Source organism: Centruroides vittatus, unplaced genomic scaffold (assembly GCF_030686945.1).
Source record: "Centruroides vittatus isolate TY-2023 unplaced genomic scaffold, ASM3068694v2 contig_2349, whole genome shotgun sequence".
NCBI lineage: Eukaryota > Metazoa > Arthropoda > Arachnida > Scorpiones > Buthidae > Centruroides > Centruroides vittatus.
The window spans coordinates 17,205-88,702 of NW_027121469.1; the positions used below are offsets into that span (position 1 = coordinate 17,205).

Consider the following 71,498-nt stretch of genomic DNA (forward strand, 5'->3'; position numbering starts at 1 on the left):
TAATACTGTACAATCAACAGAAGATTTAATCTGAGATTTCCGCTTAATATAATAAAACAGAGACAACTATTCTCCCCTGAGAGAGAGTAGAGACTCATAAGTATCCATGTACAGACTTTGTGCACTGGTGCCTTCCGCACCTCCCCTGTACAAACACAATGCTTCATGGTGAATGCCATCACATGGGAGACTCCCATAGACCGTACACCAGGGTTTCCCAGGAGCTATACCCTCACGATGCAGTCAAGAAGAGCACATCTTGTCTGATGTGTCTGCCCGGTCTACATCGATCAGTTGACTCCAGGCCAAGTTCAAGAATGACTCAACGACCAGCCGACTGACTCAAATGGAGCCTGATTTGAGCCTCCCATTTATCCGATGCTGGGGACAAAGCAGTGCATTGGCATTTGAAGCAACGCAGCAGATTTGGAAACCACTGGCATTTGAAGCAATGCAGCAGATTTGGGCCACGACTACAGCAGATGTTGCCCCTCAACTATCAGGATCCCCCTTTCCGGCATACAGGTCACCACGCACAACATACATGTGGGTGAGTGTTCAGATCTTAGGGATGGTAAACAAGAGTTACTAAACCATCTCTGGGATGTCCCCTCACCATAGACAGGAACCCACATTGAAAGGTGCAGCCTAATTATATTGGAAGGTTATGTGATGATATAAAATATGTTAATTTGAAAAAAAATTCAACTTAAAACTATGTAAATACCTATTGAAACATTTAGATAATATTTAAGATTCTTAAAATTCCCAGATTTTTAAACTCATTCTGTCCCATGAGCACTAAGAGGGCCTTTTTTTCAAGCCCATTATGGGTTTGGTCAGGTGGAAAGGAATGGCAATTGACATATCTGGGACAGACTATCTCCAAAATATTCCTGGGATTTTTCAACTCCTGAGATTCAATCTCAGAGCTCCCAGACTGTAAGCTGATGCCTTAACCACTTTAACTACCCAGCTGGCCAGTTTTCCTGTTTAAGAAGTATATAATTTATTCATTCTAATTATTATTCACTTTTAAGACCTTTCAGATCGTGTTTTGAGATCTCTTGTAATTAGAATAAATAAATTGGATTTCTTAAACTAATACACTGTAAAATTTCACAAATTGAAAGAATTTGAGTTAGAAAATAAAAAAATATATGTATTACATAATAATATTTGTAATTACAAAATAGGAAAAAATAAAGTATAGACACTCCTCAACTTGCAATGTTTCAACATACAATAATTCACACATACAACAGCCAATGTGAATGAAACTGAAATGCAAAAACTGTTAGAATTTGAATTGAATCAACTCACGCCTTGTAGCATTTCCAGTCTGGAAGATATTGATAGCCTTGTTAGCATAGCATCTCCTTCATCCAGCAACTAACATTCCACCATTTCCTTTAGTTTTTTTTAAGGTTTTATAATAAAATTTTATTTCAAACTTTTCTGATGGATGTTATGACATTTGAAAGATTACTGCATGTAGTAATAGCATAATATATTTCTGTATATTTTCTTTTGTTTCATTCATACTTTCTTTCTTCTGTACATTTTATGATACAACAAGCAATGTTATGTACTGTATAACTTTGTCTTTTTTTAAATTTACAGTATTTATTTTATTTTCAACTTGCAATATTTTCAAATTACAATGTCTTTTTCAGAACATAAACTCATCATAAGCCGAGGAGAGACTGTGATATTCCCTTATAAATATACAAATTTCAAAATAATAATTAATGCTAAAAATGATTTAATTTATCAATGAAACTGGTAACAACTCCACTCTATAAAATATAATTTTTAGCTTCTGAAAGATTCTGTATGAAGTTACATGAATCATTATGCATTCTCTTAAAGCATTTGCAAATCTTCTTCATCTTCACCTTTTCCCATGTTTATATGGATCGGCATTTCCTTCTCTAATATGTTTCCTCCATTTCTCCCTATCAAGGGCTTCTTCTCTCTTAAGTCCCCTCTGATTCAAATAACTGATTCTTCCTTTTAATGCAGATTTTACCTTAGGAAACAGATAGAAGTCGCATGGCGCAAGATCCGGCAAATAAGGCGGATGGTCTAACACTAGAATGCTGTACTTGGCTAGAAACTTCTTGACAGACAATGCAGAATGAGCCGGAACATTGTCTTGATGGAGAACCCATGACTTGTCCTTTCACAATTTGGGTCGTTTTTTCCTTATTCTTTCATGGAGTTCAGCAAGAACGTGAAGGTAGTAATATTGATTAATAGTTTGACCAGATTACCAATTTTTTCAGTATTGTCATCCGTTTTTGACGTGGAAGGGTGACCCGGGCGTGAATCATCTTCAACGTCTTCTCGGCCATCTTGAAAACTCTTAAACCACTCAAAACACGTGTACATGATAAACGTTCATTGCCATACACTTCTTTCAATAAATTATAAGTTTCAATAGCGGTTTTTCCAAGTTTCATAACAATTCATTGCTCTGGCATTTTTCTGGCAAAACAAAAAAACAACTCTAATGCGAAAGAAGGCTATGGCTATATGGATTTGTTTACAGAAGCGAGAGGTACTGCATTCAAAAGATAAGGCTTTATACTAAACAGCTGTCGGTCACTGGCATTTGGCGCATGCACTCTTCTTCTGTAGCAGCATCAGTCTCGTTATTTAATAGCCACATTTCGTATTATATTGGGTTGTTTGGAATGTAATTTTGTTTTTTTATTACTAGAGGAATTAGATGTATTTTTATCAGCCAATTTCATTTTAAACCACATTTTCATTATATAATTTGACAGCTGACATTTTAAGGCTTATTTGTAAAAATTTCTGTTTGATTCTGTACAATTGTTTTTTTTTTTTTTTTTTTTGGTGTCCCATCAAATATGGAAAATCAAAAGCATCATTTTTGGCATACTTTGCTCTTTCATAACTAAAAATCAAAATGCTGTTCAAACAAGAAAAAAATTGTGGTACATGTTTTGAAAAGATTTGTTGAGAGAAAGACAGTGCTAAAACTGGTTTACAAAACTGCGTTCTGGCAATTTTACTATCAAAGTTGCACCACGTTCTGGATGGCCAGTTGAAGCCAATGAAAACAAAATAAAAGGTGCTGATTGAAGCAAACTGCTGAATAACAACACGTGAAATCACAAACAGATTATATTTGTTAAATTGAACCGTTTATTATTACTTAAAACGAATTGGTTTGGTTTCAAAGCTCGATATATGGGCTCCACATGCTATTAACGAGAGATGCTCTCTATGGTGGGATTTTAAAGAAATTTTTTTTTTTGAGCTTTTACCAGACAATTTTGTTAGACATGTGGCTGTCACGTGTTAAAGTTTTGTCACATGTTCTTTGACAGTTATATTGTGATTTACAATGACAATGTTTATTTTCCTTTGTTACACATGCCTGTGGGAATTCTTGCCTCTGTGTTAATGACCAGGTGTTGGTGGTCAGTGTGTGGTTCTTCTCAGTGGAGTGAAGACGTACAGAAGTTAAGTCCGTCTCCCGTTCGTGTTTTCATCCTTGCTGGCTCAATCATCCAACTTCCACTAACAGAAATTACTAACAATAGGTTATGGGCCCAGGGCAATCCAGTTCAGCAACCCAGTGCAGTAACCCAGTACATTAATGCCTTTATAATTTTTGTTCATTGTGATATTGGATTTGTTTGAGATTTGGTGGGATCAGAAAGACAACGTGTGAGATGGAAAATTTACATGGAGATATCTTTACAAAGGAAGGGTTTGTCAACTTCCAAAAACTGGATGGTTCATCCAATTTATCATCATGGCAATTCAACGTAAAAATGCTGTTGATTAAGGAAGATCTGTGGGCAGCGATCGAGATGCCGGTAACAGATAGAGAACCTACGGCGAAGGAAAAAAGTTGTGATCGAAGGGCGTTAGGAACAATAGCCCTGACAGTTGGGGACCACGTTAAAGTCGATATCCAACATTGTACAAGTGCCAAGGAAGCATGGGATACTATAGCAAATCTCTACAAAGATAAGAGTATTCTGAAAAGGCTGCAAATAAAAAGGGAACTTTACTCCATGGATTTTAACACGTGTTCAGGTATGGCCGCTTATATTAACAAAATACAAACCCTCATTGACCAGTTGAGAAAAATCGGTTGTACAATTGATGATCAGGAACATGCGGAATTATTATTGATGCGTTTACCAGAAAAATATGATAGTTTAGTGACCAATTTAGCGATTGCCGCAGACGTAAAATTAACCTCAGTTGCAGTTAAAGCTAAACTGCTGCAACAGGCTGCCAGAAAAAATGAATGCAGTAGTAGTAATGAGTCAAAAGTGTTTAGTGCAACAAGAAACCGTTTCGATAGAAGAGGCACTAGTATAAAACAAAAACATGACGATACAAGAATCTTTAATGGAAAATGCTTCAAGTGCAATAAGTATGGACATAGAGCATCGCAATGTCACAGTGAAACAAATCCGAACCAGAAAAATCGAATGATGCTATGTTCAATTATAAACAAAGGTGTTGACTCACATAACTCTGACTGGATAATAGACAGTGGTAGCGCTCATCATTTAAGTTATGCTCGTGAGCTTTTCGTAAAGTTTAGACCTGCTAATCACGTGATATATGTGGCAAACGATTCAAGTTTGAGAGTCGCAGGTGAAGGTGATATATCTTTGCGCCTAAACGTGAAAGGGGTACCCTTCAATTGTATACTAAAAGATGTTTGGTATGTGCCCGAAGTGACCGTCAATCTGTTATCAGTAAGCCAACTTTCCAAGAGAGGCTTGACTACTCATTTTTATGGAAATAAATGTGTCATCAGAAAGGGCTAACTTATGTATGCCACAGCAAAGAAGATAAACCATTTATATGTACTGGATACATATAAAAACACTGTTAATTTAGCTAGTCCTCAAAGTAAATATTGGTTATGACACAAATGAATGGGACATCCAAGTGAAGCTACCATGAAACATATATTAAAGGAGAAACCAAACAGCATCGACTACAAAACAGTACCAAATGAAGTTTGTGATGTGTGTACTAAAGGCAAAAGTCAACACCAGCCGTTTGGTCAAAGAAAAAATCATGAAACAAAAGGTCATTCGCCTACCATGAAAGCTTACAGACTGTATGATCCGAGCAACAGGTCTATTGTAGTATCAAGAGACCTGAAATTTAATGAAATGTCAAGATGCACATCAGATGAGAAACAGATAGAAACTGTCAACGTATTTCCATCAGATGACAAAAAAAAGTTCAACGAAGATGGACACCACAGGTCAGCGGAGGCTGATTCCAAATCTGAGGACTCGGAAGATGAACCTGAAGAGCAAGAGCAAAGTCAAGAGTAGAGCCATTCATCTGTCCCTACAACAAATACCCGATTGAGAAGAAATGTTAGACCACCACAATGATACGGAAATCCAATTGTCTATGCAGTAGGTCAAGTGCCTTTTTCATATTTGCAGGCAATTAAGAATCCAAATTCCAAAGATTGGATTAATGCAATGAAATCTGAGTTAAAGGCGATTCAAGATCAAAAGGTATGGACATTATGTGAATTGCCCAGTGATAAGAGAGCGATAAAAACTAAATGGGTTTTTACAAAGAAGGAATTAGAAGGGAAAAGTAAATTTAAAGCTAGGTTAGTAGCTAAAGGCTGCGCTCAGGTTAGTGGAGTGGATTTCGCTCGGGGAAACGTATGCATCAACCACAAGAAGCACAACTATTCGGATGTTGTTTGCACTAGCTGCGATGAAAAATCTAGAACTCAGGCAATTTGATTTCGAGACAGCTTTTCTAAATGGGGAGTTGCATGACGAAATCTATGTAACTCAGCCAGAAGGTTTTAGCATAGAAGGGAAGGAAAACTGGGTCTATAAATTGCATAAAGCATTGTACGGATTGAAACAATCAGGGCGTGTATGGCAACAAACACTAAAAGAAAAATTGATGCAGATAAAACTGAAGAGATCAATATCTGATGACTGTTTGTATTATAGAGCTGAAGGGACGAAAATTTTATTATTGCTGGTTCATGTAGACGATATTATAATAGCTTACAACCATAATAAATGGGTAGACGAAATTAAGCAGGGATTGACAGAATCGTTTAAACTAAAAGACTTATGTTCTCCAAAGTCCTTTTTAGGGATAGAAATTAGAAAGGATAGCAACACAGGCAAAATTACCTTAACCAGGAAAAATACATTCACGAAATTTTAGAACGTTTTTTCATGGACAAATGTAACGCTGTTTCAACTCCATGCGATTCTAGCTTAAAACTCAAGAAACCTCAGGTAATAGATTCTGAGTTGATGTCGAGAATACCATATCAGCAAGCAATAGGCTGTTTAATGTATGCCTCAGTAATGACCCGTCCTGATATCGCACATATTGTTTCACATTTGAGCAAATATAACAATGCATTTGACAGAACTCACTGGGAGGCAGTAAAGAGGGTATTTAAATATTTGAAAGGAACTGCAGATGTAGTACTTAGTTATGAAAGAAACGGAGAAATAGACATTGTAGGCTTCTGCGATGCTGATTATGCTAGCGATGAAGATGACAGAAAATCATATTCTGGTTACTGCTTTAAATTAGGGAATAACCTTGTGAGCTGGTCAAGTTGTAAACAAACACTTGACAGTTGCACCTTTCAACGTGCGAAGCAGAATATGTAGCAATTACCGAGGCTAGTAAAGAAGCAATCTGGCTTAAATCGCTATTAAGAGAAGTGCTATCAGGCGAACTTAAAACAGAAACGACTTGTATATTTTCTGATAATCAAGCAGCGATATGGCCAATGGGGAAGGCTCTCACAAAAGGGCAAAGCATATAGACATAAAATTACATTTTGTAAAGGACCTCGTCAGTGAAGGTAAAATAAAACTAAAACACATCTCAACTGAAAATATGCCTGCAGATGTATTGACAAAGGCACTCAGTCCGAATAAACACAAGAAATGTTGTAAACTATTGGGTCTTGATGTTCGCTAATATTAATATGTTAACTATTATTGTTAATGACCTTTGGCCACGCAACAGCCAAGCGGGGGATTGTTAGACATGTGGCTGTCACGTGTTAAAGTTTTGTCACATGTTCTTTGACAGTTATATTGTGATGTACGGTGACAATGTTTATTTTCCTTTGTTACACATGTCCATGGGAATTCTTGCCTCTGTGTTAATGACCAGGTGTTGGTGGTCAGTGTGTGGTTCTTCTCAGTGGAGTGAAGACGTACAGAAGTTAAGTCCGTCTCCCGTTCGTGTTTTCATCCTTGCTGGCTCAACCATCCAACTTCCACTAACAGAAATTACTAACAAATTTAACAATTGATTCGAAAGTGTACTGCCATCGAGTAAACAAATTGAGTAATATCATCAAACAGAAAAGGCCAGAATAGATCAACAAACAAAGTGTAATGTTTTACCATGATAATGCCAAATTTCACATAGGTTTGGTAACTCGTCAGAAACTGTTATAGCTTAGATGGGATGTGCTATCACACCAACCATATTCACCAGATCGGGCACACTCAGACTATTACTTGTTCCGGTCTATACAAATTTTTTTAACTGTCAAACATTTACTTGAAATGACAATGTCAAAAATCACTTGGATCAGTTTTTTGTAAACAACGATCAAAACTTTTACGAATGTGAAATCATGCTACTACCAGTAACAATGACAACAGGTATTTGACCAAAATGGTCAATATATAATTCAATAAAATATTTATTTATTATAAGAATATTGCGTTTATTTTTCTACAGAAAAAACGAAATTACTTTCCGAACAACCCAATATAATATTTTGTAATAAGTTATATAAGTTAATAGAAAGAAAACAAAACAAGCAAACACTTGATAATAAATAATTCACTTGTAATCCACAATTATTACCTTTAAATAATCGTGGATTACAATTAACTTTATTCAGATCGGGATAATTCTAGGGAATGTATTTCAAACAATAACATTTGTTTTTCGTCAGCCTGTTTTCACGAAAGCAGATAATAATTTAAAGAAAGGGAAAAAAAGAAATAAAATTTTGTTTACATATTATTATGTATCATACAGTCTCTTCGGTCTTACATTTATCATCTCAAAAAATATCCAAATCGTTTACATAAAAACAGATGTGCTGTGCTGAAGGTCAATCCAAAGTCTCTACAAATAGCATTGCTGCACTACCATTTAATTCATCCTAACAATTTCTTTAAACATTACTTAATTATATGACTCTACGTGTTAAATAAGCATTAAATTATCAAGTTATTATATTGATAACTTGATGTTTATATTAAATTTATGTGGGGTCTAAAGATTCCAAAGCACATAAATCAGCTAGAATTCTCTTCGCTACTTCCAATTTATTGTCTTCGAAAGATATGTTTAAAATAAAGTTACCTTCTATACTTTTCAATTTCTTATTAAAATCATCACTGTCTAAGACAAATGTAAATCCACTGAAATTTCTTATTCTCTTTCGGCTTGACCGATCGCCGTCGGTATCAAAAATAAATTTATGAAGGATTTTGATTTTATCAAATTTGCAATTCTTCAACGCAACGCTTATTTCTTTTATATCATTTAGAATCATTTTGAAGAATAAAAGTCTACATACCCCTTATGCTGCTTCCGAGAGAAGTGTTGATAGTATCCAAAAGATTTTGTTTTGGCAAATCACAGTCAGTTGGAGAATCCCTTCGTTCGTCACTAAACGTTTCAATATGATCAGTAAACACAATGATATCGATAATCCACAACTATTTAAATCACTTTCATCCCACTCCTGAGAAATGTGGGGTCTATGGATGGCTGGGCAATCGTCTTGAAGCAGACACGTCATTACTTCTTCTCCTCCAACTCTAACCATCGTCATCTTTTTTCCCGCGTGCGCCGGAATGGATGCGCACGACATTCGGCTCAACCGTGTTGCCAGCGCGGGGAACGGGCACCACATTTATATTTTCAAGCAACACGTCTCACAATGAACAAAATTAAAGTTGATTATATAACCCTGGCGTGTAGCGCAAAGAGGGATACTATAGATTACCACCTATGGAATTTCGGGACTTTGAGTATATATCTGAAGTTATACTCAAGGTCCCGAAATTCCATAGGTGAGGTGATATCTATAGGGTACGTTCGTTAAGTCGAACGAGTTAAACGCGTTAGTAACGAATCGTTCGAAAAGTAGTAGTCTCGCTCAGTGCGCATGCTCCGCGGTGATGCCGTATCGAACGAAACCCCAACGAATCTCACGAAGGAAAGAGTTAGTTTACTTCGTTAAGAAAATGGCGCCCGACGATATCGATGTTTCTAGATCTACTCGAGTGTTTAAATTGTGAATTAAAAAGTGAAATGATTGAAATAACTGTCCATCCGAAGCAACCTAAGAAAAATATTTTGGATAAGGCTGCACTAGCAACATTCATATCTTCGATTTTAGAAACAGCCATTTACGTTATAACGAATCGTTCGAAAAGTCTAACGAAACAAGAATAGCGATGACGTCATTCTCATTTAACTCGTTTGACTTAACGAACGTACCCTATAGTATCCCCGTATATGCTTTACAGTAAAATATATGATAATAAATGTTTTAAGTATACTATAATCTAATTTTTATTATTGTCCGTTGTAATAAATACTGTTTATTAATTATTCTAAACTTTATTTCCCAAAATATAATTAATTATATATTTATATATTTTGGGTTTCAAAAATATCTAACTCTTGAATATTTTGAAAATTAAAGAATGATTAATTTAATAACAATTAGTTTATAGATACATCTAACAATGTTTAAAAAATATACCTTTTCTGGGCAATAAACAAAGTGACAAACTTTCAGTTTTAATGTAATTTTGTAATTCTTCTCTTCGAACCTTTTCTTAATTTCGAATTCTTTTCCCAGAATTCCAGATTTAGAACAATTTTTAAAATTGCCTAATCTCTGACCCAGTAACTTTGGGCACTATGAAATTTGTGTTTTAAATATAATTATCGCCTTTTAATATCAATAAAAAATTAGAAAAAAAGATATAATTCTTAACATTTTAAAATAGTAAATAAAAATAAAATAATAATAAACAACGCTTTTAGCCCACGACTATAAATGTTGAAGGTGAGTTGTAGGTGGTACAAGGTCCCCAAATCGACCCCCCTGTTATCTCTATACACGGAAACCGGGTACATTCCGCTCCAGCTCCGCCTTCGCCACAGGGCGACCGCACATGCGGTCACCCACCTCTCCCGGGGCCCATTTAGCCCTCTTTATCAGATTTTCTAGGCGGCACCCAGCTTGGCCTTTTACCGCTGGCGCCGCTTCCAGATCCCCTATGTCAGTCGGGTTCTCTCCCACATCGCCAACGAGAGTCTTCCTCTTGCCCGCCTTTACCGTCAGCGCCTACACCCCCCGTGCGCGAACCGGGTCCGGCCCAAGGTTCGCCTCAACGAGTGGGCCACAGCCGGCGCGGCCCACGTCGAGGGGCTGAAAAGCCGTTATTCCGAGCTCAAGGCCTATCAATGGCACGACAGGTACTGCATCGGTACAGATGCATCCCAAACAAACCTCAGGACCCAGATTGGCATTGCCATCCCATCCGAAGGTATCCGGGAGACTTGGCGGCTCCACGACGCCTGCAGTGTCTCTACGGCCGAAGCGATCGGCATCCAGAGAGCGATAATGCTCGCCTTCCCACACAATCGTCCGACAGTTATCTTCTCGGACAGCCGCGCAGTCTTGCAGGCCATTGCCAACGTCTCTTTTTCCTCGATGGCCATCATTTCGGACATCGCGTCCGCTGTCAGCAGGTTCCCCGCCCCCCTGGACCTTGTCTGGACCCCAGGCCATTCGGGCATCCCGATCAATGAAGAGGCCGACAGGGCAGCAAGCCACGCCCATCTCACAGGCTCCTGGAGCCGCTCCTTAACCCCGAGGGAATTACGGAGGCTCAACAGGGACAAGATAGTGCTCGCCCTCACAGACACTTGGTCGGCAGCCCTTCGGCTCAAAGGGAGGGACCACCTCCGCCCGTTCTTCTCTTGGCCCTACCAACTGGCCTCCTCGCGAAGCGCGGAGTCGCTTCTGGCGAGGTTACGCACAAACACGGCGCCTCTGCAATCCTTCCTACATTCCCAAAACCTAAGCCGCTCACCGGACTGCCAGCACTGCGGGTCGGAGGAATCCCCCGAACACTTTTGGCTGGTATGCCCGGCGTACGACGAGGCCCGTCGGGAGTTGGGCCATGCCCTCTTATTGGACCTGCAACTGATCCGACACCTTAACCAACTTTATTGGCCGAACGCGGCTATTAACCCTCGCCACCACATTTCAGCCCTCGAGCGGTACATCTATAGGACCGGCCGCTTCACCTAGCCACCAGGCGGCGTTTCGGAGGAGAAGCCGATAACGGCCACAACCTCCAGTATAAACCCGAGAACAAGAACAAGAACAAGAACAACTAGGTGGTACAATCTTGACATTAGAAAAGTTTCTCACCATCACCAATCAAATCGAGGAAATTTTAAACAGTCGCCCCATTTCCCCTTTATCAGTGGATCCAGATGATCTTGAGGTATTAACACCGGCTCATTTCCTTATAGGTAGATCAATTGACACTATACCAGACATTGATCTCAAATCTCTATCAGACAGTAGACTTTTACATTGGCAACGTGTAACAAAAATGACTCAAATCATTTGGAAACGGTGGACTAATAAATACTTAAATAATTTACAACAACGGAATAAGTGGATGATTGAAAAGGATAATATTAAAATAGGGACTTTAGTCATTATCAAGGAAGATAATATACCTATCTTTAAGTGGTTAGTGGGAAGAATTACAGAAGTTTTCCCAGGATCTGACGGTAAAGTAAGAGTTGTGAGTGTAAAAACAAAAAATGGTATATTTAAACGAAGTGTATCTAAAATTTGTGTTTTATCTTTGGAGAACTGAAATTGTGTTTTGTAAAAAAAAAAATGTTTTTTTTTGTGTGTAATTTGTTGAACCCTAGAAGGCGGGAGGATGTTACGTTCGATATTCAATTTAACAAAATTGTAACACGTGTGTTTATGTTACGTAGTGTTAATGTATACAGTCCACAGCTCTGTCACACGTGTCAGGGGTGTTATGTAACTATGGACTTGGGAATGCGGGGAGAGATCTTCCTGCCTAGAGAGGGAAAAATTGTGTTTTCCTTTTGGTGTGTCCGGGCAGTGCTGACCAGAGTGTGTGGCTGTGTGGCTAGCAAAGAACCAGTGTTGTGCCTTTATTAATTAATTGTCGGGTGCCTGAGTGTTACTCGCTTGTGGAGTGCCAGAGTGTTACTCACTAGTGTTGAAAATAAATTACAAATAGTTTTGTTGTTGTGTTATAAATAATTTGTGTACTGTGTTAGAACGTGTAAACAGCAACATGTTAAAACATTTTACAGTGGGTTTTTGCATATAAATTCTATAATAATCAGTGCTAATTAATTAAGACACTGTGTCGATAAAGTGACAAAGCATTACAATATAAGATGACAAATTTTAATATCATAACCATTGTTTATGAATTGCATTGTAAAATATATGCCTGTAAATATATATTTTAAGTTTCTGTTATATAACTTAATACAAGATCGTTAAAATCTATGCGATGCTATTCTGGTTGGTAGTATGATGTCTAATTAGTCATCTAATTATTATAGGATTTATGTCAGGCATGTCAAACGCGCGGCCCGCCGAGACTTTTTAAAAATTTTTAAATATCAAGCTTTGACGCTTGAAGTTGGAAAGTTTGAACTTTTTTGAACTGTACGATTCCCGCCCTTTTTGTGTTTGTTCGTTCCGTATTTCGTCCAACCAATTCAAATTGGTCGACGCTACGAAAGACGGTTGGATAACGGCCGCAGCTTTGAATCTACGAATGATGATTGGCCGGTGAACATCGTACGAGAGCGGATGTCGTGGAAGACTGCTACGCGCTGATTGGTCCATCAGCGATTTCTACAATCCATATAAAAGGAAACGTTTTGGCGCAAAAGTCAAGTTTTTGCTGGAACTTCAAGGTGAACGTTTGTGTGCTCTACCGTAAGGTGTTTCGTCTACTATTGCCGTGACGAGTGACGGGAGGAGTGTTCCGAGTAACTGTATCCGAAGTATACGTCGCAAAGTGTCTTTTCGACGGATCTGTTCAGGAATAGTGACTTTTGGAACTTTGTTTGTGTGAATCTACTTTGTAAACGTCGTAATTTTTGTGATTTGTAAATCTCGTAAATTTTGTAAGTTCATGTAACGTTAAATAGTCGTCATAAACGTTTTGTTTAATTTGAAAAGAGGTTTTTCAAATTTGACTAACTTCAAGAACAATGAGTAAGAAAAGGTCAATTGAAGAGGAACATCGTAATTTTCAAGAAAAATGGGAACTTGCTTTGTGAAAAACGTTGTCAAATATCTTCTAAAGTAATATTAAACTGTGATTTTGTTTATTTCTTACTATAACTTTCATTTTTGTTTTTTTTTTATAAAAAATATAAAATATAGTTTAAGTTTAAAAAATAAATATGAAATATAAAATGTCTATGGACAGTACGTATAATATACAATACATTATATTATGTATTTATTAGACTCAATCATTCTAAAAATCGTATTTTATTAATTTTTTTGAACATTGAAAACATGAGGCCCCCGACTTATACAAAATAGATCATGTGGCCCGTAATATCATATGAGTTTGACATGCCTGTTCTAAAGTAATGTTAATCGGCCGGATGGCCGAGCGGTCAAGGTGGCAGCCTACCGCTCTGGGGACCCGGGATCGAATCCGAACGGGTCGAATAATCCCCAGGAATTTTTCGGGGGGTGGTCCGTTCGGATATGTCGGGCCCCGTCTCTCACCACCCGGTCGCCCCATTGTGGGCCTGGCCGAACCCATAATGGGCTTTCTAAAAGAGGCCCTCTTAGTGCCCACAGGGCGGAAAGAGTTTAAAAAAAAAGTAATGTTAATATGTTATCTTATATTTTGGAAAGTTCAGAAGGTGAATTTATATTTTTTACACACACATACTCTAATACATAATCCGAAAACCATTAGTTTTTAGGGTTCAGGAGGTCTCAAACGTCAAGATTCCAAAAAACCCGGAAGATCAAGCAATTACAATATTACGTTATTACAGCCAGGTAAGCAACACGTATTATGATATAACTGCCAAGAAAATAAAATAAGATTAGTTCCAGTTCCTAAAAAGGTACAAAATAGAGCTCTGAATGAGACGATTGGAACCTTATCAGAGCTATAGACCATGTCCATAGGAATAAAAAAGTCAGGAACCGATGTCTACATGCAGAGCCGTAACTAGGGTATGGCCAATGTGGCCCCCGCCATAGGCGCCGATTTAATAAAGGTGCCAACGAGAAGGTTTCGGAATAATATGTGTTCAAAATTAATAACACAAAAAATTTTATATTTATATTTATATAGTATTTTGAATGTCATTAAATAATATTTTTACAATAGCATTTTTTTCAAATAAAATTATTTTTTTAATAATAAAAATTAAAAAGGCGCCATTTTTATTCTTGGCCATAGGCGTCCAAAATCCTAGTTACGACTCTGTCTACATGTGACCAGTGGTGATATTCGAAATAGTTAACAAAGGGTTCGCTAGCAGAAAATTTTTCCCTGACAATAACCGACAAACGAAATGGAAGTTTTGGCTAGAAATAAATACAATACCTTTTCTTGCGATATATCTAATAATCAGTGGCGTATTTGGAACGTCACGATCCCTGGGCGAAGACCAGGTTACAATAGTATATTAGTGCTGACGACCTTTTTTTTTTATTTTAGGCAGAGAAATTTTTCACCCCGAATCGCACTACTCATAGTAGACAGATGTCATCATCTCTCGTAATACAATATCCTTTTTATTTCGCTGTCCATAGCCCGACACGTGTTCCACGGCTATCTTGTATTATCTCACGCGCGTGGGATTGTGGGATCTCTCTTATGACTGGATCTGGTTTCAAGAACTCTCTTGAATCGATCGCGATTAAACCTCGTTTCGGTCGAGAGAGATCGCACCAAGACATAGTCCCCGACCTTGTTCACAATCTAGATTGAAATGCTCGGTGCGAACGGAGTATAAGGCTCTGTTTAGTGGTATTACAGAGTATAATATGTATATTTTAATATATTTAAAAAAAAAACAAAACCACTGAGAAATGTTCCGTGTGTTTAACAAGGTTCGGAAAACTGAAAATTTTAACAACGGGTTCGGCCGAACCTGTGCGAACCCGCTGAATATCACCACTGCATGTGACCCTTTGAGAGATATAACTCCTCAAAATCAGACTGATTGTTAAACACACGATACGCTTAATAAATCGCGCCCCGGAAGTAGTCAGTGCGATGATGTTTCATGAACTTTTAGCCATCTCTAGTAAAGTGAATTTTAATTGGTTTTTAACATTGTTTTGAAAAGAAACGGAGAAAGCCACTAGCATTAACCATGTGCCATTCCTATCGGCACGTCGCTGATGGGTGCCACAATACGACTGTATGGCTCATTAAGCCTGAATATCAAGTAATAGTCTGAATTTTATTTGGGGATACTATAGATTACCACCTATGGAATTTCGGGATTTTGAGTGTATATCTGAACTGAGGAGACCGAGACGAGTTCAACGATACCATACTTTTGGACCGAGACGAAAAATAAGAAAGTTGTTATACTTTTTCCAACGATTGCGCAATGATCGGGAGTCGCGTCGCTCTCTCCGCTCTCATATGGCGTGTTTAACAGGCAGTCCGGCAAGTCGGCCATATATACCTACAACAGAGGCAAATGTTGATTCACGAGCACACTGATCGTCTGCAGTTCGAGTTAAGTCCTTTTCGCACGCCCCCACCCTTCTCGACCTCGGGGCCTACGGCCCCTCAGCCGCCGACACGCTCGCTATCGCTCGCGGTCCGCTAGTACTACGCGCCGCCTTCGCGGCTTGTCCAACAAACCTAACCTATCCTACGGTCATCCCTCCTAGGAGATGACCGTAGTCCGACGTCATGGTTTTGCAGACTTTACCGCAAGATGGCGGCACTAGCAACGTAGGTGGTAATTATAGTACAGCCTTTTATTTTTATAGTCTAATCAATCATACTTAGAAGTAGACAATGCGAGACTAATATTGGAATCTGTGCCGAAGAGACGATAAAGGCTGTAGTGCAAATTTTTATAGGTATGTTGAAAAGCCAGAGAATGAGTTTTCAATGTGATTCTATTATGCATGCAGAAGAATCTTTACAGTTGATCAATGAAAAGAACTTTCTAGTTATGCTCTGATGTGTTGTAAGATGTTTAATGATTTAATAATTGATGACTGTCGAATAGCATAGAGATGGCCAACGAAGGTGATTACCTTCTTGACCAGTTTGTTGAAAAAATTAGTTAATTATTACATTGGAAAGTGCTATCGCCTTGCGATGAAGATTGAGACCTCGAGGTATTTTTTGAGGAGTTCAAAAGAAAAATCTATCATTCCAGAGCAGACAGAAATTTCTAGTGTGCTACTCAAAGATGTCAAAATGATTCTGCTACGACTGACAATAAATTTAACACAAAGACAACATTCTCAAATACTTTTCTGTTAGTTTTAAGATAGATATGCACTAATAGGACACAGTAATTTGATTTACTGTGCCCCACGCTGGAGCACAGTGAATCAAATTACTGTGTCCTATTTTTGTAAATACCACATTGAACCAGTTATATATTTGGTTTTTTAAAAATATTATTTTGTACCTAAATTTTATACCTACATGTCTGCATAAATGTCATTGAAATGAACAACCTATTAGAAAAAAATATTTATTTATTTTAAAAAAATTTTATTATGAAACCTTGGACAAATTAAGACAAGAGGAGAGGGAGAGTAAAGGTTTCAAGATGTAAATTATGGATAGCCCCTGACAGCTGACGCGATGCTTCCTGTTATTTCATGGTATTAATTGGAACACAATACTCATTCAACAAAGACGTAGATGCTGCCATCTGTTTGCAAGTATTTTATATAAAAATATATTTTTATTAATTATATTACAAATATTAAGATTGGTGTATTAAAAATACAATTATCATAACACATAATAAGTATTATTAAGCATTTTAGAAACTAAACTGATTAGTTAATGAAAGACTAACCAATATTTCAATTAAAGGATGAAAAAATAAATAAAGCATAATTAATAAAAAGAAAATGAAATAATTAAGTAGAATAATTATTTAAAAATAATGACAACAAATTTACAAAATTTCTGAAAAAAAATGTGAAGAATTTTTAAAAATCAACGAAATAGTAAACTAAAAATTTCATATTGCCATCTTATGATTAATATATGAACTATTTATAAAACTACTACAGTATTCTTAAAATTTAAATATAATTTTAGGTTATTTTTATAAGTCATTTAAAGTAAATTTTAAAATTTTTTATGAAGATTTTATATTGTCTGATAATATCTTTGATTCAGGCAATATAAAATGTATGAATTTCTCAAATATGGCAAAATTATAGACCAAAGTTTAATTTGCAATAATTTTATTAAGAAATTATTCTACTAAATAAAATATGTTAAGGTCAATTTACAAAATAAGTACATATTATAACAGAACTGAAGAACATAAGCTGAGAACGGAAATCCTCTACTCTGTTGTACTGAAACGTGGTTTGCAAGGTCTCGTTTTGTTTTTTCCTGTTCTATTTACATAATTAGTAATGTATTAAGTCAAACGTCTGAGAAAAGAAATCTTTACAATTTAATAAATCAAAATTAGAAAAGAATCATTATAATTTTTATAATTTAGAAGTTTAATTGATCTCGGATCAATTGTAATTCAATTGTATTATATAATTTTAAATTGCAAAATGCGATATTACGGAGGAACTTCACGAATAATTGAGTTAATATAATCGATTATAAACCTACAAATTTATTTATTATTTTATTTTATTTGACTTTCCTTCAGGAGAGTGACCTCTTAGGATAGCACAAACTGGAATATCGCTCCCGTACATAAAAGCCCACTCGTTTATTGATATACGAAGTCGAGCTAACCTAAAAAATTCATCTAACTTTAATAGAATTTTTCTAATAATTTAAATTCAAAAATCTTCCAAATTATCTAAAATGTAGAAGGTATTGTGATTAAAATAAATAAATAAAAAGTTAATTACAAAACAACTATTCTTTAAATATTTAAAAAATAATGTGAAATATTTTGACACGATTTTTTGCATCTCTTAACCTAATTTGAGAATTCAATTAGCTCTACCGATAAGTTTTCCAGTGCAATTAAATATCAATAGTCAAGCTATTCGGATTCTAACCTTACATTGTCTACTAATTGTTACTGAAGAGTTCATTGTCCAACTTTAGGGCGGCTACCAACAAAATTGTTTTATAGGATGCAATCAATATATACGGTATAATACTTCCCTATATGGACAATGCCATTAATAAATCCAAAAACATATCGAATTGTAAAAGATTTTCTGTATCTTCTGAAGGACAATGTTGCTATCAGCGACTTAAATTTAAATTGTTATGGATGGGCCTGAGTTGTTATGAGGTCATTCGACATCGGGACAAGTCATTAAACATAAAAAAAAAGGCGCCTCAGATAAGACATAAAAAGCTATTGAAAGTACTGTACAGATAAGGTTCGAATCTGATTCTTCAATGCTATAAATTAAATATTTGATGTAAAAAATATGTATTTTAATAATAATATTATTAATATATAAATATAATGATTTTCGTGTTAAAATTAGCAATTAGTTATTTTCTTAGAAGATCCATTTCGCAAAGAGGAAATAATTAACCACGTTCATTTTTAATATGCAAAACTAATAACGTTTATTTTTTATGGATGAATTATCATTTGATAATTAATAATAATCATGCAAGAAGATAATTATAAAATTTTAATTAATAATTTCTAATCGACGAAGTTTTTAAAAAAGTTTTTTAACATTTTCAATTTGATAGAATTAAATATATTGAAACTCGCATAAAGACTCGAAGGCTACGAACTTGGAGTTATTTAAGTGGGTGAAAGCAAGTTTTGCCGTTTTGTTTTTCTAAATAATTTTATTATTTTGTGGTTTAAATTTCAGAATATTATATTTTATTATCAAATTATCCTTTATATAAAAGATAATTTATATCTTCGTATTTGTCTGTTAGATTAACATCGGTGTGAAGCTTTATATATACATTTTATCTTTTATTTTTGGTTTTTTTTTTTTTTTTAAAGAATGTAACAGTTGACTTTGTGTGGGTTGTTAATAATGCAGTCGAGCGCATCCAATGTCGAATAATTTACTAACCTGCCGTTGATAATTGTTAAAATTATACGATTTTCTCTATACGAAAAGGAAGGATTATATATAATATAAATCATTCTCATGATTTTTTAAGAATTATTCTCCACATAATTCATCTAATGTACTTATGACATTTTTAAAAATTTAAAATACGTCATCAATTTTTTAAAAAAAATTTAAAATTTATTTCCTTTTAATACTTATCAATTCGAATTTAATAATTTTTTTTTACGTATAAAAATTAAATATACAATTTACTCTACTACAAAATGCTTTACTATAACTTTACTACAAAATGCTTAAAATAAAATTTATTATTATTTAATTAAAAAAATATATATTTAAAAAAAAATTCTAGGTGGAGAATTTATACGCAATTTAATAGAAAGAGCGCATGCGTACTTTTACGAAATTGTTAAAACGCCTCCGTCGCTATAGCAACGCCTTCGCAACTCTGCTCGCCATCTGGCAGTTGAAGCGATAACTACAACCGAGTCGCAGACGATAATTGTAAACCGATGTCGGAAAAAGAAGTTAACGGTCGATTAATTTTTTATTTTTTTTCTTCTCGTTAACATGATTCGATACCCGTTATATCTATAAAATTTTTATATAAATCGGTTAATCGAAAGAGAAGGTCGATACGCATTAAAGGAGCTCGTGACTCGATTCTCCAGATTTCAAAACCTGAAAATGTTTCTACATTAAAAAAAAAAACAAAATTTATGTCGAAAGGTAAGTTTATTCGTATTAAATCCTTCTATTTTACACTATTTAAGAAGGAATTTTCTTTAAATTATATAAAATCAATGGTATATATATTATAATCACTTAAGCCTATGATTTGTATACATTTAAATTACACCCTTCATCTGAGGAATGTTAATTTGATATAACAGTAAAAAAATCATAACAATATTAGGAAAGGTTCTTCACATTTCTAGATATTTATTGTATTTATAGATAACAGTTAATATCTAGAAACTTGCTGTGTTTATATACACAATAAATATGCAGAAAGGTAATGAAGTAGATGTTAAATGAAAATATTTATTAAAAGTTTATGGGAACTTTGGAAGTGTTATATTTAATTTCTGGAAATGCCAAAGAAACCGAAACTGGTAAAATACACAAAAATTTGACGAATAGACATTTTTGGCGGCTTCGAGCTGTCGTCGCTATTTTTCTGCTGTTCCGTGTCGCTACGCCCACATCCGACTGGACTGTCTTGCCGTTATTTAAAAATTGACGTTCAATATAAACAGCTTTACTAAACCCTATATGTTGCAATAACTGCCATAAGCCATTGGGCTATAATTTAGCAAATTACTAATAAATTTGGCACCTAATGCCTCCCTCTAGGTGCCAAATTTATTAGTAATTTATAATTATTATTGCAAAATTGGTGTTTGAATTTTTATTCTCTTTTCAATGTCGTTCTTAACCCGAGGATGATGGCTTAAAGCTGTTGAAAACATTTGGTTGTCCATTAAATTCTCATGTATTTCACTAGAGGTTTTTCTTTGGTGATTCTAGATTAATATCTGGTATTTTGAGTTAGATTTAGTGCATTGAATTTCTGTATTTCTTACATAAGAGAATTAGTCAAAAGATAACTTATAAGCAATCGTGAACTGAAAGTAAAATAAATTTTAGTTGGTTATTTTTATCTGATTCCAAATTGTGGATAATGATAGAAATATTACAAAATTGTAATCTGATAGAAATTCTGTGTATCAGACTTGCCAAATAAATAATTTCCCAATATTAAATAGAGATAAATGTTTTTGACAAGTATGAGGTTTTTTGTAATACTTATGATGAACAAAAGTATGTTGTCAATCTTAGTTTAATAATTTTTTCATTGATAAACAAATGGTGTAAATAAAATCATTTGAGTTTAATGAAACAGTATCCCTGTGTTATTTGTAAAATATTTTAGTTTTGTTGTTACTTTTTTAATGTTCAATAACTTTTTTTATATACTTTTAAACATTTCAGTTTGAATAATTACAAAATGTAGAAGTCTCTCAATGCGATATGGATTTTCTATAAGATTTGTTGTCTTTACATAATGACAGATGAAAATGAACTTCAGAATTAATTTTGAAAGTTAATATAATGAAAAAGAACATCTAACAAAATTATTTGGATAATAGCTTTTTCTTAATTATGCCATTCAAATGAAAAAATGAATGTAATTACAAATAAAAAAAAATTGAGAATTGCTCCACTGAAATTGATGTTTTGTCAAATTTATTTTGACAATAAGAAAATACTGTCTTATTAGTGTTGAAAAATCTTTTTTTAATTTGTAGTCTTTCCAGTTTTGTCATAGTGAGATAACAACAAAACAAAAAAAGTAGGCTTTTAGGTCTAGGATCTGTCTAGTTAAAAGCAAATAAAAAAAAAAAGTGCATTATGAATAATCTCTAACGAAATTTTTATTAGAAAAAAGACAAAATAAAGCTAAAAATTAAAATTTTTAACACTTAAATGTTTTTAAATTTTAATTTTTAACACTTAAAAAGTTGTAAATGATAAAATTAAAAGGCTATATTAAATTTGTTGTAAAATCTAAATATATACTATATTTTTTATTAAGTGTTTTAAATGAAAACTGACTCCAGAAGTAAAATGTGTGTAAAAATTCGACATGGCATTCATGTTAATTTCAAAACAGATTTCAAATAAAATTTAAATGGCAGATATATTTATAATTAAATTTATTTACATTAATATCCATTTTTAATTTAAAATTAAGGAAAATATTTAACATAAACCAAATTATCAAGTATTTTTTACTAGTTAATTTGTATAAATTTTAATTTTTTTTTACTAGTTAAAAGTTGTTCATTAAGATCAAAATGTTTACGTAATACAAGTGGTATTGTTGAATTTAATTATATCAATTATTTTTCTGAAATGAATTTTTAATCTGTTAGCTTGTATAAAATTTGATTCTTTACAAAATTCGTTACTAACCTAATGTAATTTTATATTATCAAATTAAAGATTAGGAAAGAGAAAGCTATTTGATAATATATTTGAAGTATTGAATGATGATCTTTAGGAAATCAGTAAGTTTTCTCCAAATTTGTCAGAAATTTAGTTATTTGTTATCAGAGTAGTGATTAACTTCTCAGAAGTTGTTTAAATTTTTAGATGATAGCTTTTATTTATTTTTTTGATGACAATCAACTCTATGTATACATTAAAAACATTACTGATTATGATAAGTAAGTGTGTGTGTGTGTAAACAAAACTACCACTACCACATACATGTATACATTTTATCATATTCACTGTTGTTTTTATAACCAATTATATTTAATTAAGTTTCACTTGACTAATTTTGCATGTTCTGAAATTATATTAGTAAATTTTTAAAATGAAAGTGAAAATGAACCTACTGATGATTTAATAAATTTTATATTTATATAAACTGATTGATTAAAATTTATATATATAGATACAGTACTGATTTTATGTTGTAATATTAAATATTATATTTAAATGAAAATTAGGTGTGTGTGTGTGTGTGTATATATATGTGTGTACACACACACACACACACACACACACACACACACACACACACGCACACACACCTAGTTTTCATTTTAAATTTTGTAAATAACAATAGTATTGTTGTTACATTTCTGATCTTTTCTTTATAACATAATAATTCAATTTATAATTATTAAAATTTACTTTGAATGTTTCTTCTAAATTTTTAATGTCTTCATATCCTGTTCCATTTCCACTGCTGTCAAGAGCTTGTATAGAGGCCTGGGAGTAGAGCAGGAGGTAGATCCTCATTTTGCTGTGTTTTATTTTGAGCAAATGAAATACATTGCTTTTTATTAATAAACATTCTGTCTTAAAGATTTTTATTTCCATTAGTAAAAATAACATTTAACTTTATAGGAGTAGAAACTACTACTGGTCCCCTAAGTTTTTTCTGGGCCTAGGTAAAATCCACAGCTTCTCCTTATCAATAGCCCCGCTTCTTCCATACACCTCAGGAATAAAAGTTTGCATAACAGCCTCAATATAAAGGTCAACTTTGTTGTGTGAACTTATGTTTTTGAGGAGTCTGGAATGAGAAGATATATTAATACTGTGTTTCTTCTAAATTTGTGAATTTTAATATTTTTCATCCTGGATTTTTTTACCAATTGGAATTTGTTTGTGAGTTATTAAAATAAATGTATGCAGTAGAGTTAATGATGAATGCAATGATAAAATAACTATTTATTCCAAAAGAAGAAAAAAGTGAACTAAATTGTTTCAACAAACAGTTATCAGATTTCTGAGGAAATGAATAATCATCAAAGTCTTTAAAGGAAGTGTCAACTTCCCTCAATGACTGTATATTTAAAGAATTTTTCAACTTTTTTGACTAATCTGTTTACCAATTTTCTACTGAGCCTGTTTTAACTATGGAAATCAATCTAAAGTTTGTTACTAAAATGGTAAAAATCATATCTAATGATTAAGATTAATAATTTGATAGGTTAGGCTAATTTAATTATAGAGAACTTTATTCAAAGAAGAATTTAAATCCAAATGTTTCAAAAGTTGTTTAGATATATAATAAGTTTATTATATGGAAGTACTCGTTTTGACCATTCTTTTACTAGAACCACAAAATTTGTAACAGAGCAAAATATTTCATGTTAGATATAAAATTTTGGCTGAAAAAAACTAACAACTTCAAGAAAAATTGTAAATATAAAAATTTATTCTAATCTTAGAATTATTTGTCTTTAAAGAAAACTTTAAATCAATCTTAGAAGTTAAATCCACTAATTTCATTTTTGTAGTCATAGATAAGCATCTGATAAAAATATTTACAAATACTATTTTTTAGTTCTAAAGAAAACAAAAACTAGTTTAATAACTCCTAATGCTCTCTATCTTGTTTTAATAAAAGCAGAATTTCATACAATAAATCAGGAATGGGCAACCTGCGGCTCGCATTAATATGTTTTGTGGCCCGTGTCGCATAAAATATGAATAAATATATCAGTTTTTCACCTTAAGGAAGTATGCAGCAAAAATTCAAACATTATTTCTAGAACTTATGTATGTGAATAGTTTTTCTTGCAATAAATCTAGTAAAAATTAAAACAAGAAACTGGCTAACAGACACATCGAATCTAATTTAAAACTAGCAGTGACTAATATTTAACAAAATATTTCAGATATACAGTGGGTGATCGGTAATGAACAGTTCGGTTAACGAACAAATCAGATAACGAACACTTTTGTGAAAGATTTTTATGTTTGGATAACAAACACCTCACAGAACAAACGCAAGAAGTGATATAAAATAATGAATACCTATTGGTCTTCCCTTGTCTCCAGGCAACAATTTGGAACTTTTCGGAATGGGGGAGACATCGGCGCTCAACCCGGTATTTACTGACTGGATAGTATTCCTCTGAACTTTGAAATCCTCCCTCATAATTCCAGTCTTTTATTTTTCTGACAGAAACAATTCTTTTATAGTATTTGTGAGATTGTCGGGTGGGCACACATTAAATTTTACGTTGATTTTTATTTTTGAAAGGTGAGAGTATAATACCAAAGGTAAAAAGTGGACAGATGATGTCTGATGTTGCTGGGTAGTATGGCTTGAACAAGTCTACAGTTGGCTGCAGTTCAATCTTATCTAAGAAAGATACTGTATAATCAAGAAGACTCAAGCAGCTAAAGGAGTAACAAAAATCACATCTGAGAAATATAGAACATTGAAGAGCTCATAATGGAACCTGAAACTGATCTGATGACAGAAGAATGCCAAGAACTCTTGAATGAAGAACACCAAGAAACTCAGTGAGATAAGATATATTTTCTTCTGAAAAAGAGGATTAATGCCGATATTGTCTATTAAAGATCTTTTGAAGAAGTGGGAGGATGTGAGAACAAGTCTTAGAATGGCATCCAAACCAGGTTGATGTTAATAGGCTTAGGGATCTTTACAATTACAATGCTATTAATTACTTCTGAAAAATCCTAGAGAAAAAAGCAATTGACAGATTCTTTAACCCCCACAAATAGAAAAAAACATGACTAATAAAAATGCAAGACTGTATATATGTGTTTTTATTATTACATATAAATAAATGTAGTAAGAAAGTATATATTTTTTATTTTTTGGGGTCTCCAGAACAAATTAATCAAATTCTCATAAAAACCTGTGGTAAATCGATAATTGTTTAACAAACAATTTGGATAGCAAACAAAGTCTTGGAATGGATTGTTTGTTAACTTATCACCCACTGTATTACATTTACATCTGCCAGAAGCTAAACTATATATATCTATGCTAATTTATAATTATATATGAATAAAGAATTGTGATTTATAAACAACATTGCTAAACCTGATATACTGTAAAGCTAGATACTAAACCAATGCCGAATTCTATCTGGCAATGAATTGTGATTTACCGACATTTCCCCCCCTCTTTTCTCTTGTATCCAACCTGTGTCAGTTCAAAAGTTTTGAAATGCGACCCTTACATAGAAAAAAGGTTGCCTATCCCTGCAATAAATTATACAGAATAAAGTATAGTATTCACATTAAATCTTTTTCTATAGCTTAGATTCTGAAAAAATTACAGTACTAATAACTAAACTTGAATTTGTTTATATTTTTGTTCTATTTATTTAGCATAAAGTATACATTTTTAAAAATAAATTTCTATATTCTGCAAATTAACACACTATAAAAATCAAAATTGTAATTTAAACTTAACTGATGATTAAAAAATTTTAAGATAAAATTGACTTTATTTTAATATCTATTTAAAGCATTACATTAACTAAATAATATTACTATATTATTTTAATTAAAATATTTTGAATGTCACATTTGAATATAATTAACCTTTTTTATTTTTAAATAGCTTTCAAATATTAAAGAAAATAGGTAATATTATATTAAAAAAATACATATAAAAGACTAATTATTGTTCTAGGCAATTTGACATGAAAGTCTTCCATTGCAGAGACAACCATTTATTAGAGGTTATACCTCTGCAAAAACATGCAAAACAGTTTAAAATGTTTACAGGTGACAAGCCAAACAATTAAAAAATACGTAATTTCTATCAAAAAATGGCTGATGAATTTACACATTAAAAAATACATATAAAAGACTAAAATGTCTTGATTTTTGCCATGTCCTCCTGTTGTTCCTGGTGATTCGACATGGCAAAAATTAAGACATTTTAGTCTTTTATACACATTTTTTAATGTATAAATTCATCAGCCAATTTTCATTACTTTTTATTTAAGTAATATAAACAACATTGTTTGCACATTTGTGTTTTATTTATTTAGTTTCAGTATAATTTTTATTAATTTTAAAATTGCTAAAAAACTGTCTTGTCATTTTTATATCTATTAGGACAAATATGCACCCTTATTTTGTGATTAACAACAAAAAATCAATCCAATATTAATGATCATCAAGATTTTAATTTGAACCATGCAATTCGGTGATAAGGGAAAAGACAATTGTTAATGTTATGATAAATTTCATTGACCAAGACAGATTCATTGGTCAATGAAATTTATCATCAGCTTCTGTAACAGGTTAAATTTTTATAAATTAGATAATGAAATTTATCATTTTTCAATATTTATTTATAACTGTTCAATTTGTAATTGAATTTTTACTTTTTTATCAATATAAAATTAAATTTAATTAGTACATAAAAAGTGTGTTATTTAAATATTGTAATTTTGTCTGGAAACAATATATACATTTTAAAAAACTAAAATTCCTTTAATTATTTATACTGTTTTATTATTTCTTATATTTTCTGAATACTATTAAAAAATATAAGTGTATCTAACAAGCTAAACTTGTTCTCTCTGTAGTGTGTGGAGAAAATTTTCGATTCCAATTATAACAAACAGGAGGGAAAAAAATGGTATGATGAATGTATATGCACAATGTCTATGCTTATGCACAGTTATAAATTCATCTATTTATATTGAGACATTTTTACTTCATTCCTGTGTTGTAGTCTGTAGTGTTGCACACTATATGGACTACAGCACAGGATTGATCCTGTAATCAGTGTTACTATTTCAGTATAATTGTACAATATATTTTTATAAAATTGTCAGTACTACTATTTGAAAAGCTGTTTTTAGTACAAAATCTAAAATTAATGATTGTATAAAACTTGTATCATTAAAACAGTGTACTTTTATTTTCATCAATTAAAGTTATGCCACTTCTAATGGTAAATAACTTAAGTAAGAAAAATAAAAATGGAGAAATAAATATATTTTATGTAACACAAATAGCTGAATTGGTACAAATTTGGTAGTACTTAAAATTATAGTGATGCCTACATACATATTTTTGTATTTTATTAAATGGTTATTTAGCTGTTTGCAGCAAAAGTATCTAAATTAAGTTAATTATATAAATTTTATAGTGTTGGAAGTTTTTAGATTAAATTTTGTTACTTATTGAATAGGAAAATAACAGTTAAATTTAGAATAAAATGTAATTTTTATTGTAACATTTTGTGACACTGACATCTGTTTTCAGTTATCACTTTTTACTTTTTAAACAGATCTAAAGATATATAGTTTTTAATTTAAATTTTCCACTTTGCAGTATGTCTTCTGTAACTTCAATACATCTTCTGTCAAGCTTTAGTACACTTTTAAATTTACCTGTAGCACCAATGCCTGTGAAGTATGCTTCTTCCACCTAAGACAAGAATGTGCATTACCTATCACCGTTTCCCTGATGGATAGCTTTTAAAGGGTTGTGTGTATCAACTTTATGGGAAATGAAGGCAATACTTAAATCTATACTTGTTTACAGGAGTTATGAAAATCTAAACACTTTTAGCCTCGCATCTGGTTTGGAATATCTATTACATGTAAATTTGCATTTTGCTATGAAAATTCAATCAATAATATTTTTACTAGTATTTTGAAGCATGCATTTTCTTCCTTACATGCCTTTACTGTGAAGCTTGGTAATGTAGAAATGAAATAAACAGGTGTCCTGATAAAGTTGTCAAAAATGGCCAAAAATATAATTGTATATTACCAGTGCCAAAGCACTCATGCCTTGCTCAGTGAGGGATTAACGGTTAGTGAGAGAAGTCAAAATTTAGTGAAACTTGGGTTCTAATGTAATTAGAGAATTGTTTCATTTGAAGGCGTGATGTTTGTAACTAATAAAAACATTAAATAGAAATATTTGACAAATTGTTACTAAAAGGCAATTTACTAGGGATTTTCTTCATTATAAATGTTATAAAATTACATATATTTGTCCATAGAGCTTAGGATAGTATCAAAGGAAATGGAAGGTGGGCCTGAAAGTTATTTTGACAAAGAACAAGTTATAAAATTAGAATATTTTTGATAGTATCCATAATTGAAAACTTTCATATATGTAGGGAATAGAACAATGAAGGATGGAATAGTACAATTATGATCCATTTGCCAGCAAAATAGGTAAAACTTAATTCTTGCATTTGTCTTCCATGATCACTTCTGTTTTTCTCAACAGTTATTGTCGTCCCTCTGGTGTGCCTCTCCTTTACACCTCCTTGTTTATTTTCTTAATAGTTTAGGAATTTTACTCATCTTATCCCCATATATATTTAGCACAAATCTACTGTTAAAACCAGATGATGCTTTGTAGAGAGAGAATTCATAATTCCCGTTAGCGAAGGAACTGGAGAGTGGGAAAATGGCAAAGTTGACTGCAGACAAACTTCATGAGATTTTGCAAGAATTTAGAAATGAAAAAATTTATTTTTGATGGAAAACTTACTCAGTGATGTCTACAATGTGACAATAAATGTTGATGAAAAGCATGAAAAGTCTAGGATCCAGCAATGTATAGAGCTAGTGGAAGGAACGGCGAAACTATATCAAGGCGCCTCTAGCGGCAACGCCAGGTAACGGAATCAGGGCTACAAAGGCAGCACCAGTGTTGTTCCACCTAGTACTTCTGTACTAATTTAGTATCTTTTTACTTGTTCTAGTACCAAGATCCCCAACACTGTTTTCCTAGTACCATTCATGAAATCCTAATACCTTTCCTTTCAATTTAGTACTTTTCAAAACGTTCATTTTTATTCTATATTTCTATATTTTTTTTACCTTACTTTCGCAGTAAATAGATGTTTTTATTGCTTCCTAATTCAAGTGCAGCAGTTGATCGTATTTTTTTGGAATTAAATTTAATAAAAACTAAACTACAAAATCGAGTTCTTACTGATTCCTGTGAGGCACTGTTATTAGCAAAGGAGCTACTTAAAAGCAACAATGATAAAATGTTACACTTGGAAACCATCATCTGCTTCAACCATACAAAAACATTCTAGTGAGTAAGATTCTGATGATGATGATCTTGCCAGTGATTTTTCAATATGATAGTTTTAAAGTTTCATGTTTTATTACTTTTGTTTCAACATTTTGTTCATTTGATTGTTGTTGAGAAATAGTAGCATTCTTGCAATATATGAATTTATCCTGTATGAGTTTTGTTTACGATATATATTTTAATAAATAGGAATTTGATAAATTATAAATTTATATATTATAACTATATATTTAAAAATAATATTGTAGCGCTTCGCTGCTATTAAATATATGTATATATTTATGTATTTTTTTTTTTTGTTCGATTGTTCTATTTTATATGTTTGTTTTTTCGTTTATGTCGCGTCGCGTATATGTTTTTGTATCGGGTTTTAGATGTAACGCACAGCCATTTTGTTGTGTACCGTACCGTCTGTTGTTGTCATTGCTGTGCCGCGGTTTTTGATTGGCTATTTGGGGGATCACGTGGGAGGAAAAGAAAAAGCTCCCGGATGGTGGGAAATAAAAACGGGTGACTTCCACGTGTCGAGGCATTTTTTCTTTTTTGTGGATCGGGGATCTGGAGCGGTGAAGAGACGAGAGAAAGGATTCGAAGCAGAGCAGCCGATCAGGAAGAGAAAAAACAAGAACCAGTGAGAAGAATCTCATTTCGTAACAACGTGTCCCACGAAATACGGCAACGGTATCTACCATCTTGTAAATGTTTGTATAGTTTTTTAAGGTTTAACTTGCGTATTAGTTTTAGTCTCGTGATTAATTAATGTTGTAATCATAGTGTTATTGTCATCCTTATTTTTGTTAAGAACGCTGTTTGCCTGTTTAAATCAGGCGATCAATCCCCCATTTTTTGTGTGTGTAATTAATAAACCTTTGTTTGTTTATCTATACACTTCTACCGACTATTCATTTCCACTTTCTTTCATACCCGCAAACCACGTGATTGCGGAGTCCACAATATATATATACATTCAGCAGTTTATGGTTAAATTAATGCCTGCATTAGTCAATGCAATCACTTCTCAGCTTATGACGGGTTTAGTTCCGCAACTTTGGACGTAAGTTGAGAAGTGACTGTACTTAACAACAAAACAGTTAGCTATCTTACACAAGCACACTCAAAGGGTAACTAACTGCAGAACAAAACTAAAGATTCTGCAATCAATCGCCAGAAGTGTGCAAGATATATATGTATACGATATATATTTGACAAAAACTATAAAAAATTGATACATTTTAAAAATTTTTTAATGAAATTTTTTCATTGTAAGTTGAGGTGGTCATAACTTGAAGTGACTGTAGATCATTTTGATTTAATGTATTGATTCTGCACGTATGTATGTCATATTATCGATAGTATGTTTTTAAAAATTGATATTAATATCTCACATTACTGGTTAACTTTGTACCTGGCGGTGCAGTAATATAGGTAACACTCCAACCGATTACACAAGTTTTTTTTGAAGTTTTGTGTGGCAGAAAGTTGTGGTTCATTATCACAGGAAAAAAACAAGCACTGCGTTTCAATGCGTATCCAATTCAAAGACGCACGTGTTTTTCCGAAGCAGTTTTCTTTGCCTGCGTACAGGTGGTGCTCAACTCAATTCCACTAGCTCTATCGGAAGTACAAAACATAAGAACAAATCCATAAGAGAAACTTCAATAGTTTATTGGACAGGCCTTGCAAAATGTTGTCAGTTCTCCAAAGAATCAATTTTTTTCTTAGTACTGCTGAAACATTTATCAGGGCAAGAATTTTGTTGTTGAAACTGAATTAACCTATGTTTAAAAATTATCTTGAAAAATATATTGGAAAGAAATTTCCAGATGAAAGTACTATTAGGAAGATTTTCAGTAATAATAATAAAATTATTTATTGATATAAATTGTTTTTTGATACAAACACCTAAATGTTTGATTTTACAAAATTTATGTTTTTAAACTTGTATTCTTTAAATGTGAATTCTAATCATAAGATTTAAACATATCCACAAGTTTAGTATTAAACAATTTTTAAACAAAATAATTTGTTAAATAATGAATTAAATATTAGATATTAGAGTTTTGTAAAAATCTATTGACTTTGTCTTACCATCCCACTCCGATCAGGGCCAGGCTTGTTAACAAAATAGGTCTGGGAATTCTGATATCATCACATGCCCTCAGAATAAAACTTCAATAATAGTTTTAATAAAGATTGAAATAAAAAAGTTTCACATTCTGAGCTAAGACTTCTCTAAGTAATGACAGTCAATATATAAATATGTATTTGATAATTTTTATTTTTCTGGTTGTTATATATAACAGAGGGAAAGTGTAGCAATCAGTCAAAAAATGAACCCCCCAAAATTTTTTACATTTTTGGACTCAGGACTCCTTGAAATGTCAATACACAAAAGATTTGGGGGTTTTTCTGTAGGTATGGATGTTAGACTGACTTCTGGCACAACTTCATTCATCCTGTTTGAAGCTTAACTTCTGTGATTTTTGAATCAGAGTCAGATGGTTTAACACAGGAGTTATTAAACTTCAAAGTGATTGAATTAAATCATGCCCCCCACACATTCTAACGTATGCATACAGAAAAAACCCTGAATGTTTTTGCACTTTTGTTTCAAGGTTTCTAGAGTCCAAAAGAGGAAAAATCTGGGGAAATTATTTTTTTGACAGAGTTATTCTCTTCCTTTGTTATAGGCCTATACTGTATAATGGTCAGGAAAGTAATAATGATGATGATTCTGATTACTCTTTTTAAAAATACAAAATAAAAGACTACAGTAATACCTCGGTTTTCGTTGGTTTTGGTTTTCATAGATTTTTTTTTTGTGAAAAATTTGTCTGTTTTCGTCAATTGCCTTGGATTTCGTTGGCATGCTCAAGTGACCTCACTGCTAATTTTGTGAAAACAAAGGGCAACCCACGCGTTTTCCGGCACAGTGTGGCGTTATTTCTCGTGTGAACATTACCCCATGACGACCCACCATTGCTCAATGGTTCTGTTCCCTGAACACTGAGAGTTTGGTTGTGGGTTTGCACTTTGCCAGGGCAGGCTGGCCATATGAAGTTTTCCAGGTTTTCTCCACGTCTGTAATGCCTGAATTGGGGCCAGTTACCCTTAAATGGATTTCCTGGAAGGCATTATTCCCCTCGATACGATCATCATAAATGCATACAACTACTATTATGTGACAGTTATGTCACACTTTACCACAGGTCGATATAGGCTAGAAGCCCATGTCCAACTAGCTTCTATAAGATAAGACATTACCCCGCGTGTCTAGCCAAACAATTCCATTGCTTTCATCTTAATGCTACTTATCTTTAATTTTAATGGTTTTATCTTTATGCTACTTAGTTTTTTATATTAATTTCTTATTACTTTTAGTATTTAACGCTATATTAATTCTTTATAAAATGTGTTTTTGGTATGTATTTTGGAGTGTCTAGAATGAATTAATTGGATTTACATTGATTCATATGGAAATAATTGCCTCAGTTTTCATCGGTTTCTGATTTTGCCAATTGTTTTTGGATGGATTATCTACGAAAACTGGGGTATCAGTGTATTTAAAAAAATTAAACATTAAAATTTGACACATCTACTTAATATATAAATTCATATTTATTGACTTCTTTGATGATGACAATGGTATTTGGTAAGTATGTATAAAAAAAAAAATAGTAAATACATTTGTACACAAACAAATTAGTCTAATAAAAATGATGTACATAATATAAGTGTATAGTAGGTTAGTTTAATATATGTGCATATTTATATAAGTCAAGAATAAAAAATATAACACTTAGGCTGGTAAAGAAAAAGGTTTGTTTATTTTTCCATGTTGATTAACTGATTTTTTATCTCTGTTATAAATTGAATTATATTTTAAAAAAAGAATCATTTCTATTAAGTCAGCATTCATGGACGTTCTTAAATCAGATTTAATAATCTTAAGAGCAGAAAATAAATGCTCTGCTGAAACTTGTGTTGGTAGCAATGCTGTATCTTGGATAATGTTTGGATAGTGCAGTATCACCATTTTAACATCCAAATTTGAAGAACAGTCAATGTGGTTTATTTTATCCAATGCATTGTAAAAATCATCATTAAATTTGTACTTTTTGATTTCCTTTTCTGTCTGCGCTCATATTAGAACTCAAGCTTAATTTTGAGGGTAGAGATGAGTTTTTTATAAAAAAATTGTGAATGCTAATAAGTAAAATATTAAGTCCGACCACACTGGAGATCAGACCACAAATGACTTCATCATTTGAGTGGAATCTCTTTCAGCCAAAAATTTTTTTAGGTTTGAAAAAAGGTGGAAGTCACTGGGGGCCAAATCAGGTGAGTACGGTGGATGTGAAACTGATTGGAAGCGAAGTTCGTTTATCTTTTGTTTAGTGATTCTGACGGAATGTGCAGGTGCATTATCATGGTGGAACTGAACCTTTTTCTTCTTCAAGTGTGGCCTCTTTTCTTCGATTTCTTTCTTCAGTTTTTCCAAAAGTTCACAGTAATAGAAATGGTCTTTCCTCTTTCTAGGTAGTCAATAAAGATGATGCCTTTAGCATCCCAAAAAACCGAGGCTATCACTTTCTTCGCTGATCAAACTGTCTTTGCCTCACTTTTGGGAACCTGTCTTTGCCTTCTTTGGTGGTGGCAAACTGTGGTTTTCCATTGCCTCGACTGTTTTTTTTTGTTTCAGGAGTGTAGTAGTGAATCCACGTTTTGTCAGTAGTTACAAACCGAGACAAGAAATCCTGTGGGTTTTTCTGGTAGAAGTCCAAACACTCCTTTGACATCAAAGTGCAAACACGTTTTTGCTTGGTGGTCAGCAGATGCAGCACCCACCTTGCTGAGACCTTTGTCTTACCCAAATTTTCAGTTAGGATGTGGTGCACTCTGTCGACAGAGATGCCTGTTGTCTCAGCTATCGCACACGTTTTCAAACAGCGATCTGCTAACACCAAATTGTAAACTTTGTCGATATTTTCTTCAGTGACAGCAGTTGATGGCCTTCCGCTGCAAGGGTCATCTTCCACTCTCTCTCTGCCAGATTTAAAAAGGGCTGTCCATTTTTTCACAGTGGTGTACGAAGGAGCAGACTCTCCCAAAACTTCATCCATGTCAGCTTTGATTTGAGATGAGGATCAACCCTTTTTTTGTCAGGTATTTTATGACCACACGAGTCTCCGTCTTCTCCATTTTTGACAAAGCACATGCACACTGACTATCTGCTAAGCTGTTGTGGCAAAACTTTACGACAAATCAAGTGGAAATTGGTATCGTGTCGTTAGTAAAGATAGCTGAATTATTCCCACCAAAAATTAAATTGATTGCAGCGCCACATATAGGCAAGGCCGCAAACTTTCAGTACAGCCCTCATATACATAAGAAGCTGGGAAAGTAAAAGGAGTCAGAGTAGATGGATTTTTGACTCCAACTAAAACACCAAAACACTACAACTCGGACTCCACAGCCCTGATGCAGAATTAAAATTTTTCTTTTTAATTAGAAATTAAAAATAAAAATTTAATTAGAAATAATCAATTAATATTTATCAATTGCAATTTTGTTACAGAATTAGAGATTTTATTGCTAATATTTTTTAATGATTTATACAAATATTTTTATATTTAAATATTCTTTCTGATAATTAGTAACTATCTGATGTCAAATTCATTATTAATCATGTGAATTTTCAATTAATTAATGAAATCTCAAAGTAGTTTACCAACCAACTGAATTATTTATTATTAATTATTGAGTTAATATATAATTAACTAGTTTTTTCCTTGTTTTCATCCAATTAACTAATTATTTCTCAAATGTTGATTTCAAGTTAGATTTTTAGAATAATTTTTTGTTGTTTTCATTCAAGAAGATATCAAAAACAAAATATTAATGTAATAATTCAAATCATTAGGCTATGTTAAATCTATTACTTTATATGCATAGATAAAAGATTGAATAAAAACTTCTAAGTAGAATATTTTGCTGGTAGATCTCTACTGTAAATTCATAATAATGAATTCTTTCTTCTCAAACAAATATAGACATGACTGTATAATTATGTATTTTTAAAATAATTTTTCTCTAGAAATAGTTCTAAATGAAGAAAATTTTTATTTTTAGTATATTTTTATTAAATTAGCTTAAAAAAAATTAAATTTAATTATAAGAAGTTTGGATTTTATTATAGTTATGAATGCAATAAGTTGTATTATGTTTTAAATATATAGTAATTTAAATATTGAATTTCAAAGATATAAAATAGAAAAATTGGTATGTATGGAAGTGTAAGGAAACATAACAGATATAGAGTATATCTAAACTCCTATAACAAACTGAAAAGGGTGATAGTAAGGATCAATGCAAGCAAGTTGGTGCTGCTGAAGACTTCTTTAGGAGATAGGGGTAAACATCTGGTGGTGCTTCCCTGTTCACTACCCTGTAAAGCGTGAACATTTTGCTGATCATAAGTAGATGTTATGGAACCTCTGGACAAAATGTTAGATCCCAACATTTGCATTTATTAGCAGATAATTGACATCATAGAGTATTTAAGGAAAGGGTTACACTGTCACTTAAGCTGTCAGATGCATGATTGCTATACATTGTACTAATGTAGAATGTCAGTTATGCTTTTAATTTATGATGGCAGCAATGGGGAGGACTGTCCAGTGATTGTCACAAATCTTATCCACATCATCCAGTTTCATTGCACAGGGATTCTCATGCATGTGTCTACAGTTGCATGAAACTGATCATTTTACTTAGATTGAAACTGGTATATCAAGAACCTGAATGCTGGACTTTGAAGCATTAGGATACCTGTTTTGGTGCATACACAGTGAGGGAAGCATTGCCAGAACTTCTGGAAGACATTCCCTTGAAACCACAAGCAATGTTGGATGTTTAACATGGAGCCTCACTACACTTCAGTCCTGTTGTTCAAAATCATCTGAACTACACAGTTGGAGACAGGATGATGGGAATCCTGTGGTATGGTTACCACATTTCTCTGTCAACTTTTGTGGAACCAGGTAAGTCTAGTCTGAGATGCTAGTCAACTCTGCTGAAGAACTAATAGCATGGATTTTTGTGGTTAGAACAGAAATCCAAGATACCTAGGACTTATCCTGTGCATGCACAGTACCATAACATTGTTCAAAGATGCATTGCATGCAATGAAGTTGTTTGCTGTTATTTTGAACATAACCTGTAAGCAGTGGTTTTTTAAAAAATTCTCCATTTTCATTTCTGATGTGGTCACCACTGACAGATGCATTTGTATTGTACATGTGCACTTGATTTTTATTTTTTTCACATTTATTAGCAAATCAACAGTGCAAAACATGCAATTGTATGACCAAACAGTTACTTTATGTTGTAAAACAAAATAATTTATTAAAAATCAACAATAAATTATGCTCATTGTAAAATTTTGTAAAATTGATATTTCTTCTGCTTATTCCGAAAGCTCTACCTGTTTAGTAAAGATTTAAAACATAAAAAAGAATTATGTTTTGAAACATTTTCATCTTTGATATTTGTACTTCACAGATAATTTCTGTACCTTTTTTTACTTACCCCCACAACACACACAGGGCAGCAAAATGGACAGCAATACCAAATGTTTATCTCCTGTATCTCCTGAATAAATCTGATCTACCCCCAGTTCATAGGACCAAACTTCTTTTGATCTTTACTATTACCCCTATTAGTTTGTTATAGGAGTTTAGATAAGCTCTGTACAATCATTGTCGTATTATGTGCAGCTCATTTCGTGAATCTTGACTGGGCTGTAAAAATGTGCAGTAAAAAGAGTCAATCTGTTACTTAGTGAAGAGAACCAAGTTTGTTGAATTCTATACAACAAGGTTATTGTGCATTACCAAAAAGGGACTCTTGAACTTTATGAAACATCAGATCCCAACTAAATACTGTGCTTTACTCAACCAAGATAGATGAAATGACCTGTACATTACTTTTATCACTAAATATTCATTAAAAACATGTTTTTAACAGTATGAACCAGAATATTGTAGGAGATAGTACTACTTACTCATCTGCTAATCATGCAAATAAAATGATTGTTGATGGAAATAATTTATTGAATGAAACAGAAATTATCAAAGATAGGTAATTGCTTTTTCTTTCTGGTAAAGTGATGTTATGGTAAACAACAAACTTTCATTTTCAGGGGTACAGAAAAAGTTCAACGTAAAGAATTATACGGAGAGACAGCAAAAACAAATGAATTTATGGATATATTACCTGATAACTATACAACAGAAACTGTTGATTTTCCAGAGAGCCCTAAATATAGAAAATTTGCTAAAAACTCCCAATCATCTCAGGTATTTTATTTATAAAGTTATTGACACACTAACAATATAAAAGAGAACTTAATAAATTACTTTCAGGAACAAATAAATGAGAAAGAAATGGATAATTTATCAAGAGATTTTCAGACAGAGAATGATCAGAATCCTAAACAAAGTAAGTATTTTTTAAAATTTATTAATTTTTTTATAATTAAAATTAATCTTAAGAATCAATTGAAATAAAATTTTATATATATATATACATACATACATTTTTCTGTCCTAATAATCAGTGGATTTTTATTAGCTGAGAATTGCAAAATATAAGAAAAAAATGACTGACCACATTCTCAAGTAATTTAGAGAGATCCTCTACTCAGCATCAATCCATTTCTAAAAATCAGATTTTCTAGGAGAAAATGTTAACTGAATTTATTTTCTATTATTTTAAAAGGGGAAAAATTATTATGCATTACACTACCAATCCAAAACTCCCAACTAATTTCAAAAGTATATAAAACACAATACAATACATTTTATAAAAGTTATTTTATATCCTAATTTGATACTCACCTTCTGATCATCAAACAGATGCTTTGCATTCGGTAATACAGTAGAGAGTCATTAATCAGAACCCCGGTAATCGGAACGATTTTCAGTCGGACTGTGTCGTGCTGAATCGAACGTTTTTGATACTAGATTTACTTCTAAAGTATAATTTTCACGTTTTTATGTTCTTCAATATATTTATTTTGTTTGTACAAAATGAAGAAATAATTTTTAACGATACGATAGCCTCGATTATTATAAAAAATTTTCGTTAGGCTTAAAATCGACGAAAATTCAACACGAAGCAACACGCAACGGAGAAAAATTTGAACATCGGACAGGTTAATGTATTTTTTCGTACGTAATCAGAACAGATCACTAATCTGAACAACCCCAGTCTTCAATTGATTCCGATTAACGACTCTCTACTGTATCTATGATCCACATACTACAAATATCATATTTACAAAATGGCACCATAAATAGTACATAACAATAGTGACATTTGTTTTACTTTCCTGGCTCTGTTATATATAACAGAGGAAAAGTATGGTGATCAGTCAAAAAATGACTCCTTGAGACTTTTCATTTTAAGACTTGGAGCACCTCGAAATGTCGAGAAATGCAAAAAAATTTGGTTTTTTTTCTGTATGTATGGATGTTTGTGTGGGGGAGTTATGATTATGTTCACCCTGTTTGAAGCTTTTTGTCAAATTTCTAAAATTTTGCAGGGAGGATTGTTTAATAAAGGGATTGATTCTATTAAATTTTGGTAATTAAAAGTGTGGGGAGATAAAGGGGGTTGTGCAGATCTCCAGTATGGTCAGACTTAATGACTATTTTATTTTGTTATTAGCATTTACAATTTTTTATAAAACCCATCCCTATCCTCAGAATTAAACTTTTTGCCATTTTATAATAGATAAAAATATAAAAAGTGTTTTAATAAAATATAACAGATGGTGCCACCAAATGTTGCCAGGAAATTAAGCAACTCATTGCTGGATTTTTTAAAACTACAGACAAAAATTTATAATAAAAAAAGAATAAATTAATGTGTGTTAACAATGTCTGACATTTTTGGAATTGGAGAATTGGTTGATTATTAGTGACATCATTAAAGCATGTTTAGGCCTTCTGTTATAGGTGTTCTTGTAAGATGCCATGGTACCTCCTCTTGCACCAGCTTTGATAATGATATTTAAGTCATCAATTTTGATCAAACTCAGTGAAGATGTAGTGCATCCCCAACAACTGACATATGCCAAGCAGTAAAGTGCACTACTCAAAATTAAATGAGAAAATTAAAGTTGAAAATTGCACAATCACTTAAAACCTTTTAGAATTTTTATTTACAGAGCTTGGTGGGGGAAAGTGTGCCAGTTTCATAGTTGAGGTTTGTATTTCAGTTCTTGGTATCAATGCTATACAGTAGAGTCGTTAATTGGAACACTGGTAATCGGAATCGCCGGTAATCAGCACGATTTTCAGTCAGACTGTGTTGTGCTGAATCGAATGTTTTTGATACTAAATATACATCTAAAGTATAATTTTCATGTTTTTATATTCTTCAATATATTTATTTTGTTTGTACAAAATGCAGAAATAATTTTTAACGATACAATAGCCTCGATTATTATTATAAAAATTTTCGTTGGGCTTAAAATCGACGAAAATTCAACACGAAGTGACACACAACGGAGAAAAATTTGAACATCAGACAGGTTAATGTATTTTTTCGTACATAATGGGTAATCGGAACAAATGACTAATCGGAACAACCCCAGTCCCCAATTGATTCCGATTTTCGACTCTCTACTGTATATACACACTATATTTTTCACTTTATTCTTGGTATTTTTAAATTTATTATATATATTTCAAATATTCAAGTACATATTGGATTCATATGTAATATTTACTGCATTTTATAATTTACTTGGGAAGACAATAAGATATAAATAAAATTATCGTTATTCAAGACCAATTTTGTTAATAAAAGACAGTTTTATTCAATCTGTTGCACTTTGGAAGCACAATTTTGTGGATAATTGTCATAGAAGCATGTGAAACAACAAACATTTCTGCTGTGTGCACATTGAATAAATAAATGCAGCATTGAATGAATAAAAATGCTGCATTGAATGAATAAATGCAGCATTTTTAAAATAAGATCATGATTTACACATTTCACTGGAAAAACAAACTTGATTAATGATTAAAAACACTTCTCCATCATCGACTAATTTGGTGGAGAATCATTCCTACCATATCACATTTGAAGATATTGGTGTGCTTAATGTCTCCTCCTCCTGCCTTTGCAACTTCTGAAATTGATGAACCCTCAGCTGCATTTAGATCTAGATGTTGAAGGATGCTTTCATAATAAATACAAACATTCTTTAAATGTAATTTTGCAATATTGTCATGTAGTGATTTTTGTTGAACAAATTTCTATGCTATCAGTGTTAGCCTGAGTATTGTGAAGTCGTTTTTTCATTAACAAAGATGCAATTATAGACACATTTAAGTTAAATAATGACTGTTGCCAGAGTACTGTACACGAATATACAAAAAATGTTGTTTTTTTAAATATTGTAGGTAGCCTTTCTTAATTGATTTTGACATTTGAATTATTACTTGAAACAGATCAATTTTATTGTTTTATTACCCTGTTTATTGTACCTTTATAGTTTTCTAAAAATAAAACAGTTTTTACTGACAATATAATAAATTTAAAAATATCAAAAATAAAGTGAAGATTAGTTTATACATAAAAACAATACTAAACCTAATACTCTAGGGCCAAATTTATTTGTAGTTTATTATTATTAGTGCCAAGTTATAGCCTGATGATTTACGGCAGTTGATGGTGTATTATTGAAAATTAGAATTTTATAAAACAAAAAAATCACATTTGGTGTTTCAAATCTTGTTGATATCAGTCTCATGACTATGAAACTGGCACACCCAGTGAGCCACTGGTTACTGTGAATAATAGAAAGCCTAAAGGTTTTAAGTTATTGTGCAATTTTCAACTTTAATTTTCTTGTTCCTATATCTTCAGTGTTTGATCATAGTTGATCCTAACACCATGCCATCCCCTTGAGTCATACATTCCATTTTTTGACATTCTCTGTGCTTTCAAAATGTCTACATATGATTTTTAATATTCTAATCAAGTTACATTCCAAATGTTTTGTTTGGAATATAACTTTAGATTTTTTTCCACATTGTTAATGATGACACACAAATTTTCTAATATGAAATCAACCAAAATTATATGTTCAGGTGTATATTTTCAATGGAGTTTGGTTATTTAAAAATCGAAGTAAGTTCTATCAGGAAGACATTGAGAGGAATTCCTATATAATTGTAATTCTTATTTAGGGTAGATGTACCAGTTTTGGCCAGTGTACCAGTTCTGGCCAGAAAACAAATTTAACTTAAAAATATAATCACCACATATTCAAATCTGTCCAATGAAACAAACTTTTATTGTTAACTGTTCACACAGTTAACAATAAAAGTTTGTTTCATTTGTGATTATATTTTTAAGTTAAATTTGTTTTCTGGCCAGAACTGGTACTACACTGGCCAAAACTGGTACATCTACCCTATATAATAAATTATTATTATTGCAAAGTTATTAACATTTTATGAAATGAAATTTCTAAATTAATGAATATGGTAATGTTTGAATGCAAAAGAAAACATTGACTTAAAATTTAGAAAAAGTTTTGGAATTAAATAGAATTTAGTTTCCAGTCAGATGCTATTTCTGATTATATTAGTTTTAACAATTTTTAAAATTAAAAAAAAAAAATGTGAAAGTTGCAGCAATTGTATTAAAACCAAAAATGTTAGAACATTAATTCTTCTGTTAAAAAATAATGAAAAGGTCTATAATCTCATTAAATTTAATTGATCAGTATTTGATTTTTTTAAGTCCCTTAATTAAATTGATTAAAAAATCAGTTCATTACTTTGTAAAATAATGAAATTAAAGCAATATTGAATAATTTTTTTTAATGAAAAAACTTCATTACTAGTTGTAATTAAAAGTAATTCTTAATACATTAAGAAATATAAAATTATCAAATTAACCATATTGTACACACAATTTTATAACTTTTTATATTTTTATATATAGCTATATTTTATCTGAATCTAAAGCATTCCTTAAAAACTGTTAGCACATACCTAATTTCCAATATTTAATCTTGAATTTTTGAATTTTATTAGAACTATCAAAGATGGGTTATTTTTATTTGAATTTTATACATTAAGACATCTTTGTTATAACTAAAAACTTTGTAAAAATTTCTATGATCGAATGAGTACTGTACATGAAGAATTATTATTCTATGCTTATTATTTTGAATGTTATATTACATAAAAATTCAACTGAATCTTCTCAGTTAAAATTTTTTTTTATTTTTAAATTAAAATTTCTTGGAAATATATAGAAAATATTTTAAAAATTATTTAGCTGATATTATAATTTGGTAGTCTAAGTATTGAAGTTTTAGAAATTTATTACTAATATTTTAAACAATGATAGATTTTTTACACTAGTAATATGGTAAATCTTGTAGATTTACAATTTAATATATAAAGATGTATGCTTAAAATCTGAAATTGTATATAAATATATATAAAATTTGGCTGAGAAAAGTTTTAACCAAATTTTATTCTATTGTGTAAAAATTGCCATTTAATTTTGAACTCTATATTTGATTAATTTTTTTTCTCTGATTGTAAGCAAGGAGATTAAAAGGAATTTGTAATGATTAAATTAATTCATTAAATGATTTGAAAAAATTAAATGCTATTTCAGAACTATGCATAATGGATTTGTATTCTGTACACTGTTGGTGGAAAGTAACTAGGCATTGAGAAATTTGCTATAATTTTTATACTAATAATGCAGTCATAATAAAATTTGTGTGAGCATTGAATACAACAATGGAATATATTTTAATTCCCACATTGGTGGTGTGAACATTGATTGAGATTATTTTCTATTGCTCTATAATTTTGATTATTATTATATTAGAATTTATTTTACTTATTAAAATTGTTTATTCAATATAAAAATATTAAGTTGTAAAATTTGAATATAAAATAAGATTAAGTAAAATTGCATACAAATTAAAATTTCAAGAGTTTAATATTATCCTGTTTGAAATTAAATATTCAAAAATAAATTTCAGGTAAGCTACGACACATTCCGTTTTCAACAGATGGACAATCATTTCATGATTCATTTTCCTCTGACAAAGAGGAATATTTTGAAGATGATTTGGTCACTGGAAAGTTAGATACTGCGTATTCGATCAGTGATGAAGACTTGTCCATCGATGACGACGACGAACATTGTGTTAATCGGATAAATTCAATAATAGAACATAGATCAAATATAAATGACCAGAATAATTTTTCAAATAGTTTAGAAGATAGTTTTATTCAAGATTTTTCAATAAGTAGTGATAATGACTCAGAAAAACAATTTCCACAAAATGTTCATAAAGACAATAAGTTATCAAACAACAAATTAAAAAATGGTGAAGGATTTCTTTTTGATGAAAAGGCATCTGAGGATGTACCAGATACAGCATTAGTAAATAAAGTGAAATCTTGTTTTGACATGGAGAAAATCAAAGATATTTATAATTTAAGTGGCAGATTACAAGATATTCTTAGTCCAGCTGAAATTGAAGAAATTGTAACACGTAGCGAAATATATTCAGAGTTTATTGATGATGATATTATTGAGATGTTGAGGCAGGAAAAGAATAATTTTGAATCATTAGAATATATAAAAAATCAACCATTAGAAAATAAGAAGAAACTAATATCTGTTTCTAGACATGAATTAAATATGGATGTTATTGATGACATAAAAATAAGAGCTGTATTTGAAGATCAGAAGAGAAGTGGAAAGGATATTATTGATAGATCCAAATCTGCAAAAACTAAAGATACAACACCAAGTGATCTTCCTACACCTACTTCTGGGGATATTAGAGCATTTTTTGAAGAAAGTCTTGTGAAAAGTTCTACAACATTAAAGAAAATTTTGCCAAATAATGATCAGTTGTCTGCAGACACATCATTAAATGAAAATTCTTTTGATTTATCAAAACAAACATTATTATTAAATGTAAAAAATCTAGAAGCAGATACATTCAGAAATAATTCAAAACAAAATTCTACACCTATTTTGAATCCTGATGGATCAATAGAGATTAAAACTGTGAAATCAGCTTCCTCACTAAATCAGTTGGATAAAACAGATATCAAATTTGCCAATGAGAGAAGTAATGCAACAAATTCTGAAGTTTCTAATAATCAAAATGGTAATGTAATAAATGAAAAATCAAGAGTTAAAGGAGAGAGTGAAATGATGGAGAAAACAGTTAAACTGCAAGGAGGTGTGTCATTCCATTGATGATTATTGTTTTGAAAGAGTGAATTTCTGTTGTCTGCAATTCTATACACTTTTCTTCTGTGACTAAGTTTTATATTGTCATTTTATTTTAACAATCACATTTCAAAGAAATTTGAACAGCATGATAACTATTTTTTCCAGTTAACATTTCTTAAATGCTGGCAAATTAACCATCTAATATACTAACAAAAAATTTCTTGAGAAGAAGTAGTGCATGTGTTAAGCATATTTTATTAACAATATTTTTAAGCATGAAAATTAACCTCTTCTACTAAAATTTTTAATGTTTTTGAGTATACATTGTTAAGTCTTCAGAATCTGAAATATAAATGAAGTAAAATTGTCTAATCATTAACAATTTCAATAATGGTAACTTGTTAATTTTACAGATAGCTCCATTAATCTTAATTCAGTTGGAAATTTAAGGAAAAAGAAGATATCTGTTAACAGGGATATTCTAGAATCTGATGAACATGATGATGATCAAAAGAGTCTTTCTTCTTTAAGTAATAAAAGTGATGCTGATGTCTTTTCTCCAGTTGATGATCTCATTACACCAGATGATATTGATACTCCTGAAGAACTTAACGAGTCTGTTTTTGAATGTAAGTATTATATCTTTAAATTCCTTATAAGTAGCATTTGAACTGGAACTATTAATAAGTTTTGTATAAATTTTTTTTAATCATTTTATTCACTGTTTTTATACTTGGGAAAATATACCTTTATCCTGTGGTATCAAACTAGCTAATTTAGATATACAGTAGAGCGTCGATAAGTGGAACCAATTGGGGACTGGGGTCCTTCCAGTTAATGATTTGTTCCAGTTTCCGACTTTGTACGAAAAAATACATTAACCTGTCCGATGTTCAAATTTTTCTTCGTTGCGTGTCGCTTCCTGTTGAATTTTTCTCCGTCGCGTGTCGCTTCGTGTTGAATTTTCGTCGATTTTAAGCCTAACGAAAATTTTTATAATAATCATCGAGGCTATCGTATCGTTAAAAATTATTTCTGCATTTTGTATAAACAAAATAAATATATTAAAGAATATAAAAAACATGAAAATTATACTTTAGAAGTAAATTTAGTATCAAAAACATTCGATTCAGCACGACACAGTCCGACTGAAAATCGTTCCACTTTCCGGCCATTCCACTTACCGGCGTTCCATTTATCAACGCTCTACTGTAATTAGTGTATTTTTGTTAATGTTACTAAACTAAGTTTAAAATTTTAACAACAGTTCATGTCTGTAAAATTTTGAAAAAAATCATATTAATCAATTACAAAACTTGATATTTCAAAATAAAAATGAAATAAAATTTGAATACATTATTTTTAATATAAAGGTGCTATCTTCAGATCATTAATCTTTTAAAAACGTTAAGTAAGCATTGGCTTCTTGAACTTTTTAGTGTTTATATAAAGATGATACTAAAAGTATATTTATTTTATCAAATATCTTTTATAAAAAAAATATGCATTTTTCAAATAAAAAATTTAACAATTTTTTCAGTTTTCTACAAGTGAAATTTAAAAGTAATTTTTTTGCTTGAATATGTATTGATTTAATGTTGATGATGATAAAAAATTTCTATTAAATTCATTTTCATATTATTTCTGTCATTATCATCATTCCTAATGTTTCTAATATATTTTTTCAATAAATTATAATAATTAAATGAAATAGTTAGATAATACTGTCTACAATGCTTCTGAATGCATAATATTCAGACAGGAAAAAGTAAAATTTGAAATATTCTCAGCTTTTGTTTTTAGTTGAACATTTGTTTTATAATTGCATTGTAGATTTAAGTAGTTTGCTTTTATTTTTTTTCATACTTATACAATTTTTCAAATTAAATAAAAAATAATTAAAAATTGTATATCAATTTTAAAACTTATATGAATAAGTTTCCAAACTGTATAATTTATATGAATAAACTGTATATTTGAACAAAAACAACACACAGTGGAACCCTGTTTATCTGGCTCGAGAGACCAGACTGGATTCTGATGACCAAAAAGTCTAGAAAATTCATTAATGATGTGAGACTTGGCACTACGTAATTTATTTACATAACTAAATCATAACATAACATTTTGACAATAAAATTTTGTCGGATAACAGTCAACTTCACATTTGGGAGTTAATCGTTTAGTTCTCAGCAGCAAAAGTAACGCTTTCTCATAACCTCCCAACTTATTGTCTCAATTTCATCAGTTGTGAATATAGCAAGGAACTGCAAGTTTAGGCAGTCATTGCCAGTTCCTCAATCGGACCACTAATTTTTTTCTGTGTTCTAATTTTCGGATACCCTGTGCTCCTTGGGATACATCATTTTCGGATACCTCCTCACCTTGGCCATAATATCTATCATACCCTCAGAAATGTAGGAATAAGAACTTTCCTCCTTTCAACCTGCGTCAGATCAAGATCTCCTGAGATGTTCTGAGGGTAGAGGGTTCAGGATCTTCTATCCTCAGAACATTGCGACCAGGATCCTCTACAAGGTATTTATCCTCACACATATCTTGTGAACTCTCTCTCTCTCACAACTGCTAGATCAATAGGCTAAATCAATATATATCTATCCCAATATATTTACTATATTGTATCATGTACTCTTTTTCATTGAAATTAAATTGTTATTAGTTGTTAACTTGGTATTTGAGTGATTTGCTTCTGGTATGCTGTCTCTCAATCTGTCTCCATCCCGAATTCGATCGCCCGCGCATGTGGCTGCTCGTGGGAACGAATCAGCACGCCATCTCGGCATCCCTGTCAATTGGGACACTGTGATGTCAATCCTGACAAGGCACTAAAGAGGTGCTGTGACCCTCCAGTCACAATGATATAAATAAGTTTATATATATTTAATTTTATTTATTGCATATTTTATGTATTTTTACAACAATATTAACTGTACAAGCAAAAGACCATATATCTCATACAGTAAAGGTTTGATTTCAATTAGAATACTAAGACTTCTTTATTAATTGAAATGACAGAGTTTTTGTTTCAGTTTTGATTTTTGCTTATATGCTATTCAAGCATCAGCTTGCATAGCATGTAAGCAACAATCATTATAGAGTTGTCTATACAGACACAACTTTACACTGAAGCAAGAATGTACTTAGGAGTTTTTAATTTTTTTCCCACATTCATAGATTTTTCTGTATGTCTGTCTTTCATACTTCTGAGACAGGGATTGTTTTATAATCTTGATAAACAGGATCCAGATATGAAAATGGGTTTCACTGTGTGTTGATTATAAGTAGATTTTTAATTAGATTGTTAGATTTTAGTAAATTTTGCCTTACGAATGTATAATTTTTAGGTCCTGGTTCTTCTTTGAGTGAACCAATACCTGAATTTTCTGCTGCGGAAGAATTGGAAGAAGAACGCAGTTGGAAGACTTGCATAGTTGGTGGAGTAAAAAGAAACATTGATATGAAAGTTATTGAACCATACAAGAAAGTTCTTTCTCATGGAGGTATTGACATTTATATATATATTTAGGGATTAAACTACAAATTATCAAGTTGTTATTTGGTTAATTGTTTCTGAAAAGTTGTAGTCAAATTGACTTTGTACAATGAAACATCAGATTTGACATACTTTGTTATACTGCCTTATAACTTTCACAGAGCTTGAAATTTCACCAGATATGCAGAGAAATAATTTCTGTGATGGAGACTTTATATTTGTACTGTTTTTAAATCAGCATCAGTGAACTGAATTTTTTCTTGGATTAATTACAGCATGAAATTTAAAACTCTGGAACAGTTTTGTTTTGAAATTGAAATTTGAAAAGTTTTTTACAGTCCACCAAAGTAATTACAAATCATTTGACTGTTAATAATAGATATCTTAAATTTTGAAATTGTATTTCTTATTTGGACTTCTTATTATTATAAAATTACAATGTAGTTTCTGTACTTTCTTTTAAATTTTGAAAACTTTTTTTTTTTTACCTTTGCATTTGCATTTGTGCAATGAAAGTTATAGCCAAATTTGAGCAGCTGTCATTTGTCAAAATCTACTGTTAGCTTAATAATTACTTTATTTTTTAAATATATATCTTTTATTTATAGGTTATTTTGGATCAACAAGAAATGCTATAATTGTATTCAGTGCTTGCTATCTTCCTGATAGAAGTAGGAGAGATTATGATTATGTCATGGATAATCTATTTCTGCAAGTTTTATTGCTAAAACTCTTATTTTAAAAATATTAACAACATGTTAAATACTTTATTTTAAATTTTCAGATATGTGCTTGTCACCCTTGATCAGTTAGTAGCAGAAGATTATGTTTTAATATATTTACATGGTGCCACTCAAAGAAGCAATATGCCAAGTTTTGGCTGGTTAAAGAGATGCTATCAAATGATAGATAGGAGGTAAGAGTTAGCTGAATTTGCACATTTTAACACAAATAATCAAATATCCAATGTATATAACACTTCAGAGATTTGTTTTCACTCCAAGCTTGTATGTATAGTACAGGGTGATTCAAAAGTCACAAAAATTTTAAAAAATTAATAACTTGCAAACTATTTACAGTATGATGATGCTGTTTTCACAGAAATGCTTAGAAAGAAGTGGGATTTTTGTAGGTGAAATAAAAAGTTTAGTACCAAAATAGTTAAATTTCTTGCCATAGATGGCACTTGATAAGATTATGTAGTTTGTGAAGTTGTTACTAGAACTTACACTAAGAACATTTTTATTATTTTAACAAATTTACAAATGATTTCAGTTTTTATAGTGCTATATATGGCAAGAAATGTAACTATTTTGGTACTAAAATTTTTATTACACCTAAAAAAATCCCACTTCTTTCTAAGCATTTCTGTGAAAACATCATCTTACTGTAAATAGTTTAAGAGTTATTAATTTAAAATTTCTGTGACTTGAATCACCCTGTATATAATGTATACAATGGAATCTTGTTTAGTGGACGTTTGTACTTTGAATACAATCCCCAGTTCAGCAAAGTAACAAGACCATTAATATATTTTTACTTAAGTGGTCATTTTCTGCAGACAATAGACAAAATTATATACTTTTCCTGTTCTGAAAACCTTTATGTAGATACTATAATGGGACACCTTTCCCATTAACAAAATTTAAAGACTTTCTTAATTATATTGTAGTAGTACTCTCAATAAACACCAAATAAGTGAAGTCCAAAAGCATGTCACTGTCAAAAGATTTCTAATCAGTTTTCATAACTTTATAAATATTTCATTACACAATTAGGCTGTAGACCTTCCTAGTAAAAAAAAAATAAACAAATAGATCAGACATTACAACAATTTCAATTTATGGTAAATGTTATAAATTAAAACACATTAAGACATTGTTTCTGAGAGAACTAGTTGTCACATTTGACAACTATGAACACTGGCATTATAATATAATTTATAATTATTACAAATGCATGAATAACTAAGTTTTTACCTTAATGACAACAGATTGCCTAAACAATTTATGCATTTGTATTTATTGTAAATTATAGTTACTTTAGTAAAATATTTTTCCTAAATTTATATTGCATACCCTTTTATATTTCCAACATCCAAGTATGGCAATCTTCTGTCTCTTTACATCTTATCCAATGGACTCACTTCCACTAAGACTATACTTAAAATTAACAGTCTGTATTTTGAATGCCACTTTTTTCCTTTTCCTTAAAACAAATTTCTCTCTTCCTAGTGTGAGATAAGCAGAGGGTCGGGGAAAACCTCACTGACCACTTACGCTGCACGGGTTGGTAAAACCCGACCTCGTTGTCGTTGGATGGCTAGGAGGGCAAAAGTGAGTGGGGAGGTGCGTCAGTACGTCGACAGGCGTCCTTACTTTGACAGGAGACAGGTTTGACAAATAACAATAAAGGTTTATTAACTAACAAAAGCGAACATACACTAAAGATACACATAAAATAAAGATATACAGATAACTACTGCTAAAATGCAGGTAAAATATCCCTATCGCTAATTGCGATCTAACCGATAAATTAGTCACGGGCCTAACCTTGAGTGGGAGAGAGTTTACAAAGTCAATATACCTCAATATGTGGTCCGATGACCGTATGCGATGACCTCCTGGACTATGGAAGCTGAAATCAGTCTTACGTCCGGGACTGGAGACACTGGATTCAGACCTTCTTGGACGATCGCCTCTTTTCCAGAGTTGCTCGGGTATTTATACAATCGTTGTTGGCATTGAGCCAGTCTATTATTCAATGTTCGATGACTAATGGGCTGACTCTGGATGACTGGGACTTTTGTTTTCTCTTTTTGATCTGATCCCGATGCCTTGGATTTTTGGTTTCTCTTTCTGATCGGATCAGATCTTTCTGCGGGCTCACATCAGTAGTAACAGATCAACACAACTAACATCTTTTAAATTTTTATGCTTTTTTTAAAAACTTAAAATTTTGGAGGAAATTTTAAAAATTTTAATTTATTTCATTAAATTTACAGGAAAAGTCTGGTTAGACATTTGATTTCCACCTACAAAAACATATACAGGGGATGCAAAAGTAGGTATACACTATGGGGAAAAAAACATACAGGGAGAAAATAGGAAGAAAAAACATTTATTTTAATATACGAATTAAAATCACAAATAAGGAATACAAACTAATAAAAGATAATAAAAATACAAATGTTTGGTGTTCATTATTATTATTTCTTGGATTCTCAACTGTATACCTAAAGCTCAGTGCAAGGATAAGAGAATCAACTTTAAGGAAGAAATGTCCCTTTCTAAAGCATGGCAATTCTTAATGGAAGATAACGTGTAATTATATTTGTCTCCTATGTTTACCGTTAGGAGGTCAAGCAAGCGGTTATACGGGTGTAGATTTATAGTAAGGAGAAACACATGCACTTGGGGAATTAGGTAATCAAACACCTTCGAAAGGGCGGTTTGAAGGTCAATATACAGCTCGCAACGGTCTTTTATCGAAAGCCTGAGGAAGTGCCCAGAAGTGGTGACGAAAACATTAGCAAATTTTAGAACAAATTTTACTCTGGTTAATAGGTTAGAGATAGCATTGATTTATCATCCCGGTGTATCAGAAGGATTAGAAAATAAATACTGGGTAAAGTTAAAAGCTGCTTATTTATTGATATGACATTCTGGAGTAAAATTTTAAATGAGTTATTAGAGAAATACATAATATGGTATAAGTATCAGAAATAATTCTGATGTCAAAAATCAAAGATTAATGCGACAAAACAATGACAAACTTGACAAATACAAAAACAACAGCAACCCGGATGGTGCATTTTATTTTAATACATATATATTAAATCCATTTATTTTTTTTTTTAATATATAAAGCTTCAAGAAATGATCTTCTAAACACTTTTATATTTTTATAATTCTTAATGTGTGTTGGTCAGTATTACAATCATTGTTGCATGTGCAAGTAAATGACACAACTATTGCATTTTAACCTCACTAATACATTAGATTCTCTTAATGTTACATATAATTGTTTCAGTATCCCCAAATAAGTGAATCTATCTTTAATTTTGTCATACTTTAATTTATACACAAGCAGGTGTAATTTATATTGTGATGGAAATAAAATTGTTAAACCAATTTTTTAATTAAAACTGAATTTTGAAATTAATTTCTGGAACAATTTTAATATCAAACTGTTTAAATTGATTGAGTTTCTTCTTGAAGAATTTGTCAATTTCTCCATTTGAATTTCTCAGAGAAAAATTTGACAAACTATATCTGGCTTCCTTACATTCAATAGGAAAGCTGGATGTATTATGAGAAATTTTTGTATGTTGTCTAGTTTGTATAGTTATCCTTCATTTCACTCCATAATTATCTTTATTGCTATCACTTTGTACAATGTGTCCTTAAACTTGTCGAAGGTAGTTTTTGTTTCCTTTCCTGATAGTGCGCCAATACTTTTTTCATATCAAACATTGGTAGATTGACTAGCATTTCTCCCTTGCCATCCTTCCATAACACGTTAAGAAACTGACAACATTGAAGAAAAGACTAATAGAAGCAGAATGAATCAAATGTGTTGTGTTTGAAAGATTTTGCAAAAGTACAGTTGAGAAGATTAAATATTATAATCAATAATGTTGCTGCTTAGTTTGCGATAGTTTCAATTTTTTTACTCCTATTCCAGACCATATCTTTTGTGATAGTCACGTGAGTGTACAATAGTCCACGAGAAGCAGTACACAAATAAAATAACAACAATTATTTATTTTTTTTACATGATTAGCAATATACAGGATTCTTTTGGATTCCAACTCTTAATGTTATACAATATCCAAAACTGGGGCAAGGAATCGAGTGAATACAGATCAAAGAAATGCGCTCATGACAAATAAGAAAAGACCGACTTGTAATCTTATGACTAACTAACACTAAATTATAAACTAAAAAGGAAAGAAAGAATAGCAAGAAGTGTTAGTATGGTAGAGGAGGTTATAACAAATGTTTGGGTTCTCTGTTTGGTATTGACACACTTCTGGTGGCGAACCACTCTAAATCATTTCTCAATGATCTTTTTCGGATTTCGGAGATTCTCCTTATTCAAGGGACGTTGTCTCTCTCTCTCTCTCTCTCTTTATGTTAGCAAGGTCTTTTCTCTTTTTGTAGGCCACCTTTGTCTCCCTTTTTCCTTCTAGATGATGAGCAGGAGCGTAACTGTCGCACGTCTACCTTCACCAAGAGTCCAACCCAAGAATGAACCTTCTTATTGTTCTAGTAGCCTCAGGGCCTTCACTTCCCGTGGTTCGTGGAAAGGGTTACCCCACCCACAGGAAGGAATATTAATAGAAAATTCAAGAAAACAAAAGGAAGAAGAAAGAAACCTTAAAACTATTATATCTAATGTATACATTAATATGGTGTATTGCCACACTTTGCTTCTAGATTTCTCATTATTAAATTTAATACAAAATGGTACTAGAATTTGGATACTTAATGTAATTTGACCCTAGAGGTTTAATGCTTCTGTTGTCAAATTATGTTATCAAGTAAAAAAAAAGGTCCATATAATTTCAGGAACTTTGGATTTCTCTAAATTCTGATCTTATCACATTATTTTACAAACCATTTATTATTTGACTGTCTATTGTAAAAATATGTAACAATTTTTTAATAGCTATCTGTCTCTGGTCCTGAGTGTCCACTAAATTTACATTCTTGAGTAAAAATAAATAAAACTAACAATTGCTGTTAGTTGTGTGTTTTGTCTAAGAGGATTAAACTTTAAGCAAAAAATTTTTTAATTTATTGTAAAATAACTTTTTGAAATTTTTATGAATACATTACAGAAATTCATTTTCCTGGCAAATTTTCTAAAAAGTCAAATTAAATACATTTATAATTTTTATCTAAAGAAATTGAAATGAACATGGAGGACTGTGGTGTTCACTGATAAATTTCAATTCTGTCTTGGACAGAATGATGAATGACAATGGATTAGACATCAAGGTTGAAAGGAAAGTTTCTCAGGGCTTGCAGTTTAAAATGCAATCAGATGTATGTGTTGAAGTGAGAGCTGATCATTCTGAGGTTTTCTGTCTAATAATACTTAACTGGCATTTTATAACCAGTGACTGTTTCATTTCAAGAACATGAAGATGGAAATGAATCTTTTTTGTTTCCAAAAAGATAATATATAACATTGTGCAGTTTTTAATTAATATCTTTAAGACTATGGTTATGGCCAGCTCATTTTCTTGATGTTCTCCTCCCCATTAAATATGCTTTGGTTAAAGGGATCAGCAACTGTGATAATATTTGAGCACTTATAACTATGCAGCATAGCTGGTGCAATAACTTATTGAAGCATGGTGTAATTTATTGTTGTATAAAACAAATTAATGTGACATCTTTAAAATAGACATCTGCAGAATAAATTTGTTTCAATGATATAAGTAAGCAATTTGACAATGAAAAACTTTGCCTCTGCCATTACTTTTTGAATTTATGACCAAAGTGTGACAAAAGTTACATTTCAATCCCCAACAGATGGTGGCAAAAACATCTCATGCCTAAGAAGAACCATACAGATTGATCTCTCATGCAATGAATTAGATGAAACTGTAGGCCTGAAAGGAAATAGCATTTTTAATTTTTGGAGCTAAGAAACTAGTTCATGGTGGAAATAAAGTAGCTGGTAATGAATTGATTGTACACTTGGCCAGTCTAATGGCAACATGCATTAATCCTCTGGAACTCTGGTTTGATAATTCCCTGCATAACATGAGGAAATGCAAAAATTTTTAGCCATAATGGCCATTTCTGTACCTGTGGGAAGACTGTTTTCAATAGTGGATAACATCTTAAAAACAGATAGGCTATTAGAAAAACAATTTGATGCTGCTTTTTCTCAATGACAGTATCAAGAGCTGGTCTTAATTTTATTAAAATTTCTATTTATTATTTCAATTAGTTGTTTAATAAATCTTGCAGCAATAATTAAAAAAATTCATTTGATTTCTAGTTTTCTTTGCAAATGAAAAATCTAAACAGAGTTGATTCTTTCCATCTCACCCTGGAATAGATTCCTTTCTTGCAATTCTTTTTTACATAGTAGAATTGATTCTTTTACAGAACTGTAACATTCCCGGCTATATGATAGTATGTTAGGATGTCGGTATTGTATTCAAGCATTTGTTGTTGCACAAGAAGGGTTGATTACTGACTTCATTCCCTAAGTGCCAGTGAGACTTTGGTAATAATTTTTTTTTTTGCTTTTGAAATTTATTTTAATGAAGGCATTTGATTTATCAAGTTAATTTTCTTTTTTGATTTATTATTTAAAGAAAAAGACTTTTATTCATTAATTTAGAAAATGATTATGATGATGATTAACTTACATTTGAAACCTATAAATGAACAAGTCATATATTATTACAATTAATAATTAACATTATTGTCCTAGCTATTTACTGGTTTTTATTAATTATACTTAAAATTTACAAGAAAATTTTTAAAAAAAATTTTAAGAAATTCACAAAAGAAAACATGGGTCTTCAACTTCATTCTATGACCTTTTTTCAATAAAAAGTTGACTCCACTGTAAGACTGGTCGGTGGTTGTTGTTGAGGTTTGAAAAGGGTGTAGGATGAAGAAAGAAGTCCTTTGTTTCCTTCTGTTAACTTCCTGTAAACATTTTAAAACTAATACAATGTCCTGATGCTAATTTTATAATGCCAAAATATTGAAAAATGAATAATAGCTAAAGCAGTGAACACTATAATTAAACATAGAATACATTTATTTCAAAGGCAATTCTTTGTTAAGATAGATCAAATTATATGGGTAAGAATGTAAGGAGTCAATGTCCGATTATTATTTTATGTTTTTGGGCATTATTTTTAGTTATTTTCTTTTCGGGGATTTTTTTTTTAGGACACACTAATTTTACATCAGTGACTAATCCCCTGATGTAAAATAATGTAAATTAGGGCAGTGCGGAACTGCACTAAACATCAGATAAAAGACGGTACATCCAAATCAATCGTGTGGTGTAACTCCTGGTGACGACCATTGTAGACACACCTCTGAGAAGTAATTAGCATAAGAAATGTGCACTTTGGTTGAGTATTTTTTGAGGTGGAGATTGGATTTTTGGATTTCTTATTATATGAAATAAGACTTTCTTTGATTGATTATTTATTCTTTGCTTTTGTTACTTGAATATTTGAATGTTTGACAAACATACTAACTGTTGGTACAATTAATCAATTTGTTGTTGTTCTTATTATTCAATTTAATAAATTTATTGTGAATTGTTACTTTTGTTTAATAATAATAATAATATTATTTTATTAACTAATTAATAATATTATTATTATTATTATTATCAACAGAACCAGACATGGACTTTTATTATTATTGCTTCTGGTTCTCATAAAAGTCCATGCCTGGTTCTTTAACCCTAACATTGTGTAACCCCCCTTTTTTTTTTTTTTTTTTTTTTTTTTTTTTTTTTACACGATGCATTACAAGAAACACAACAGATTATGACATTAAAACATATCAACAAAAAAATTATACCATTAAGTGAATTATTTTTATTTTAATTCACTATTTGAGAATAATGATTAAATTTTTATGTTCTGAAAATGAGAAGACATGTAAATACATTTAAAAATTCACTAGGAAAATAAATAAATATATTCTTTTTCCTTCATAATTTGTCCTTTTCACACACTTGAGAAACACAACAAAATTACATGTTGGAATTAATCTTTATTTGGAAGATCTTTTTCCTCCTCAATATATAAAACCTCAATGTTAAAATTATCATGTTAAAAATTTTTTTCTATCCTAGTGGATTTTTAATTTATATATGTCTATATCGGACATTGCTGAATGTAAATATATGATACTGTTTGATTTATGCATATATCATTTATATTATCTAATTGTAGCAAAAAAGTGTTTTTATTCATTATTATTTTTTTAAATATCAATATCAGGGTTTTGTTTCATCTATCTGCATAATATAATTAATCTTAAAACAATTTTTACATACATAGAAATTATAACTCAATGGATTAGTTACTAAATATATTTTACCTCTATTATTGAGTTAGCTATTCTACATAAATTTTAAATTTTGAAAGTTTTCAAGAAATTTATAAATGTTTATATTATTTTATATTTAGATTACGAAAAAACTTGAAAGGCTTATACCTGGTACACCCAACATTCTGGCTAAAAACCATTGTTATTATGACCAGGCCATTTGTCAGGTAGAATTTTTTCTTCATATTTAGTATGTTTAGTGATGATTTTGATACATTAGTTTGTTTTAATTTTAGCACAAAATTTAGTCGTAAGCTTCAGTTCGTAAGCACACTACAAGAATTATCTAATTTGATTCCAATGGACCACATTTGCATTCCAGATAAAGTTAAACAGTAAGAATATTTATTATATTGATCAAGATATCTAAGTTACAATAATCTTTCTTTCTTAATACTTTATACTAACATGCTAACAAATATTACTCTATTTATTTTTTCTTAACTATCATTCAACCTTATCAATTTCTTGAACTCTTCAAGATTTGATGTGGAAAATATCCTTCTAGAAGCTTAGATTTAGAAGATAGTAATCGTAGAAAGGTAATATTAACATACCTATCTCTAATAATACTTACTTAGGGTGTACTATAGATTACCCCCTATGGAATTTCAGGACTTTGATTATATATTGGAACTCGGGACCGAGACAAGTTCAACGGTACCCTATTTTTGGACCGGAGACGAAAAATAAAAAAGTTATCATACTTTTTAAGTTACCATACTTTTTTAATGCTCTCATGAAGACGGCACCATAGTTGCTAGTACTGCCATCTTGCGGTAAAGTCTGCAAACCATGACGTCGGACTACGGTCATCTCCAGTAGGGTTAAACACGCGATACGAGAGTGGAGAGAGCGACACGACTTCCGATCATCGCGCGATTGCCATTTCGGTTAATGTTACTTATGGCAGCGAACATGGCAGCCGTTCCGAATGTTTGTGCTCTCGACTGACCTTCCGGAGGGGAGCCGCCGGCAGGCCGCCATGTGCTAAATGTCACTAGTTATTGATTCACGGTAGTTATTGAACAAAGTAAAAAAAAGGGGGAAAAGTCTACTAAAGGCAATTTTAATGGCAAGCGACGCGACTCCCGATTGCGATAGCGAGGCCAACTTAGCGGAGAGAGTGATGCGACTCCCTATCATCGCGTGATCGCTGAAAGAAAGTATGATAACTTTTTTATTTTTCATCTCCGGTCCAAAAGTAGGGTATCATTGAACTCGTCTCGGTCCCCTCAGTTCAGATATATACTCAGTCCCGAAATTCCATAGATAGTAATCTATAGTATCCCCCTTACTTATAGCTTTCTTTCCCAATTCAGATTTTTAAGTTATTTAATCTAAAAATTCAAAAAAAAATTTATTTTTCTTAGGATAGAATTCCAATGTATTATTAAGATGAAAAAGAAGTCCATAAAAAACAGTTCAAAGTTACAGAGCACCACTTGGTGATTCAAATTTTTGGCCTTAAGCAGACAACCAAAAGGCAGTTTTGCATGTTCATCACTGTCTATAAATGGGAGAAAGATGTACCAGTTATGTGCCAAATGCACACAATGATAATCTGTAGTCAAAACCCACATGGAAGATGATCAAACAAAAAAGCTTTCTGCAACTGTATAAAATGTAACTAGATAACCTTTGCATATATAATTAATTTGTGATAATAAGAAAATGTATATTATATAAATATTACATATCTATAGAATAGAATCTCAATTTTTTATATAAAGTAATAATTTAATCAAATTGTGTACTGCACTTGTAGAATGTGTAGATACATTTAGTTTGCACTTCAGTGCAGTAGATTTGAGTAAGGAGGAGAAAGTACAAAAATCTTGTTTTAAAAATTAATTTGACAAAAAAAAAGCCTCTCAAAGTACTTAATATACTATACTATAACAAATTATTAACAAACTAATAATTGTTTTCTGAACGTTGTTAATTTTGTTTCAGTACTAAAGGAACAATTATATTCCAGGTTTGGTAGGCAAATTTTTTTTGTACTTACTTTTTATAAACTGCACATCCAAAAAATTAAATTTTTAAAATTTTAATGCCTGACATCATCACAGCATTGTCTTACAAAAATTAATTTATTCAAATTTAGCAAAAATCATTGTGTGTGTTTTTAAATATTCAAATATGCAATTTTTATTTTTTGAATGAATTATTTTTCCTCCAATTTATTATTCATAACATTCCTCTCTAGTTTTAATGTGAATTCTTATTTATGTAAATTTATTGTACTTTAAAATTCGTCATACTAGTCACGGGTAAAAAGTCATACTTAACTTTCTTCGGCAAATTGTCATTTCTTGGATGTTTTAGTCGGACGTAAAATATTTGCGAGTCGAGATTAGATTTACGTGCCAAAATGTATAATTGTAATTTAACGTATTTGAGTTATTCAAAAGAGTAGATTTAAAATTTTTCTGTATCTGGTGCCAATCAATATGTTACAAAGAGTGAGAAATTACATTTTGTGAATTTCACAACCGAACATTTTTTTTATATCATTAAATATAACTTATTTTGTACAAATGTTGATTCTTTTTTAAGTCAGATTTATAGTGATTTAATAAATATGTATATCAATATTTTATTGTATTTCATTTAATTTAAATAAAATTAAAATTTTTTTATTAAAATGGAAAAGTCATATAGAAAACAAACACAGAATGAACAAAATACAGAGAGCAATATTATATTAGCATAAAAGATTATGGTTGCAAAATGAAGTATACACACTTATTTCAGAATGACCCTGTATATTCTGAGGAAAAAGTAACCAAGTTGCATTCCATTTAAAGTTTTATTTTTTTACATTTCATTCAAAGGTTGCATTTATTTGCTAAAACCTGGAGTTTTTGAATGCATTGACAACATAATCAAGAAACTGTACTTTTCATGTCTTTTTCTCAAAATTATAAGTAAGTTAAGATGAAGGCAGGGATGTAACTGGAAATTTGAAGGAGTTATCTATATTGCTTATCTTGTGTGAACTTAGCCTACCTACCTACCTATGCTACCACAAAAGTGCAATAGTCCAAGATTGCTAGCAACACAATATTGTGCAAACCAGTATACATGATAGTGCTAAAGAAAAATGAAAAAGCCAAATAAAAACAAGTATTAAATACTAGACTTTGTGAATAACTATGAGGTAAGAAGAATAAAATTTAAGTCTGATGTGCCTGTTTTCTGTTTCATCTGGTGGTTGACTGCTTGTGACTTTTTTTAACACTGTGTTTACTTTTAAACTTGTGTGGGACAGAAGAGAGTGAAAAGCAGAAAAATGTTAATGTGGGAAATGTTTCTCATCCCTGTAAAGGTGGTTTTTTCATTATTTGGAGGATAAGGAAAAACTATGTAATTGGAATGTTTGCTCTGTCAGGGTTCTGGAGATGATAAATTTTCTCCTATTATTCCCAAGGACACAGCTTTTATTTCAGTTCTGACAGCTATCAGTTTATAACAAGTGCTAGATCAAAATTTGCATCAAATGCACAGTACTCAAATAAATTGTGTGTCCAACTTTCATGAATATCCTCTATTGCAATTTTAATTTAATAATTTTTTTTTGTCTAAATTAAAAAAAAAAACTATTGCCAAAAGATATATTGAAATTGTTTTGGTATCTCTTTTTTAACCAAAGAATAATTTAGGTTAGAAATGTTCCTTACTTTTATCAAAGATAGATGCTGAATTTAAGAATTGAATATCTGTTTCTTAGCCAAATACATACACAAATGCACAAAATTCTATACATATAACATTTTTATATTTATAACCATGTATTTAAATTTTTCTCATTGTCTTTCTGCTTATCATAAAGGTTGAATTGTTGTCTTTAATCATAAATGTGTCACTTCACAAATTGTTAGAAATTCTGAATATTTTTCAAATTTTATTCGGATCATTTAAATTGTAAAATTTCGGTAGTCCAGAATGATTGTCCCAGCATTTTTGTTGTTTGAAATGTTCTAATATTCACAAAATTGATCTTTTCAAAAATTGATACAGGTGTACTGTACCTCACTTTAAATGCTTTCCTAATATCAGTCACTAATATTAGCTCTTGATTATATTCATGTTATTCTTGGTATTTGTTCATTTGTTATTCTTGGTATTATATTCATGTTATTCTCTTAAGAAAAGTTTCCAGGGGCTTTTTATTTACTACTAATACTTTAGCATAATTTTTTAGATCTCGTGCTACTGTGCACTTAATGATAGTGTAAATATTTTAAAGCTTCTTCCACTTTCCAGTAGGTGTAAAAGGCTATGATTTTACTTTATGGCAATAGTCTGGTACCAAACTTGTCATATTAGCAAGATATGACCACATTGTCAGGTTCAGTGTTGAAGAAAGTTGGAAATAACTCACTTTGTTACTTTTGTAGTCTGTCAAATATTTAATTTTCACATCTAATACCCTGTATATTTTAAAATTTAACTTTAAAATTTCCTATTGTATTCATGATAAATGTCATTAGACAAGCATTTCCCACCATAATAATAGATTAAAATACATTAAAACATCCATTATAATTCAGAAATTAATATTTTGATGTTTCATGTACAAGTAAAATCTGCCCCACTCATCTGAAACGATACAAGTAAATTTAAGAAAAGGACATTCACTAAAAACTTAATTTTTAACATTATTTAAACACAAACTTCATCCTTATGACCAGTACATATCATGATTGGATAGACCTTGTGTAAAATACTGATGTCCATAGTTTTGATGCTTCCAGGAATGCTTTCCTTTGGCTTTGTGTATAGTTCTAGGATTAGTCTGTACACTTTACCTTTTAACTATCCCCTATAACATTTACATCATTAATATTTCCTCATTTTGGTCAGGGTTCAGACCTTAAGTGGGACATTCTGTATTTGCATGTGTAATAAATCAAAAATAGCATTGCTAATGCAGAATCTGTTCCAAACTTACTTTTTATCAAATTGTTTTTAAAGTTTGCGTTTAATTATTTTCTGTAACAGTAACATTTAATAAAATAAGGACATCAAATTAAGTACAATAAATTCTAAGCATCTTATCTTAATTTTGTTTTTAAAATTACTTTAATTTCTTAAGAACATTTTGTAACTTACAGAATCTGTTACACTATATTTGTTGAATTCTCCGTATTGCAGCTCGATCCCATTACAACAGTCTGTTATGATACAAATCTACTTATAATTTATTGCAATGCAAGTGTGGTTCCTAATTTTCATAAGTTGAACTTTGTTTAGTCAATAAACATCAGAAGAAATTACTTTTCTTTTAACATGTTGACAAATATATAACCATTCCATTTTCATAAGCAACAGACAGCCACCCATGAAATTGCTTGTCCCTTTACTGGAAAATGTTTTTGGGTATTAAATGTGTACTTTGTATTCTATGTGAGCAGAACTAGCTATTTTCTTGGTTTTAAGAGGTTACTATGGTAATAAAGCAGACATTTTTGTTTTGATCAACCAGTAACTTCAGTAAAATTGGCAAAGCACCATTAGTGTAGAAATTTTCATTTAATTTATATGCATTTAAGAATGGAAATTCTATTATTGTAGTCAAGCAGATTAATTTGGATTTATTTCAGTGATGGAATCACATTAGATGATTATTAATACATTAGAAATAATTTTCTTTGCTGAAATTAATTCTTAATTATACTAAAGGTAGCTTCCACATGGTTTCCATCTTACATTTTATAAAAACAGAGTTATAATTGCATGCATGTTTATCGATATGTAAATCAAGTCAGGAAACTAATAATGGTCATGGTTCATTGCAAAAGTGTTTCACACATTTGTGCTTAGGAGAATTTTCATTGGATGATGATAAATATTTATTACAAAATAATAATAAAAAAATTGGTTTATCAGAGAAATGTCTGATATAGCTATAAATTACTATAAGTTAATGCTAATTTATTAGAATATTAACAGATGACTGATTTATTTGAAGTTTACAAAAACTAGATATGTAATCTCAATTTTGTATTCTACAATAATAGATATGATATATAACAGGGGTGGCCAACTTTTGTGTACATAAGTCTACTTTTTATCTTAAAAATGTGTCGCGATCGACTTGTTGTCGTAGACATAGTTTAGGTGGCGAGGAGATGCGAAATACATACTATGCTTATACACTGTTTCAGTACGAGGTGCACTCCCGCAAGCTATGGGTAGATAAGCAAAAGATATGTTCAAAACTATTTTTTATTTTTTAAATCACTTATTAATTTTCATTCATAAAGAAAACAAATTTCCAGACTCAACTTTTGATATTTGTAGGTACGAGTTCATTCATTTGCAGCTAATTCGATTTTTCGACACTTTTTCAAGATTATATTTTAAGTTACTAAAAATCTATTTAATTTTTTTATCAACTGCGATGTATAAGTTGTGGTACTGTTTGTTCTTAAATATGAAAAAGTTGTTATAAAAATGCACAAAATGGCAGATAATTTGATTTTAAGATTTCACTTTCGCGATTTTATTTTATTTTTTTGCGCCAGGAAAATTTATCGTGGTAGAATGATATAAGATTTTTAGACTTACTTTTTGCCAATTTATCAATTGTTCGCGGGAGTGCACCTCGTTCTGAAACAGCCTGTATATCTACCTACGTAAAAAACAACATAATTATTTAACGGGCCAAAAAAATCACTTCCAAGAGAATTAAAACAACACGAGTAATTATTAACAATATTTATTAATTCAAATTAGCTACAGATAAAGACATATTTAGAATTTATTTTATTACCTTAACATTAATGAGAGGACTGAGTTTGCGTGTCTCTAATCAAGAAATCATAATTAGGTGTATATCCTGACAAAGACAATAATAATGAGTCTTCAGTATGGGAATCAGTGAGAACGGAACGTTGTTTAGTCTTCGTTAACTTTAAGTATGAAAATGCCGATTCACACAGATACGTAGATCTGAAACAAGAATAAATATATTCGCTACATTTGGTGATACTGGGATATTTTTCTCGTTTGACGTATTTCCAAAAATTCTCTTCAAATTTTCTGGCTTGTAAGATTAAATCAGTTTGTAAAATTATAATTTCATTTTCTAATGCCTTTTGCTCCATATGAAATATGTCTGAAATTTTTTGGCTAATGCGTTTCACACTTAAATCTTTTTTAAAAGGAAAAGATATAAATTCCACAATTTAATTTTTTCAAAATCTTGGAATCTTGTCTCAAAATCTTCAATTACTTTTTGAATTTCCGTGATGTATTTGTCGATCTTATAATTAATATTTTTATGTTTTTGTATATTATCCGCCATATTTGGAAAATGATTCAGATTATTTTGTTGCAGATCTTCTATTAGCAAAATAAATTTTCTTTTTATGTATAATCTATGCAGCTGATCATATCAATTACTGTTTTATTTTTACCTTGTAATTCTAAATTTAAATGACTTAATATTGAAGTAAAATCCAAGTTTCATCATTTATATTTTCACATTTTCCACCTTGCTCGTGAAGAAAATCTATTATTTCAGGCAATAAATCACGAAATCGTTGCAGAAATTTACCTCTGCTTAGCCATCTAACATCAGTATGTAGTAATAATTCAGGTTGACCTTCGTCAAGCTGCAGTTGGAAGAGACGCCGTTTGAGGGAACTTCCTCGAATTGAATTAACAATTTTAAACGCTATGTCCATTACCTCTTTTGTGTTTAGTCTCTTGCTGGCTAACACTTGCTGGTGAATTATGCAGTGGTAGCTCAAAAAAGCTGGGAATTTATCTTCATTTTGACATACGGTTATAAATCCATTTATGCGACCTATCATTGCAGCTGCGCCATCCGTTGTTATTGAAACTAATTTAAAAAGTGGTACTTTCAAATCATTGAGCAAGTTTTTAAAGGCTTTGAATATATCTACACCTCTAGTCCTTTCTTTCAAAGAAATCATACCCAACAATTCTTCTTTACATGTAAAATCCTTAAAAACCATACGAATGAAAATAAGTAATTGTGCTGTATCACTTATATCTGTCGATTCATCACATTGAAGGGAAAAACAAGAACATCTATTAATATCGTTATATAACTGTTCTTTTACATTTCCACTCATCTTCTCAATTCGTCGCATCACAGTGTTTCGAGACAGTTGTAGATCTTGAATTGCAGCAATAATTTCACTCTTGTTCTTAAAATCATTAAAAAGTGAATCTGACATTTCCAAAAAAATTTCCTTTACAAATTCACCGTCAGAAAATGTTTTACAGTTTTTTGCTAAGAGGTAGCTTACTTTGAATGATGCAGTAGTTACTGCTTGTGACTTCAACATTGGTTTTTTGAAAACATTTTGTTGATTTGTTAATTGAGTTTTAAGACCCCTAACTTTATGTTTTCTCAGTTCGGAATTTGGTGGATAATCTGTTTGATACTTGTTATGTAAAGCTAAAAAATGTCTCTCCAGATTACCCTTTTTAGCGATGGCTATCGAAGTAAGGCATATTAAGCAACGACATTTATCATTCACCATTGTAAAAAAGTAATCGAGTTCCCATTCTTCATTGAAATGATAAGTTTTCGATTTTTTTGGTTTACTACTCATGTTCGTGGGTATACTAAAATGCAAAAGAAATACGACAATAAGTATTGAATTAAATATTTTCCTAGAAAATTAAGAAAATAGTTTAGAGGTCTGTTGCGGAGAACGCTTACTTATCAAGTAAATAGATAGGTAAGAAAAGCCACAATTTAATTTAAAACATAAAGAAAAGGTACTTACATTTTAAACAGAAAAAAATTGAAACTCAACGTTATCACTTTCGGGGACCACCACTTCACCCTTCCTCTCTTTACCGTGTTTCGACCTACTCTCTCCGCCCCTCTTCCAGCCTTTCTTTATTTCGGTTTTATGACCCTTTGTCTACATTTCTTATTCCCTTTTTATAACTGTACTCAAATGGATTGCACATGGACTGACAAAACCACAACTCAGGGAGGACGCGGAGGGTCCGATATCACTACAGTTGCGTTTGCGCGTTATGTTCACGCGTTGCGTTCGGTTACAAGTGTAACACATTAAATCAAGACATCGCAAACGATCGACCAAAATTGGGTTCGCGATCGACTTGTTGGCCACCCCTGACCTGATATATAATAATGTAAATAGTATAATCTGAAGTAACTTGATGTCATTCTGATTTTTAAACTGTGAAAAATTTCACTTTTGGTCTAGTAATTATATTCAAAAAGAGCCAACATTTATTGCATGAATTGTATGCAATTCATCTTTGACTTACAAGTTATAGCGTAGTTTTCGTATCCAATTTACAGAAACAATATATGTTCAGATTGACGATTTATTTTCCAGGCCAACGACACGTCCATTGGCAACTGCATCCACGTGAAAGTGTGGCAGTCGTGCGTCCGATTAGCAAAGACCATAAACTCTCTTTTTATCTTTGAGTTATAAAAGTGATTAAAGCAATATGCTCAGAGCCATAATTAACTATTAATTGTTGCCATATTGTAAACAAATAGGACTATATGGATAAGTAAAATATTTGTTGGTTGTTTGTAACATCCATCACATTGGCATCAAAGCTAGAAAATCAAAGATCGTCGACCAGAATCAATAGCTCGGCTAATGTGTCTATTTACATTCCAAAAACCAGTCGTTTTTAATTGTATTGGTTGCAGATTCGGCGGGGTCAGCCAGACAAGATATGGGACGGGCTGCACTCGAAAATTCTCCAAGATTTCCAACTTGGTCTTAAACCTAGGTCTCTAGAGCAGCAGGCTGACACTTTCATTTTTTTGATTTGTTTTTAAAAATCTATATGGACATATGATAGAAAGAAATGTAAGGGGCACTACATACCTTATCTATATCCAAGTTGCAAAATTTTGCAATGTGGGTATTTTTTTAAATGCTTCTGTATTGAAAAAAATCCCACATTTTGGCATTTCATCAGATGTTTTAATTTTGATAATGTCAAAAATTATTTTATTTTAAGTGATCTATAACTAAATGCTGTAAGTAAAAATATCTTTTAACGTTTTTTCTTCTACTTCTTGAACATAAACACGAAAAGTTAATATTTTAACATCAAAATTTGGATTTTTTGACACACTATTTTTCAAAGTAGACCCTAAAGTTCATTGTATTTTTTTTCCAGTAAAATATTAAAAAATACGTTATTGCTCTGGTTTGTTTCTTGAGGGTGAGATTATTAGTTCATAAGATATAAGCACATGTAAGTAGCAACGTCTCAATACTGCCGGTACCGTATCGATACTTTCCTTCAATACAGAATACTTTATACTCGTAAAGTATGGTTACATTTTTCACAACAGGTAAGGTCCAACCAGATTTTGCAACAGAATCAAACTCAGAAATCCAAATAGAATTTTACACTATTTTTAGTTACATTAAACTTATATAAAATGAATGCCCAAAAATCATGAAATTTAATATAACAATATATTTATTTTCAGAATCTATATATTGCTTAGTTCTGATTACTATTTATTTGTAAATATTTTGTTTGTTGCTCAACATTTAACTAAAGTACTGCATATTTTAAACCTCACTGACAGTTCAAGCCTATTAACAATTTATATATACTTGTTCAAACTGACATTTGTAAAATTTGAACACACAGAACTTTCGACGTAAAGCTACTGCTTTATCTCTTCGACGATTTCTTATCCACCCCTATCCCATGTATAGTAGTACCCACAAAACCCATTAGCGGGACTGTACCGTACATCTGGGGCTTCTCTTTTGTACACAAGACATCTTAAGAGCATAAACTGAAGTACTGATTGATGCACTGATTTCTGATCTGGATAAGGATTTGATTTCCCGGAGTGGGCAAAAAAATATTAATTACCGCTCTGGGACTCGCTTGGCCTTCGTTGTAACTAATATAGTAACCTATCCTCCTTTTTACGTGGTCCACTCTTATGCAAGTTTGAAATAACGTGGTTGACAAAAGAAAACTAATCCCCTTTTTATACAATAAACTGTTTTACCCTCGTGTAAAAAAACATCGATTTTGAAAATTTTTAAATTTACCTTTTCGTTAAAGTTGTGGCCTTCTTAAAAAAAAGGTAACATTTTTGTTGAAATCAAGAATTAACCTTTTTTAAGCACAGTACAGTACCCATATGTGCATCAGAGAATGCTATATGTTGGTTTTGTTTCCTATGCTACCCTGTGATTACATGCAAATAATGTTAAATATAGTAATGATAAATGACAATACAAAATACACATGGGCTTTATTATTCTAAATGTATATATTTTTTTGTTCCATTGAAATTGTGGAGCATTTTTATACATAATGCACAAACTGTGCTTTTTACACGACAAGCTTTGGAACATATGCCCATCCCCGTTTTTGTGCGGTGGATACCTTCTTGGTAGTAAAAATAACTAGAAGACAATGCAACGGCAGGAAAGATTTCCAGTATCGATACTTTGTGATATTGGGACGTCCCTACTTGCAAGTGCTGCAGCACTAGTATCTTTAATTGATAATCTGATTGATTATTGTGTGATTTCATTTTTAGAGTATTTTATTATCATATTTCTTCCAATATTGTTCAAGTGCAAATTACAATGCAGACTTTGAAATATTTACATTAAAAAAAAAAAAAAATACTATTGTCCAGTGAAAAAAGGTTAAACTTCTAAGATGTATAATTCCAAGCAATAATAATAACAAAGCTTCTGCGTGTGAAGAATGGATTTTGTTTTGTCAAACCGAGGTTGTAAGAACAATTGTCTTAGTCCTTATGATTGGGTGTAACAAGCTTCAATGGCATTGGAAATTAGTAAATTGAAATCTGGTTTGTGAACTAGTTCGTTTCTAGTCTTTTTAACATTCCACCACTGCAGTCACATGGCCATACTATGCACAGTTAAAATGTAAATGTGGCATTTGCAAACAGAATTTTCATAAAAAGTACAGTTGTTTTTGAACAGTGCTAAAACTTTATTTAAATCATCCATTCAGTACTCAATGAAGATGCAAAATTCATAATGAGTTCTGAAATGGAAAGCTTTTTTCAAATGATGCCAACAGCAATTCAACGATTTTAAGAGATTTTGCCAATTTGCATTATTTTAAAGATAGATGTCAGCGAATGCATACACTGTTTACATGCTTTACATATTTATTATTAGAAATACAGTCAAATTCCTTGGTACTTTATTAAATCATTGTATTGTTTAGTAATAAAACACAATATTTCATTCTATTTATAATTTTTTTTTGTTCTGCTGAAGAGATTTATTAAAAGTACAGTCAAACCTATTTTTGTGCGGGGGATAGGGACCGCATAAAAGAAAATGCATTAAAAAAAAATGGCGCAAAACTTCACGAGTGGCTATAAAAAATAGTTTTCGCAACACAATTAAAAAAATATTTTTTTTTATGCGGTGAATAGGGACCGCATAAAAAAGTCTCACGTAGAAAATAACTCGAAACCGTACGAAATAACTAGGAATTGCTTTTTTAACTCCTTGGGCCTTTTTCTGCAACACCTAATGGGGGAAAAAAATCCTCTAAGAATTTTAATTTTTATATTAATTAATTATTTCCACTTAAATACAAATCTAACATTATTTAACGATTATTTTTAACTTTTTAATGATTTTATTTGATAAATATAGCTGCAGGAAGTGTTATTTCACACCTGCAGTCTAAAGCTGGAGGGGAGCTAACTTACAGCATCTGTTCAAATATAACATAATATTTATGGTTTTTATGCTATTAAAATAAGAGGGAACCGAAATAAATGTATGAGAAAAAAATTTTTCTGAATGAAAAAATGAAAAAACCTGCTGATGTCATAGAAAACAACCAATAGAGTTTTTAAAAATTTTACAGGAGTCAATTATGTTCCAATTTGATTGAAATTTTCATATACCACACAAAAAAAAATCATCGCACAAAACAAATCGCACAAAATCAGGTTTGACTGTATTCCCTTCCTCATTTAACATTTGTAGAAATTAACTTTTTGGACTACAAATATGGTTAACAATGCTAGAACAGGACAACACATAGCAGTATAAGGTTTAAATGATTATTGCATATTATTTCTACAGTATCAGGTTTTGATTTTTTGCTTAGGAAGATCATTTTCAATTTATTCAAGTAAAACAAACTAAGAAATTATAATTATAAAAAGCATCCTCCTCCTAAAATAGAGTGCAATTTGCAACACTGACAGCTCTCTACACTTTAACATTATCCCTTAGAAACTCATAAGGTTCTCTATTGAACACAAATACATCCCTATAGATGACAAAACTGATTTTAACCTAGTAAGATCAGGTTCTGGCAGAATCTAGTTTTGACCAATGTACAGGTTTTCTATAATTTCTTTAAAAAAAAATCTGGATATGATAGGATCTCAGCCCAAAAATTGCCAAAAATGCATTAGAAAATAACACTAAACAAAGTTAAACTGGTTTAGCTTTTGAGTAGAATTTTGATAGAGCAAAAAAATTAACAGCGGGTTGGTATTTTAGTGCCTTAATTTTCAATGTTGTTTTAACATTGAAAATTAAGGCACTAAAATACCAACCTGCTCTCATCTGTACCGACGCAAGTAATGTTTGTGGTAAAAACTGCTATATTAAGAGAGTACATTTTGATCCAAAAAAAGTGAATTGTCAATTTACTATTATTAATTTTTCTTTTCCTACAATAAATTTTCTCTATTCATAAAATACACTAAAATCATTAAACAGATTCATTGGAGTAGAGGATATTGTTC

At 31.3% G+C, this 71,498-nt stretch overlaps 2 protein-coding genes across 2 annotated transcripts; one reads left to right on the plus strand and one right to left on the minus strand.

The window, feature by feature from the left end:
• The first annotated feature begins 19,067 nt into the window (after nucleotides 1-19,067).
• On the plus strand, nucleotides 19,068-60,309 carry LOC136971178 (uncharacterized). Its single transcript, XM_067265654.1, has 12 exons — nucleotides 19,068-19,111; nucleotides 37,805-37,918; nucleotides 37,980-38,136; nucleotides 38,203-38,278; nucleotides 43,869-45,089; nucleotides 45,496-45,711; nucleotides 48,448-48,603; nucleotides 49,205-49,307; nucleotides 49,381-49,512; nucleotides 57,790-57,876; nucleotides 57,946-58,044; nucleotides 59,083-60,309. The coding sequence occupies exons 2-12, from the start codon at nucleotides 37,806-37,808 to the stop codon at nucleotides 59,159-59,161; spliced, it is 2,439 nt and encodes an 812-aa protein (XP_067121755.1). The 5' UTR covers nucleotides 19,068-19,111; nucleotide 37,805; the 3' UTR covers nucleotides 59,162-60,309.
• Nucleotides 60,310-65,163: 4,854 nt separating this feature from the next.
• On the minus strand, nucleotides 65,164-66,309 carry LOC136971173 (zinc finger BED domain-containing protein 5-like). The gene has a single exon (XM_067265645.1). The coding sequence runs from the start codon at nucleotides 66,307-66,309 to the stop codon at nucleotides 65,164-65,166; it is 1,146 nt and encodes a 381-aa protein (XP_067121746.1).
• Between the last annotated feature and the right edge of the window lie 5,189 nt (nucleotides 66,310-71,498).

Bases quoted from the DNA above. Each gene is read 5' to 3' on its own strand.
- LOC136971178 (XM_067265654.1), top strand. From the start codon at position 37,806: ATGAACCAGAATATTGTAGGAGATAGTACTACTTACTCATCTGCTAAT. The intron at 48,604-49,204 runs GTATTGACATTT...TTTTATTTATAG, and splicing joins GAAAGTTCTTTCTCATGGAG to GTTATTTTGGATCAACAAGA. The intron at 57,877-57,945 runs GTAGAATTTTTT...TTTTAATTTTAG, and splicing joins ATGACCAGGCCATTTGTCAG to CACAAAATTTAGTCGTAAGC.
- LOC136971173 (XM_067265645.1), bottom strand. From the start codon at position 66,309: ATGAGTAGTAAACCAAAAAAATCGAAAACTTATCATTTCAATGAAGAA.